This window comes from Homo sapiens, chromosome 12 (assembly GCF_000001405.40).
Source record: "Homo sapiens chromosome 12, GRCh38.p14 Primary Assembly".
NCBI lineage: Eukaryota > Metazoa > Chordata > Mammalia > Primates > Hominidae > Homo > Homo sapiens.
This window is the reverse complement of record NC_000012.12, coordinates 8426877-8485910: the sequence shown is the minus strand read 5'-3', so window position 1 is coordinate 8485910 and position 59034 is coordinate 8426877. Positions and strand designations below refer to the sequence as shown.

The window sequence follows — 59034 nt, the reverse complement described above, 5'->3', positions numbered from 1 at the left end:
TCAACCAGATCTTGAGGGAACTAATGAGTGAGAACTCACTCACTTTTGAGAGAAAGCACTAATCTATTTATGAGGGATTCACCCCATGACCCAAACACCTCTCATTAGGCCCCACGTCTAACATTCAGATGAAATTTCAACATATGGTTTGGAGAAGACACATATCCAAATCATAGCACCATAAAATCATTATCATCAAGGGTCTACCATCTACCGTCTGATAGACAAAAAAAATGGGATTCCACTTGGAATTACTGCATTCCAATGTCTCTGATCAGGAACAGAGGCAGGCTTCAACTAATTGTCAATAATGGCCATATTTTTTACTCCAAAATGTTTATATCCACACCATTCCTCCCCTTGAGCAAAGTGCCATATATGCTATGATTTAAAATAACTTTAATATTTTAAAGACAGAAATAATATTTGCCTATCCATTCATTCTAGAAAAACAGATTGAGTTGTTATTTTCCAAGGCAGAGGATTGTCTTAATTTTCTAAGAATAGTGTCTTCACATCCCTCTCAAAAGCATCACAGAGATTTCAAACTTGGAATGTGTAAAAACAACAACAAAAAAGAAAACAAAAACCTCTGAGTTCCCCTCCCCCACCCCATGTAAAACATTCTCATGCCCCAGGATTCTGTGTCTGTGGAATTTCTTTATTTTAAAGTGAATTGAAATCATGTCATTCTTCACCTCAAAGCCTACAAAGGCTCCTTATCTTGCTCAGAATAAAATTTAAAACTCTTTATCATGACCTAGAAAGCACTATGTGACCAAATTTCTCTGCTTCACTGAGCTTCTCTTCCAAAACACACCTCCATTCACGCTTATTTTTCTTTTAAGGATTGGCAAGTTTTGGAGCCTTGGAACTCGTAATTCAACCGAAAACTTTTCCTCAGCTATCTCTCTGGTATAATTTTTCTCTTCCTTGAAGCAATTGCTCAAATGTCACCTTAACAGAGAGGCTTCCCTAAATACCTTAAGTAAATTAGTACCCCACTGTCACTCCCTTTTCCTCCATTCTGCTTCTGTGCATTAAAAATTTGTTTTGTTTTTTGTATGGAATATTTCATAAATTTGCATATTATTCTTGCACAGCAGCCATGCTAATCTTCTCTGTATCGTTCTAATTTTAATATATGTGCTGCTGAAGAAAGCACTGCTTCTATGCATCTTTAAAGCACATATATTATATATGATGTATTTTTTATTTATTTGTTGCATCTTTCCACTAGAACACTAGCATGCAATCTATATAAGAACAAGAACTCTTTTTTTTACTTCCTTATTCCTATCTAGGAAATATCTTGTCACAAAATAAACCTGCTGTATATATTTTCTGAATAAATAGAAAATAAGTCATTGGGTCTACATAGTCTGTATTGACAATATTTGTTTTATGAATTACACACTATATTATGCATTGCCATATGTGCCTAGACCTCTAAATTCTACAGCCTACAGCACTGATTCCCCAACAGATATGTCACAGAATACTATTTGGTGACATATTTATAAGTATTCCATAAAAAATTAATTGAAAAACCCTTTGGGCTGGGTGTGGTGGCTCACGCCTGTAATCCCAGCACTTTGGGAGGCTGAGGCAGGTGGATGGCTTGAGCTCAGGAGTTTGAGACCGGCAGGCAAAATGGTGAAACCTGTCTCTATCAAAAATACAAAAATTAGCTGAGTGTGGTAGTGGGTGCCTGTAATCCTAACTATTATGATGGCTGAGGCATGAGAAACGCTTGAACTCAGGAGGTGGAGGTTGTAGTGAGCCGAGGTCACATCTCTGCATTCCAGCCTGGGTGACAAAGCAAGACCCTGTCTCAAAAAAAAAAAAAAAAGAAAAGAAAAACCCTTTATATCTCTGCATCCTACTTTGAAGATTTATGATGCATATTGTCATGTAAAAAAATATTCTGAAACTCCTACAAAAATAAATCTACTTAAATTTGCTTAAGACAAGGGAGTGATGTCAGCAAAATAGCAGAGTAGGAGATACCATCCCTCATCCCCCCCCTCAACCTACACACAAAAACACACACAACTGGACAGATATCGAACACTGAAGAGAGCGTTGGGAGGGTTGAAGGTTTCAATCAAGAACCTGAAGCAACACAGTGGAGTAAAAAAAAAAAAAAAAGGAGAATAATCACAAACAGAAAAGGTCACTGAGGAGACTGGCATACCCAAGACATCTGGAGATGGCTAGGAAAAAAGAAGAAAGCAGGGGCTATCAGTATCAGACACATGGTGGACGTCAATGCAGTCCTTTGCGGAGGATGCTGGTAGCTTTCACCACTGAGGCAACACACAGACATTGTCCCCATGCAAATGCCCTGAATAGGAAGACACTGCTGTGCCCTTAATCCCAAAATGGAGCCACTCTTGTGCCATCGCTGGACTAGGGCCAAAACCCATTCCTGTGGGGACCCCAGACCCTGAAGCTGCAGCTACTCCATGCCTATGCTGTAGACCTCAACTCCATGGCCACATCATGTACACCCACACTTCAGACATGGGAGCCACCATCACTGAAGGCTGACTCCACAACACACCCTGAGCCATGACCAGTCTGAGCACATCCATGTGACCCAGGCTCTGCCACCACCCCATGAATGCCCATATTTGGGCATCTAAGCCACTGCCATAGTAAGTCAGCCCACATCCTGGAGTGGAGCAACTATCACTTTGTAGATTTCTGTACTCCAGACCCTGACTCCATGGCCACACTATGTGTACCTATGCCTCAGTCACCAGACCCACCACTGCTGCAGGCTAGCCCCACTCCTGGCCTTGAAGCTATAGTCACTCTTCACACACCTAAGCTTTGGACCCTGGCTCCATCATAACTTTATGAGTGCCATGCCTCAGACATCAAAGCCACTGCCGCAGCAAATTAGCCCACATGTCAGCTCCTGGAGTCACTGTGGCTCTCAGGCCACTCCACCAGCACCTGCACTGCAAACACCAGAGCCAATGCTGCAGCAGGTGTGCCCATGCCCCAGTCTGAGTTTGACAGAGCTGCACAGAGACTACACTGCTGTGCCCTCACCAAAGCAGGAAGGGCAACATCCCACCCAGCCAGTGTTTTTGCACTCACTCATAGTTGAAAGTTTTCCCCCTCTAAAACCAGTCTATAAAGTCTGTAACATGTAACTGTTTCATCAGATGCACAGACGTCAATGCACAGCAACAAGAAACATCAAAAACAAAGGAAACATGTTGCCAGCAAAAGAACACAATAAGCTCTGCAAGGCCTGCTGCCTCTGTAGATCCCAGCTCTGTGGGCAGGGCATAGCTGAACAAAAGGCAGCAGAAACTTCTGCAGACTTAAATATCCCTGTCTGACAGCTCTGAAGAGACCAGTGGTTCTCCCAGCACAGTGCTTGAGCTCTGAGAACAGACAGACTGCCTCCTCAAGTGGGTCCCTGACCCCTGAGTAGCCTGACTGGGAGATATCTCCCAGTAGGGGCTGACTGACACCTCATACGGGTGTGTGCCCCTCTGGGACGAAGCTTCCAGAGGAAGGATCAGACAGCAATATTTGCTGTTCTGCAATATTTGCTGTTCTGCAGCCTCTGCTGGTGATACCCAGGCAAACAGGGTCTGGAGTGAACCTCCAGCAAACACCAACAGACCTGCAGCTGAGGGATCTGACTCTTAGAACGAAAACTAACAAACAGAAAGGAATAGCATCAACATCAACAAAAAGGACATCCACACCAAAACTCCATCTGTAGGTCACCAACATCAAAGACCAAAGGTAGATAAAACCACAAAGATGGGGAGAAACCAGACCAGAAAAGCTGAAAATTCTAAAAACCAGAGTTCCTCTTCTCCTCCAAAGGATTGCAGCTCCACGCCAGCAATGGAACAAAGCTGGATGGAGAATGACTCTGACGAGCTGACAGAGTAGGCTTCAGAAGGTCAGTAATAACAAACTTCTCTGAGCTAAAGAGGATGTTCAAACCCATTGCAAAGAAGCTAAAAACTTTGAAAAAAGATAAGAAAAATGGTTAACTAGAACAGTGTAAAGAAGACCTTATATGACCTGGTGGAGCTGAAAACCATGACACAAAAACTACGTAAGCATGCACAAGCTTCAATAGCCGATTTGATCAAGTGGAAGAAAGGGTATCAGTGATTGAAGATCAAATTAATGAAATAAAGTAAGAGGAGAAGTTTAGAGAAAAAAGAGTAAAAAGAAAGGAACAAAGCCTCCAAGAAATATGAGACTATGTGAAAAGACCAAATCTACATTTAATTGGTGTACCCAAAAGTGACGGGGAGAATGGAACCAAGTTGGAAAACACTCTTCAGGATATTATCCAGGAGAACTTCCCCAACCTAGCAAGCCAGGCCAACATTCAAATTCAGGAAATACAGAGAACACCACAAAGATACTCCTTGAGAAGAGCAATCCCAAGACACATAATTGTCAGATTCACCAAGGTTGAAACGAAGGAAAAAATGTTAAGGGCAGCCAGAGAGAAAGGTTGGGTTACCCATAAAGGGAAGCCCATCAGACTAACAGTGGATCTCAGCAGAAACCCAATAAGCTAGAAGAGAGTGGGGGCCCATATTCAAAATTCTTACAGAAAACAATTTTCAACCCAGAATTTCAAATCCAGCCAAACTAAACTTCATAAGTGAAGGAGAAATAAAATCCTTTACAGACAAACAAATGCTGAGAGATTTTGTCACCACCAGGCCTGCCTTATTAGAGCACCTGAAGGAAGCACTAAACATGGAAAGGAACAACCAGTACCAGGCACCGCAAAAACATGACAAATTGTAAAGACCATCAAGGCTAGGAAGAAACTTCATCAACTAACGGGCAAAATAACCATCTAACATCATAATGACAGGATCAAATTCACACATTAACAATATTAACCTTAAATGTAAATGGGCTAAATTCCCCTGTTAAAACACACAGACTGGCAAATTGTATATAGAGTCAAGACCCATCAGTGTGCTCTATTCAGGAGACCCATCTCATGTGCAGAGACACATATTGGCTCAAAATAAGGGGATGGAGGAAGATCTACCAGACAAAAGGAAAGCAAAAAAAAAAAAAAAAAGCAGGGGTTGCAATCCTAGTCTCTGATGAAACAGACTTAAAACCAACAAAGATTAAAAGAGACAAAGAAGGCCATCGCATAGTGGCAAAGGGATCAGTTCAACAAGAAGAGCTAAGTATCCTAAATATATATGCACCCAATACAGGAGCACCCAGATTCATAAAGCAAGTCCTTAGAGACCTACAAAGAGACTTAGACTCCCACATAATAATAATGGGAGACTTTAACACCCAACTGTCAACATTAGACAGATCAACGAGACAGAAAGTTAACAAGGATATCCAGGAATTGAACTCAGCTCTGCGCCAAGCAGACCTAATAGACATCTACAGAACTCTCCACCCCAAATCAACAGAATATACATTTTTTTCAGCACCACACCACACCTATTCCAAAATTGACCACATAGTTGGAAGTAAAGCTCTCCTCAGCAAATGTAAAATAACAGAAATTATAACAAACTGTCTCTCAGACCACAGTGCAATCAAACTAGAACTCAGGGTTAAGAAACTCACTCAAAACCGCTCAACTACATGGAAACTGAACAACCTGCTCCTGAATGAATACTGGGTACAAAATGAAATGAAGGCAGAAATAAAGATGTTCTTTGAAACCAATGAGAACAAAGACACAACATACCGGAATCTCTGGGACACATTCAAAGCAGTGATAAGTGTGATGAGCAGAAATAGGCTTCATTAGAGTAGAGTGACTATTAAAAATTATAACTTTCTAGGAGCTATAAATCAAAGCTTTAAAAAGATGTTTGGATATATTTGAGTATTCAGATCATGAAAATAGAAATTGCCCTGCCTACTGTAAGAAGAGACTGATGGGAAATTATACACCTGGTCAACTTAACCTTTAAACAGACAATGCTGTAAAAGCTAATGGTTTCTCTGATATTTATTTTAAGTTTTAGTACTGATCTCCTTTTCCAGTGCTGCACACTCCTGTGTTTGGAACTTTAACAGATTTGCAACAAAATCCTATATCCAGCTTCCTATAATTTAATTAAAGAAAAACACATCCAGATAAAGGCTTTGCTATGTTTTATTATTATTATACTTTAAGTTCTGGGGTATATGTGTAGAACATGGAGATTTGTTACATAGGTATTCATGTGTGAAATCTTTGTTATTAACAGAGCAGATAGCATCAGAAATCATGTGACTATTATGATTCTCAGAATATGTCTTAACTTTTAGGGCAAAGTTAACACTGAAAGCTCTAGCTTAAGTGTTGGCACCTTTGTGGGAAAAAAATCACTTTTGAAACTCAGACTTCAATAATTTAAAATTATTGAAGACAATAATTTAAAATTACGTGAAATGTTTTAAATTTGTGAACTCCTAATTACTGTCTTAATGATTCATTTTCTTGAGAGCGATAATTGTATAAAAAGCTATTGCAGCTTTATTTTCAATATGACATGCCTGTAAACCATGGAGTTTTCCCTGTTTGTAAATAGACATTGTAGATAATTGAATGTTTGATTTTAGAAAGGTCATTAGTTTCTTGTTACACATTTTGTTAGTCTGGTTTTTGTTGCTTATTGGGTTCTTGAAAATAGTTGATGCTGTGTTATGTATAACTTTTCTAATAAAAGTTGTGTTATAAGCTGTAAAAAAAATATTTTGGAGCAGAGGAAATGGAAACCACCTAGTAAGATGATAGATTTAGAACCATATATATGTCGAATTGTCACAAATGTAAATGGATTAAATTTTTAACCTAAAAGGTGATTGCCATATTGGATTTTTTAAAATTTAACTATATGCTACTTATTAAGAGCACATGTGGAATAAAAATGGTCAAAAATAGAAGATGGAAAAAAAAATTTTACAGCACTAACATAATGAAAGTTACTGTATCTATTTTAATATCAGGAGAAAAATTAAAGCCAAAGGCATTACTAAATTTAAAGAAAGTGACTCCACAATGATAAAAAAATTAATTTGCCATGTACAAGTAATAATTATAACATTGTATATACCTCATCATGGCTTAAATATACAGGTATCTCTTTCTATAAGAAGCTTTAATATCCAAATATTTGCTAAATTAATTTAAAAAATTGTTGTGCCAAATTTCTATTCAAGGGGGAAAAATGTGTTAGAATCTACATATGCATCACAGTTACAACTATTCAAGTTGCTCATGAGTCCAGGTGAGAAGATGTTCAGTACTACCAACTTCCCAATCCTTTCCCAATTGCTTATCCCTTTATAGGCTCCTACTGCCAGATTCTTCTGAGTATCAATCAATATAGGCTCAATTTGGATGATGGGATTCTTCTTTATATTATGGTATTTTCAGTGCAATGGAAAAGAATAACATAATTTGTATCATATATCATGCAACTGTTGCATATAGTCATGCCCACCAATAAGTTTAATATGCACTAAATAATTAGGTAATTTGTTTTAAAGTATGTTATGCAGAAATCCTTTGTGGATACAGATTAATGACCATTTTGGTAGTTGTTTGGAAAATTTGTTGAGGTTTTTATATAACATAAAAATAAACTGTCATTATCATTGCCATTTAAAATGATGGATTACAGGCTCTAGTTATCTCAAACTTTGCTAACCATCATATTTTCAGGAATAGATTAGATTTGGGTAACAAGAAATGCTTGCAAGCAAAGAAAGATTTGACAAAATTTAAATGAGAAATAGACAAATTCCCAATCAGCGAGAGATCTTAACACATATTTCTCAGAAATAAAACAAATAAACCAAGAATACAGGATATAGCAGTATCGAACACCCTGCTTGCCAAACTTGATTGAATCAACATATATAAAATGCCAAATCCCTAACTGCAGAATAAAATTTATTTCCAGGTTACATTAATAGCCAACACCAAGTTGCCAGCCATGTGAGTGAGCCATCTAGAAAACATGTCTTTCAACTCTTGTCAGGCCTTCAGATGATTGTAGTTCCAACTACCATCTTGACCAAAAAGATTTCTTTATGGTATATTGAGGAAGGAAAGTCATAATTTTCAAAAGATACTGCCTTATAAATCTTCTAACAAACAAAATAGTACAGTCTCTGAAACAATAAATATTTGTGTAATGAAGTGTGAAGAAAGAAAAAAATGAATAACAAGTGAAAGAATGGAACAAAGAGAGGAAGGGTGCATTCTATCATTAATGGAAAAGAGGAAACGAGAAGATTGATTAAAGGGAAACAGGTATCTTTCCATTTCTGTGAACCTCTATAACATAAGGATTATGTGTAAATTCAGGAAGAAATTATCATTTCATGATAGGGTTCAATTTTAAAGACGTCAGGGAAAAAATTACGTCAGTAATTCTTCTCTTCTTTCCAATTAAGCTTCTACTCATAGGTAAATCTTATTCATCTCACATATTGAATTCCTTCTAGTTTCACAGATAACATCATTCCAGCCCCATCCTGTAGGTTTCCAGAAGACTATTGAAGCACATTGCTCTGCAGAATGATTGGGCTCACCTAGGTGCCAAAATCTAAAGGAAAACAAAAAGGTAGTACACATCTTCAAAGAATGCATGGTGAATGATTAGAAAGTATAAAAGTCTGGGGTGAACAAAGTGGGATTTAGGAAGAGAGAACATTCCAATGATTGTTCCTTCTTCTCATACTACTCTCCTCAAATCCTCAAGTATGGACACATACTTTTACACTTGCTCCTTTAACATTCTGCTGGCAAAATTTTATGAGATGGTTTATTCCTAGATCTTTCCGCTGCAATCATCTTCCTCTTTACAGAGCCTTTATGCTGGCGGGGTTATTAAATAATTTCCTTCTTACTGACATGAAATAAAGAGGCTATCTCCTTACATCTATGTATTCTTATCACCTTCCTAAGCTTCTTTATTCTCATGGATCTGCCTTAAGTGAATCTTAGGATGCCTGAATCTGGATGTAAAAGTTACCCTGCCTCCAGGGAATACGTTCTGGGTAAAGACTGGGAGGTTGGACATAACTTTTGGAATTACAAGACCTGGTTTTGATACTCACTCATTTTGATCATGGGGAAGTAATTCAATCTCCCCAGGTATTAGATTCCTCATCTTTAAAAATGGGAATTATAATAAGGTCCCTAACTAACTCACAAGATTTTGGAAGAATCAAATAAGATAATGTATAACTGAATTCTATTTTAAAGCCACAAGTAAATAGTATTATTATGTAATTTTTCTACTAAAATTGTACATAGTTCTGACCCAGATATTTTAAGTTTTATTAATTAGAGATCAGTTTAAGTGTCTACTTGTGTTTAGAAACAGCAAAATATAATAGTTTAGAGCACCATCTCTGGAATCAGATAGACATGGAGTTGACATCCAGTTTCTCATCTTATTAGTTTATTGATTTGGGGCAAGTTATTTAATTTTTTATCTGTAAAATTAGTTCATAAAAAGAGAAGTTTTCATGAAGTTTAAGTGAGATAATGCATATCCTTAGTAATGCTTAATAATTGTTAGATCCTGTTATCATAATTACCAATATTAACATTATTAGTAACTCCTAACAAAATTTCCCTAGATTTTCTATGTAAACAAGGCCCCAGAACTGCACTCACCTGACATTTTTCTCATAAGGTGTCTTATCAATCCATTGCCAATTATTATTACCTTGTGGGTCTGAAAGCCCCAGAAAATAAGAAAATGACTCATTCAGCTGCTGGACAATGAAATTCTGCATGAAGGAAAAAAAAGGAGTCAAAGACTTTGGTATTTCCAGATTGAACAGAGTAAAGGTTGCTTATAGCCTTCAGAGCTATTCTTTAGAAGAAAACACAAGGTGCAAGGAGCAGTCACATGATGGCCTTCTGACCAGGAGTACAGGCCAAAAGTAACAATATCATTACAGGGAAGAAACAGTCCTAATACAGGAATTCTTGTCTCAGAATTTCATTCTTTTCTTTACCAAGAAACAGAATTGTCTTTAAATGTACATAAATTTAGTTTTGTGTTTTCAATCTTTTTTTTTATTTTATATGTTGAGATGGTGTAATGGCTAATTCTATGCATCAATCTGACTGGGCCAAGGGGTGACCAGATGAGAGTTAGGGTGTTTTCAGATGAGATTAGCATTTGAATTGGTAAGCTCAGTAGTAGATTGCCCTCCCCAGTGTGGGTATGCATTAGCCAATCTGTTCAGGACCTGAATAGAACAAAAGGCAGAGGAAGGAGGAATTCATCCATATTTTTATTTCTTCCTGCCTGCCTGCTGCTTGACCTAAGACATCAATCTTTTACTAGCCTTGGACTAGATTTACACCATTGGTTCCCCTGGATTTCAGGCCTTTGAACTCAAACTGGACCTACACCACCAGCTTTTCTAGGTCTCCTACTTCCAGATGGCAGACTGCAGGACTTCTTAGCCTACGTAATCATGTGAGCCTATTTTTTCATATAAATCTTTTCATATATACATATGAGTGTGTGTATAGACACACACACACACACACACACATACATATATATATATATAGAGAGAGTTTTTCTGGAGCACGTTGACTGCTAAGATGTGTTCCATATTAATTTCCTACTGTTTTTCAGTGAAATTGCATTGGGGTTCTTAAAATACAAATTTGTTTCTCTACTCCCCTGAGTACTTCTTCCCTAGAAAGTAGCAAATTACTAACCATCATTCTCAGTAAACTATCACAAGGACAGAAAATCAAACACCACATGTTCTCACTCATAGGTAGGAACTGAACAATGAGAACACTTAGACACAGGGCGGGGAACATCACACACTGGGGCCTGCGTAGGGTAGGGGGCTAGGGGAGGGAAAGCATTAGGAGAAATACCTAATATAAATGATGAGTTAATGGGTGCAGCAAACCAACATGGCACATGTATACCTATGTAACAAACCTGCACGTTGTGCACATGTACCCTAGAACTTAAAGTATAATTTTAAAAAAAAGAAAGAAAGTAGCAAATTACTTGGAAAAGTTAAACATAATAGAGAGCTCACTAGGTTTTAACTATAGTCGATTTATTTATTTCATAAAAAATAATTCTTCTCATCTTTCCAATTAAGCTTCTAAAATACCTTTAGCTATGTCCAGATTGTTTTCCTATAAGTAACTTTATCAAGGCAAATGGAAATTAATTTTGAATTGAACCTGAAGGCTTAACAAGTATTTGTTGTGTATTGCCCCGAGGCTTCCTGACATAACCTAATATTCCAGGGTGGGGAGTAGTGCTTCTCAGCCAAAAATGTTACATACTAAATAAGAAAGTTTTCCTGGTATTAATTTGTATTTTTAAAAGTACCTGCTCAAAAGAACAAAGCCAGACACATCACATTACCCAACTTCAAACTATACTATAAGGCTACAGTAACCAAAACATTAGAGTACTGCTACAAATATAGACACATAGACCAATGGGACAAAATAGAGAATCTAGAAATCAAGCCAAACATCTGTAGCCATCTGATCTTTGACAAAGTTGACAATAGAAAGCAGTAGAGAAAGAATTCCCTATTCAATAAATGGTGCTGGATAGCTGGGTAATCATATGCCGAAGAATAAATCTGAACCCCTACCTTTCACCATAGACAAAAATTAACTCAAAATGGATTAAAAGTTTAAGTATATGACCTCAAATATAAGAATCCTAGAAGAAACCCTAGGAACCACCATGCCGGACATCAGCCTCAGGAAAGAATTTATGACTAAGTCCTCAAAAGCATTTGCAATGAAAACAAAAATTCTCAAGTGGGACCTAATTAAACTAAAATGCTTCTTAGCAAAAGAAACTATCAATGGAGCAAACAGGCAACCTACAAAATATGAGAAATATTCACAAATTACACATCCAGCAAAGGTCTAACATCCAGAATCTATCTGGAACTTGAACAATTGAACAAACAAGAAACAAACAACCCCATTAAAAAATGGGCAAAAGACATAAACAGACACTTCTCAAAAGAAGATATATAAGCAGCCAACAAACATAAGAAAAAATGCACATCTCTAATCATGAAAAAAATGCAAACAAAAAGCACAATGAGATACCATCTCACAGCAGTCAGTATGGCTATTACTTAAAAGTCAAAAACAGCACATGCTGGAGAGGCTGTAGAGAAAAGGGAACACTTACATACATTGCTGGTGGGAATGCGAATTAGTTCAGCCTCCATGGAAAGCAATTTGGAGATTTCTCAAAAAACATAAAACAGAAGTACCATTCAACCCAGAAATCCCATTACTAGGTATATATCCAGCAGCAAATGAACCATTTCACCAAAAAAAGTATGTACTCATATGTTCATTGCAATGGTATTTCCAATAGTAAAAACATGGAATCGACCTAGGTGCCTATCAATGGTGAATTGGATAAAGAAAATATAATACATATACACCATGGAATACTATATAGTCATTAAAATGATTTAAATCATGTCCTTTGCAGCAACATGGATGCAGCTGGAGGCCATTATCCTAAGTGAATTCACACAGGAACAGAAAACCAAATACCACATGTTCTCACTTATAAGAAGTAGGAGCTGGCCGGGCGCGGTGGCTCACGCCTGTAATCCCAGCACTTTGGGAGGCCGAGACGGGCGGATCACGAGGTCAGGAGATCGAGACCATCCTGGCTAACACGGTGAAACCCCGTCTCTACTAAAAATACAAAAATTAGCCGGGCATGGTGGCGCGTGCCTGTAGTCCCAGCTACACAGGAGGCTGAGGCAGGAGAATGGCGTGAACCCGGGAGGCGGAGCTTGCAGTGAGTCGAGATCGCGCCACTGCACTCCAGCCTGGGCGACAGAGCGAAACTCCGTCTCAAAAAAAAAAAAAAAAAAAGAAGTAGGAGCTAAACACTGAGTACTCATGGATATAAACTTAGCAAAAATAGATACTGGGGACTAGTAGAGGAGGAAGGGAGAGGGAATGGAATGGGGTAATGGTTGAAATACTAACTATTGAGTACTACACTTAGGACCTGGGTAACAGGATCAGTTGTACCCCAAACCTCAGCATTGTGCAATATACCCATATAACAAACATGAACATGTACTTTCTAAATCTGAGACAGAAGTTGAAATTAATTTTTAAAAGTACATGTTCCACTGATGTCAGTAAGATGGCAGAATATAAAGCCCCATGCCCTAGTTCCCCCATGAAGACACTGACTTAATATATGAACCAAATTGCCTTTGTAAACTTCAGAAAATAGTTAAAAGTTTACAGCACCACTGGTAAGACCAAAGCCAAGAAAACTGGCATTGAAGCAGGTAAGAAAGTTTGCTGCATTTACTTGCCATAATCCTTCCTCATACTGGGGCACAATGCAATAGAGAAAAAACTCCCATCTCTAAGCATCTCTCTTGGAAGGGAAAGAGAAGAGTGAAACATGCATCAGTTTTCTGGCTTTCCAGGGGACTGCCTTAGGGACTGGTTTCTGTCACACCTAATTCAGACTGCTAATAGGAAACACAACATATTTGGGATACTTGGTGGTGGCTGAGAACGAAAGCAAGCATGGCAGCTTATTACTGCTCTAAAGAGACTGGTACTGCATATAGACACCAGGTAAAGCAAGAGAATACAAGCTCCTAAAAATGAAACCTGTGTAAATTACTTTATCTGGAAAAGTACACACACAGATCCAGAGAAGATGCATCACCAGAAAAAGTTTGAGAGACTCCTGGAATCTATACCCAGGCTGATTGGTGAAGGTCTGTATGAAGCCAGACAATAAACACTAGAATAGGTGTTTTTTTGATGCCTAAATGTAAACAAAAGATCTCAAGATGTACAATGAAACAACAAAAAAGGCTAAATTAAAGGAACAAAATAAATCTCTAGACACTGTCTTAATCAAACTGTCAAAAGTCAGAGAGAAAGAATGTTAAAAGCAGCAAGAGAAAAGTGCTCATCATGTACAACCAAGCTCCTATAACTGTCAGCAGATTTCTCAGTGAAACCTTGCAGGACAGAAGGGACTGTTATGATACATTCAAAATACTGAAAAAAATAAAATCAGCCAACTAAGAAAATTGTATCTGGGAAAACTATCATTCAAAAGTGAAGAAGAGAAAGGGAGAAATAGACACCACCATAATAAGTGGGAGCTAAGCTATGAGTAGGAGACATTGACAAATGCTTATCTAGACTAAGTAAGAAAAAGGAAAGAAGATTCAAATGACTAAAATGAGATGTGAAATAGAAGATATTACAAAATATCTGCAGAAATAAAAGGGATTATAAGAGACTACTGAGAACAATTATATGCCAATAAATTAGGTAACAGAAGAAATTCATAGAATTCTAGAAACATACCACCTGCCAAGACTGAATGATAAAGAAATAAAAATCTGAATAGATCAATAACTAGTAGGGAAATTAATCTGTAATCAAAACCTCCCAACAAAAAAAAGCCCAGAATCAGAAGGCTTCACTGGTGAATTCTACCATACATTTAAAGAAGAATTAACACTAATCCTCCTGAAACAATATCAAAAAATCGAAGAGGAGGAAATATTTCTGAACTCATTTGATGAGATCAGCATTTTCCTGGTATCAAAACTAGAAAAAGATACTATGAAAAAACAACAGACTAATGTGTCTGATGAATACTGATATAAAAACTCTCAGCAGAATACTACAAACCACTCCAATAATATACTAAAAGGGTTACACACAATGACAAACTGGGATTTATTTCTGGAATGTAAAAATTGTTCAACACATGAAAATCAATGTAATAAACCACATTATGAAAATTAAGAACAAAAACCACCTGATTACCTCAATTGGTGCATAAAACCCATTTGACAAAATACAACATCCTTTACTAATAAAAACACTCAGCAAACAAGGAACAGAAGGAAAGTATCTCAACATGATAAAAGTCATATATATAAATCCCATGACTAACATCATACTCAATTTTTTTTATTTCAATATGTTTTGGGGGAACATATGGTGTTTGGTTACATGAATAAGTTCTTTAGTGGTGATTTCTGATATTTTGGTGCACCCATACCTAAGCAGTGTACACTGTACCCAATGTGTAGTCTTTTATCCCTCACCCATTTCTCACACTTTCCCCTGACTCCCCAAAGTCCATTATATTATTCTTATGCCTTTGCATCCTCATAGCTTAGCTCCCACTTATGAGTGAGAATATACGATGTTTGGTTTTCCATTCCTGAGTTACTTCACTTAGAATAATGGTCTTTAATTCCATCCAAGTTGCTGCCAATGCCATTATTTCATTTCTTTTTATGGCTGAGTAGTATTATAGACAAATGACAGGCATTTGGGCTGGTTTCACATTTTTTCAATTGTGAATTGTGCTGCTATAAACATGCATGTACAAGTATCTTTTTCATATAATGACTTATTTTCCTCTGGGTAGATACCCAGTAGTGGGATTGCTGGATCAAAGGTAATTCTGCTTTTAGTTCTTTAAGGAATCCCCACAATGCTTTCCACAGTGGTTGTACTAGTTTACATTCCCACCAACAGTAAAAGTATTCCCTTTTCAGCACCTCTACACCAACATCTATTATATTTTGATGTTTTGATTATGGCCATTCTTGCAGGAGTAAGGTGGTATCACATTGTGGTTTTGATTTACATTTCCCTGATCATTAGTGATGTTGAGCATTTTTTCATAAGTTTGTTGGTCATTTGTATATCTTCTTTAGAGAATTGTCTATTCATGTCCTTAGCCCACTTTTTGATGGGATTGTTTGTATTTTTCTTGCTGATTTGTTCAAGTTCATTGAAGATTCTGGATATTAGTCTTTTGTTGAATGTAGAGATTGCAAAGATTTTCTCCTACTTTGTGTGTTGTCTGTTTACTCTGCTGATTATTTCTTTTGCTGTGCAAAGCTTTTTAGTTTAATTAAGTCTCAGCTATTTATCTTTGTTTAGGTTGCATTTGCTTTTGGGTTCTTGGTCATGAAGTCTTTGCCTAAGCCAATGTCTAGAAGGGTTTTTCCAATGTTATCTTCTAGAATTTTTATGGTTCCAGGTCTTAGATTTAAGTCCTTGATCCACCTTGAGTTGATTTTTGTATAAGATGAGAAATCAGGAGCCAGTTTCATTCTTCTACATGTGGCTTGCCAATTATCCCACCACGGTTTGTTGAATAGGGTGTCCTTTTCCCACTTTACGTTTTTGTTTGCTTTGTTGAAGATGTTGACTGTAAATATTTGGCTTTATTTCTGGGTTCTCTATTCTGTTCCATTGGTCCATGTGTCTCTTTTTATACCAGTACCATGTTGTTTTGGTGAATACGGCCTTATAGTATAGTTTAGAGTTAGGTAATGTAATGCCTCCAGATCTGTTCTTTTTGCTTAGTCTTACTTTGGCTATGCAGCATCTTTTTTGATTCCATATGAATTTTAGGGTTTTTTTTTTCTAGTTCTGAGAGGAATGATGGTGGTACTTTTATGGAAATTACATTGAATTTGTAGACTGCTTTTGGCAATATGGTCATTTTAACAATATTGATTCTAATCATCCATGAGCATAGGATGTGTTTCCATTTGCTTGTGTCATCTGTGATTTCTTTCAGCAGTGTTTTGTAGTTTTCCTTAGAGAGGTCTTTCACCTCCTTGGTTAAGTAAATTCCTAAATATTTTTGTTTTGCAGCTACTGTAAAAGGGGTTGAGTTCTTGATTTGATTCTCCACATGGCCACTGATAGTATATAGCAGAGCTACTGATTTGTGTACATTAATTTTGTATCCTGAAACTTTGCTGAACTCATTTATCAGTTTTAGGAACTTTTTGGATGAGTCTTTAGGGTTTTCTAGGTATAACCATGTCATCAGCAAACAGCAATTGTTCAACTTCCTTATTACCAATTTGGATGCCCTTTGGTTTTTTTCTCTTGTCTGATTGCTCTGGCTAGGACTTCCAGTACTATGTTGAATAAAAATGGTAAGAGTGGGCATCCTTGTCTTGTTTCAGTTCTCAGGGGGAATGATTTTAACTTTTCCCTGTTGAGTATAATGTTGGCTGTAGGTTTGTCATAGATGACTTTTATTACCTCAAGCTATGTCCCGTCTATGCTGATTTTACTGAGGGTTTTAATAATAAAGATATGCTGGATTTTGTCAAATGGTTTTTCTGGGTCTATCGAGATGATCATATAATTTTTGTTTTTAATTCTGTTTATATGGTGTATCACGTTAATTGACTTGCAGATATTAAACCATCCTTGCATCCCTGGATCATACTAAATTTTGAGAAATTAAAAGCTTTTCCTCTAAGATTCAGAACAAGGCAAGAATGCCTAATCTCATCACTTCTTTTCAACATAGTACTGGAAGTCCTAGCCAGAGCAACTTGGCAAGGAAGAGAAAAAAATTATCCAAATAAGAAAGGAAGAAGTAAAATTGTCTCTGTTCACAGATGACATAATCTTATATGTAACAAACCCTAAATATTCAACAAAAAATCTGTTAGAACTCATAAGCAAATTCAGCAGTTTCAGAATGCAAAATCAATGTAGAAAAAATAGTATCATTTCTAAACACTAAAAATAAACAATCTAAAAAGAAAATTGAGAAAATAATCCCATTTAAAGTAGCATCAAGGCCACATGTGGTGGCTCACGCCTGTAATCCCAGCCCTTTGGGAGGCCGAGGTGGGTGGATCACTTGAAGTCAGGAGTTCAAGACCAGCCTGGCCAACATGGTGAAACCCTATCTCTACTAAAAATACAAAACATTAGCTGGGCATAGTGGCTCATGCCTGTAATCCTAGCTACTTGGGAGGCTGAGGCTGGAGAATCATTTGAACCTGGGAGGCAGAGGTCACAGTGAGCCAAGATCACACCACTGCACTCCAGCCTGGTGACAGAGCAAAACTCCGTCTTGGGGAAAAAAAAAAAGCAAAATAAATAAAGTAGCATCAAAAATAATAAAATACTTAGAAATAATCTTAACCAAGGAGGCAAAGCACTTGCACTATAAAAACTACAAAACATTGATAAAGGAAACCAAAGAGGACACAAATCAATGGAAATACATCTCATGTTTAATGATTGGTAGGCTTAATATAGTTAAAATGCAATCTAAAGAGTCAATGTGATCCCTACCAAAATCCCAATGTTATTTTTTGCAGAAAGAAAGAAAATTCTAAAGTTCATATGGAATATCAAGAAATCCCTAATAGCCAAAATAACCTTGAAAAAGAACAAAGTTGGATGCCTCACACTTCCTGATTTCAAAATATCTTCCAAAGCTACAGTAATCGAAGCAGTGTGGTGCTGGCATAAAGACAGACATAGAGACCAATGGAACAGAATAGAGAGTCCAGAAATAAACACTCACATATATGGTCAAATAGTCTCCAACAAGGTGCCAATACCACACAATGGGGAAAGACAATCTCTCTTTAACAAATGGAGCTAGAAATACTGGATATCCATAGGCAAAATAATCAAGTTGAATCCTTACCTTACGTCATATAAGAAATTAACTCAAAATGTTTTAAAGACCTAAACAAAGGCCTAAAACTGTAAAACTCCAGGAAGAAAACATAAGCAAAAAGATTCATGACATTGAAATTAGCAATGTATTGGATATGAAACCAAAATCATGGGGAGCAAAAGCAAAAAAATAGACAAATGGAACTCCACCAAACTAAAAACTTCTACAAAGCAAAGGAAACAATCAACTAAGGAAAAGACAGCCTAAGGAATAAAAGAAAATACTTGCAAACCATATATCTGGTAAGGGGTTAATATCAAGAATATATAAGGAACACCTCCAACTCAACAACAATAAAACAAATAACACAGTTAAAAAGAGGGCAAAGGACTTGAATAGACATTTCTCCAAAGAAGATATACACATTGTCAACAGTACGTTTTAAAAGTTGCCAGTCGGGTGAGGTGGCTCACGCCTGTAACCCCAGCACTTTGGGAGGCCAAGGCAGGTGGATCACGAGGTCAGGAGTTCAAGACCAGCCTGACCAAGATGGTGAAACCCATCTTTACTAAAAATACAAAAATTAGCCAATCGTGGTGGCAGGCACCTGTAAGCCCAGCTACTCGGGAGGTTGAGGCAGAGAATTGCTTGAACCCGGGAGGCAGATGTTGCAGTGAGCTGAGATTGCGCCACTGCACTCCAGCCTGGGCAACAGAGCGACACTCTGTCTCAAAAAAAAAAACAAAACAACACTTGCTCAACATCACTAATCATTAAAGGAATACAAATCAAAATCACAATGAGATATTACCTCACATCCATTAGGATTGTCACTATTCAAAAAGCAAAACAGAAAATAACAAGTGTTGACCAGAATGTGAAGTGAGACCCTTGGATACTCTTGCTGGTGATGTTAAATGGCACAGTCATCATGAAAACAGTATGAAGGTTCCTCAAAAAATTAAAAATAGAACTAACTTGTGATCCAGCAATCCCACTTGTGGGTATATATCCAAAGAATTAAAAGCAAAAACTCTAAAAGATTATTTGCCCACCCACATTCATTGCACAATTATTCACAATAGCTGCAAAGTGGAAGCAACCTAAGTGACAATTGACAAGTAAATGAATGGAAATGTAGCATCTTATGTGTTCTCACCACAAAAAAGGAGAAAAAGAAGGCTAAATATATGAGGTAATAGATATATTAATTAGCTTGATTGTGGTAACCATTTCACAATATATTTGTATATCAAATCATCACAGTGTACACCTTAAATATATACTACTTTTGGTGGTCAGTCACACTTCAATAAACCTGGAAAATAAGAAATCAAATAAAACAAAGAAACAAAAAACAAGTGTTAGATACACATACAATGGAATGTTATTCAGCCCTAAAGTGAAAGAAAGTCCTGTCATATATGAGAACATGGACGAATCTTGTGGATATTATACTAAATGAAGTAGGTTATTCAAAAAATGACAAATACTATATAATTTCACTTATATTAAGTATTTAAAATAGTCAAACTCATAGAAACAGAAAGCAGAGGAGTGATTGCCAGGGCTTTCAGGGATGGGGAAATGGGTAGTTGTTGTTCAATGGGTGGGGAGTTCCAGTTTTGCAAGATGAAAAAGTTCTAGAGATCTGTTACCCAGTAATGTGAAAATAGTAAATGCTACTGAACAGTACACTGAAAAATGGTTATGACAGTAAATTTTATATTGTGTGTTTTCTCTACAATTAAATAAATTTTAAATGGAAACAGTACCTGCTCTGCTTCTGTGTTGAACACAACCAAATGTGCTCCCATCTCAACACAGTTCTGCTCACTCTTAGACCAAACCTTCTCTTCACTGGAAATGAAGTAGCAACTGGAACCAAATGACTTCCAAGAAGCTGGGCAACATCCCCAGGCTATTTTTGTGTTACATGAAAAAAAAGAGTGAGTGCAAGATAAGATAAATGAGATTAATGATCTGCAATTGCTTTGTAGAGACAGTTTCTTAATTCACGTTTTTACTGTTTCCTGAATTATAGAATTTGGGTTCCTAGAATTGATTTCACATAAACATTCTTTAGCATTAAGTCCTCAATATTTACTAAAGTTTACCTGCAGAATTTCTCCCAATTTTCTTTTTTGCAAAAAAAAAAAAAGTCACTATTGAGTTTTGTTTTTCATGTCCCTTATACATTATCAGCACCAAGTCCTCTTAGAATTTTAAACGACTAACACAGACGAACCTAGAAACCCAGTTCTGCTCAGTAATCTTGGGCAAGCCACAGAGCCTTAGGTTTTCAAAATGGTAACTATTCACAAGTTGGTTATGAGAATTAGAATTGTGCCTCATTAGAATTCCATTTATCATGTATGTCTTTGAGCAAATTCATAACCTTCTTGAGCCTCAATGATTCCATCTCTAAAATGGAAATAATAATAGTGCCAACCTCACAGGGGGACTTAATCACATAAAATGTATAAAGCATTTTAAAAGGTGCTTAACATAGAATAATTGCTCAATAAATGTTACCTATTACTAATTTTCACACAGTATTAAATGCTTTAAGCATCTTAAACAATTAGCAGTTCTCTTCCCTTACAAGTACCAGTTTGCCACTCTTCTAGGATTAAAGAAATCCATAGCTAGCCATATACAAATCCACTGATATATTTTATATCAATATGATTTTGATTAAGTATAATTTAAACAAATATATATGTATGCCTAAATAGTAAATTGTTTAGATTTGTTTTGTTATGAAATTTTAGGCCAGGCGCAGTGGCTCATGCCTGTAATCCCAGCACTTTGGGAGGCCGAGGCGGGCGGATCACGAGGTCAGGAGATCAAGACCATCCTGGCTAACAAGATGAAACCCCGATCTCTACTAAAAATACAAAAAGAAATTAGCCAGGTGTGGTGGCGGACGCCTTTAGTCCCAGCACTCTGGAGGCTGAGGCAGGAGAATGGCGTGAACCCAGGAGGCGGAGCTTACAGTGAGCCGAGATTGCACCACCGCACTCCAGCCTGGGCGACAGAGAGAGACTCCGTCTCAAAAAAAAAAAAAAGAAAAAGAAAGAAATTTTAAACAGCAATGATAAGATATGTGATCTTCTTGGGCTTATTTTTTTATTTTGCATTACTAATATTCATCCATGTTATTACATATAGTTCTATTTTATTCATTTTTTTACATAACTATATCATTACATATTAAGTGATTAAAAACCAAAAATCTTATTCTTCCTTTTATAATGTTATAAAATGAATAAAATAGATTAACCATACCTATATTATTTGCATATTGGCTGCTTTTAGAAATATACCTTCATTGTGCATTCTGCTCATTATTAATGATTGCTTTAATATGTCTCAAAGTATGTATTAACATACGATTTGAATTTTGAAAGTCAAATTTGACTGACTTTGCCAGTTGAGCTATGTACACCAAACATTTTTTGTAAGTTGAACATGTGAAATTGCCAGCTCCAAGGCTGACAAAAAATATTGACAGCTGTGATCAATAAAAGCATCTGTCAAAAGGGTATGCTAACGTTAATAGTATTTTATTTTCTCAATTTATGCTGAGAATAATGAGCTGATCACGTTACTTTGCAAGTGTAGAAAGTAGCAGGTGTAAATCATAATCATTTGATAAGCCTTATTAGAACACTTTTTGGTATACCTTTGAGAAAGCAAATAACTACTGACTGAGAAATAAATCTTTTGCAAAATTATTCTATAATATTTCTTTTTCTTTACTTTCAATAACATTGGGAGTAACCTGATCAAATTCTCAGTTTACAAACCATTATAAATAATTTTTGACAACAGATCACTATATCGTCATAAGCAGATAATGCTGAAAGAATATCCAAAATTGAGTGACATTCAAACAAAGCCTTTTTCATTCTAATTTACTGACTTAGTGAGCAAGATTTTTCAGTTAATGTCATTAAATTGGAAAATAGGAGATGAATTGGTGTTGAATATGTTAGCAACAATATTATAATTACATTCGATAGCATTTTTTCAAAGTTCCACTCATCTCATTAAGATTTAGACTTCCAAGTTTTACTTAATTATTAATGATTTATCAAAATCTATAATAACTTTGTGATGTTTTGATATTGTGTCCTGATAATAATTATGATAGTAAATCAATGCAGAACACATTTTATACCACTCGAAGCCTAATGGGCCACAGGAAATTAAAATATTAGGCATGTTTATCTACATATTTTGACAGATGAGAAAAGTATCATGTAAATTTTAGTTCAAGGGGATAGAAAAATGATGTAAAACATCCAACTGTTAAACAATACATGTTTCTGATTGTTTTAATGGGTGATGGGGGTTAACACTTTGTAATAGTATTTACACCCAAGTAAATACATTTTAAAAGAGAAATAACATTTTTGTTTTTTAAAGTCAATATTTACAATGTTCCAGAAATTAAAGCTTTTGCTTCTATAGCATGATAAAAATCTGATGTCAAATTATGAAGGGGTGGGTTGCCCCTCCACACCTGTGGGTGTTTCTCGTTAGGTGGAACGAGAGACTTGGAAAAGAAAAAGACACAGAGACAAAGTATAGAGAAAGAAATAAGGGGACCCAGGGAACCAGCGTTCAGCATATGGAGGATCCCGCCAGCCTCTGAGTTCCCTTAGTATTTATTGATCATTTTTGGGTGTTTCTCAGAGAGGGGGATGTGGCAGGGTCATAAGATAATAGTGGAGAGAAGGTCAGCAGATAAACACGTGAACAAAGGTATCTGCATCATAGACAAGGTAAAGAATTAAGTGCTGTGCTTTAGATATGCATACACATAAACATCTCAATGACTTACAGAGCAGTATTGTTGCCCGCATGTCCCACCTCCAGCCCTAAGGCGGTTTTCCCCTATCTCAGTAGATGGAACATACAATCGGGTTTTATACCGAGACATTCCATTGCCCATGGACGGGCAGGAGACAGATGCCTTCCTCTTGTCTCAACTGCAAAGAGGCATGCCTTCCTCTTATACTAATCCTCCTCAGCACAGACCCTTTACGGGTGTCAGGCTGGGGGACGGTCAGGTGTTTCCCTTCCCACGAGGCCATATTTCAGACTATCACATGGGGAGAAACCTTGGACAATACCTGGCTTTCCTAGGCAGAGGTCCCTGCGGCCTTCCGCAGTGTTTGTGTCCCTGGGTACTTGAGATTAGGGAGTGGTGATGACTCTTAAGGAGCATGCTGCCTTCAAGCATCTGTTTAACAAAGCACATCCTGCACAGCCCTTAATCCATTTAACCCTGAGTTGACACAGCACGTGTTTCAGAGAGCACGGGGTTGGGGGTAAGGCTACAGATTAACAGCATCTCAAGGCAGAAGAATTTTTCTTAGTACGGAACAAAATGGAGTCTCCTATGTCTACTTCTTTCTACACAGACACAGTAACAATCTGATCGCTCTTTCTTTTCCCCACAAAATTAAACTGTATTGGAGGGCATATATGTTTTCAAAATCCTTTTTGGGGGTTGACAAGCAAAACAGTCAAAACTGGCCTAGGTCGAGTGCAGGTGGATTGAAGGAACTCTAGCTCTTCGTATGCAGCTGAAAGTCTCCACACTCTGACTAAAACTGAGTGGGAAACAAACTGAAGAAGATACAATGTGGATTTCAATTATTTTTTAACGTTAATCAAAATGGAAATTTTGTGTATGGACTTTTATTTTTATTTTTCATTGTAATGATCATTTGAAAGGATGTTGTTAAAATTGGAGCACTTTTATTTGCTGACATGGTATTATACAAAATAATTGTATTTTATCACATAAGCTTTTCTGTAACTTTAAGTAGTTGTATTGAACAGCTTGGCTGGTCATTTACATTGGATATACTTAGGGGGCAAATGAACAGTCTCTTATGCCAGATGGATATGGAGTTAATTTAATTAATATCCATCTCTGTCCCATTTCAGGGCATTCTGAAGGCAAAAGCTAAGGTGCCCATTGTTGTTTCCAGGAAAATATTCATTCAAATGCTAGTTGTTGAAACAGTGTTCCACATAGGTGAGAAGAAAACTATGCACTTTACTTCTCTTTCCCTTTTTCTTTTCTTTTCTTGTTTTTTTTTGACTGTCCTAAATTGCTTATTAGGTATGAATTTTACAAACTTTACTTATGTTAGCGGTAACGGTGGAGCTGGAGAGTATTGCACATTCTCCAATCTGCCAGATGAGAACCACAAATAGTGTGGTGGAACTTATGGCCCTTTCCAAGGCCACGGCTCTTTCAGCCTGCAGATGTCAGCCCACACATCTCCCTGTGCTTGTGGACTGGTTTGGTGATCCACTGGGTGTCAGGATTTCTTCTGATAGCTTTATAGAATGGATCAATGAGGATAACCCCCAAAAATTTTTATGTGGAATCTTCACCAACGCAGTAAGAATTTGGGACTCTTAGAGCCCCACAGTGGCATCCAGCTCGCTCCTCTGCAACAGACTGAAGGTTTGGAGCAAACTTTGGCTGGTTAACACCGTGATAGACAGGCTTGCGGTAAGTTGTACCCTTAGGAACTGGGCGTTTTTGGCCACCAGGGCTAACACGAATCCTATATATAAGGTAACCTTGTTTGGCCTTGTAGCCCAGTCGGCCCGCTTTATCAGGCCAGGTGGGGTGGGGAGCCCTGTGGAGAGCAGAGAGCTGGCGGTACTGCCAGCAGCGGACCCTCAGAAGAAAGCTCATGACATCAGACTGCTTCTTTCTCCATAGCTCCTGGATATACTTGTATGCACCCATCTTGACTTATGTGATGGCTTCCGCCAGACAGAAAGGCTCTTCCCCTTTTCCATGAAGCTGACTGATATGGTTTGGTTCTCTGTCTCCACCCAAATCTCACCTTGAATTGTACTCCCATAATTCCCACGTGCTGTGAGAGGGACCCTGTGGGAGATAATTGAATCTTGGGGGTGGTTTCCCCCTTACTGTTCTCCCGGTAGTGAATAAGTCTCACAAGATCTGATGGTTTGATAAGAGGAAACCCATCTCACTTGGCTCTCATTCTCTCTTCTCTTGTCTGCTGCCATGTGAGATGTGACTTTCACCTTCCACCATGATTGTGAGGTCTCCCCAGCCACGTGGAACTGTGAGTCCAATAAACCTCTTTCTTTTGTAAATTGCCCAGTCTCGGGTATGTCTTTACCAGCAGCATGAAAACTGACTAATACACCAACCATAATCCTAAATTCAACTCTGCCAACTCTCCGCATATGAAGTTAACAACAGTATATTTTGGACAGGCATCAGTCTCATCCTGAACCAATTTGACCAGGAATAAAGCTAGTATTTGGGATGGAGATGGGTAGTATTAATTGGAAACCTTAAATGTCAAAGAAATTATTTTATGATGGAGGGTGAGGGGAATGTAAGAACTGTAAGAATTGTTATAAATAATTTCCAGGGTTGGCCTGAGCAAATTACATGCATGTAGGTTTATAATATTTACCAAGCTCAAGAAGTGTGATGAAGAAATTATTCTGGAGGCATGTCTAGAGCCTGATATGAACATGTATGTTTAGAGAAATTATGAAAATATCCAAGCAGAGGCTTTAATAAAACATACACACACAAATGCACAATAGAATACACCAATCTTGAGCTCAACCCTGATCTCTCCCTGAGAAAAAAGAAAGTCTATTTCAGTATTTTAAAGATTTACCTGGCACCTTTGTCCCTTCACTGAAGCAGGTGAGACTTGAATGATATGAGTGTAGTTCAGACAGCCTTTTGCCAGTTTCACCATATGTAAAATGGTAAGTTACTGTAAAGGAAGAAGAAGGATTAGTGTCCATCTATTATTTTGCTATAAAGCCTTAGGCTCTATATCTGTACAGTGCTGGCTTACCTCTGACCCCCACTGCTGTTTCTCTAGGCAAGCCCCATAAAAACCATGCCAAATTATTATTTGCTTGTATTCACTTATCTTATTTTTTTATATATATCCCTCATTTAATTTTTTGGTCTTTTCACCACTAGAATTTAGGCTCCATGCTCTTGGACAGAGATTCTGCCTGTTTCCCACAACAATTAATCACAAACACAACTTAAAGGTATCAAAACATCTCATGTACCCCGTAAATATATACACCTACTATGTACCCACAATTTTAAATAATAATTTAAAAATATTTTATTATAAAAAAAGAAGGAAGTCTGAAGGTGAAAACTGATAATTTTTTTTAATCACAAACACCTACAAGGGTAACTGTCACAAAGTCATCAATAAATATTTATGGACTCACTGGATGTCTGCTTCTCCTTAGCCTTAATAACCTTGATGCAAGCACACAGGTTATTTTGATGTTTTCTAGATAATTCTAGCTGCAGGTAGCCACACATAAACATATGGGCTAAGTAACCACCAAGGGGAAACTTTAAACGTTTATAAAAATATTTTTAATGTCTCAAATGAACATTAACTTTTATGTTAATGTTCACTTTCAGCAAGACCTTTTATCTCTCAGGATCTGATCTGATTCTTCACTCATTTCTTTTTTGTCCTTCTATAACTAGAGCTCAATACAACCAAATCTTTCTGCCCCGCTCTTAGTTCATGTTTTGAGATCCTGAATTTGTGTTTCTTTTTATGAAATAACTATTCTTAAACCCCCTTCTCTCTTGCACTTGATTATGAAAAGTAAAACAGATTCTAACTTTGGTGATAATTATTTGTATTTTACTAAATATTGTGAGATTTATTTAAATCTCTGAGGGAACTATAGCTACAACCTGATTGACAGGGGAAGTCACTTTCACTCCCTCCCAGACTATTCAATACCCATTTTTAATCACCTTATCAATGAATAGAAATCCAAATTGTGAATCGGAGAGGAAAAAGGTCTTTAAGACTTCTCACACAATGAACTTGAGACATGTATTTGGAGGCAAGCAGAACAGGGAAGAAATATTTTATCCTCTTTATCTCCATCATTTCATTTGAATACTTTTTCCTCTCACATTGGAAAGGATCTGCACATGAATCAAAGAATCTAATATAGAATATGACAATTATGACAGCAATTAGAGTTGCACTCCCAATACAAGAGTTTTGTCACCAGGGAACACACAATTACTAGTGAATCCAGTCCTGAAAGATGGTGTCTTAGATGATGGCTACAATGGACAACATGGATATGTGAGGCCATGATTCAGAAAATGCTAATAAAACCAGGTAAAGTACATCTACAAGAATTCAGTTTTCAAAAGATAGAGGGAGAAAAACAAAGGGAAAAGGAGAAATCAAGGAAAGTGTGGCATTCCAAGTAAGAGCTGACGTATTAATGGGGCAAAGGAGAATATATCCTAGGAAACCTGTATGGAATATTCAAGGGAAAGGAAGCAAGGAAAATGCACCTCAGTGAAGAACTTACCTACACAGCTCACAATGAAGCAAGCACTGAGGAGTGCAATGGAAATCCCAGCCACAGACCAGAGTCTCAGGGACAACCAGCCTCTTTTCTCTGTCCAATCAGGAAGACAACAAATGCAGTTACCAGGGGGCCAGGGAGCCAAAATCCCCAGGAAGCTTACAACAATGAACAAACTAGATGAAGAACCTCAGAGCAGTTAAAAACTTAAAGCAAGAAGACAGCTTACAAACTCCCTCAGAATAAATAACCAGGTAGTAGCTCTGTGGTCCAAAAGAATACAGGTAAAACATACACTCAACCAACTGGAATTTCCATGTCTTTATTCTTTCTTCTAAACTATTACATGTTTCCATTGATTTCGTTTCTCAAAACATCACTTTTGTCTCCCATTTCTCATATCTCTGTATTGATATTTGGTTTCTTCAGTATATCCAAGAGATATCTGCACTCCCATGTTTATTGTAGCACTATTCACAGTAGCCAAGATATGAAAGCAACCTAAGTGTCCATCAACAGATGAATGGATAAAGAAAATGTAGTATAATATATACAATGGCATATTATTCCACCATAAAAAAGAATAAAATCCTGCCATTTGCAACAGCACAGATGGAACCAGAGGACATCGTGTTAAGTGAAATGAGCCAGGCACAGAAAGACAAACATTGCATATTCTGACTCATATGTGGGAGTTAAAAAAATTGATCTCATGGAGGTAGTGAATAGAATGGTGGTTACCAGAGGCCAGGAAGGTTAACTGGGAAGAGAAGATAGAGAAGGGTTGTTTCGTACCTACAAAAATACAATTAGCTAGAAGAAATAAAATCTAGTGTCCCTTAGCACAGCAGGATAACTGTAGTTAACTTTTTTTTTTTTTTGACATGGAGTCTCACTCTGTCACCCAGGCTGAAGCACAATGAGGCAATCTTGGCACCCTGCAACCTCCACCTCCTGGGTTCAAGTGATTCTCCTGCCTCAGCCTCCTGAGTGGCTAGGATTACAGGTGCATGCCACCATGCCCAGCTAAGTTTTGTCTTTTTATTAGAGACGGGATTTCACCATGTTGGCCAGGCTGGTCTCTAACTCCTGACCTCAAGTGATCCACCCACCTCAGCCTCCCAAAGTGCTGAGATTACAGGTGTGAGCCACTGAGCCTAACCCAACAATAATTTATTGCATATGTCAAAATAGCTAGAAGAGTAGATTTGGAATGTTCCAAACACAAAGACATGATAAATATTTGAGGTGATGGATAATGTAATTTTCCAGACTTTACCATTACGCATCATATTCTTGTGTCAAAATATGACATGGAGCCCATAAACATGCACAACTATTTTGTATCCATAAAAAATTTTAATAAAAATTTTTTTAAAACATTATTGATGGACATGCAAAGGGTTGAAGCTAAAGTCAAATTTTCATGCATTAAAAATGGGAAGCTTTTCTCTTACAAAAAAATTAGAAAAGCAAGTACAAAAAAACTTAGGGTAATTGGAAAGAGTACTGCTTCCTGGATTTCAAAATTAGTCAAAAGACTTTGAAGAGCAGACATCCAATAATCAGTTATTTCCCTGTTTACCTTCTATCATGTAAATCTTTTCTGTCTCCCTAAACTATCAATAAAATCTGGTACAAACCTCCCAAAAAATATTTGCTTTCTTATTCTTTCAAGTGCTTATGGCTCTGGCTCTGAAGAATTACTCTTTCTTTCAAATTCCTTTGAGTCTACTATATTGGTCCAATCACTAGCTCTTCAATCTGTTCTTTGGCTACTTCTTCTCTCCAGGTGATCTCATTTCACCATACACTTCCACTTTCCTCTGAAACTGAGGAAATACTCACCTGTACTTTGAGGTTGCTGCTCTTGCATCATTATGCAGGCTCCCTGTGTTGAGAAGGTCCAGGAACCTTTTGTACCTCTCTCCCTAAAGATGTTGCCCAGAGACTCAGCTTCATTTAAAGAAGCTAGAGCTCAGGGACAAACTGCTACACACTCTTATAGGACTAAGAGACTTCCAACATTAAGTGTACCTCAAAAGAAGAAGTCACAATTACAACTAAAGTTTCCAGTGATTTCGATACGTGGGGTTAAAAAAAACAAAAGAGGAATTGAGAAACATTGAAAACCATTCATGAGAACTTTGACAAGAATACTTAGATCATTTCTTCAGTTTCTAACATAAAATTTCTCTGTCTGATTCCTATTCATTCTGGCATGCAAAATAGAAAATTTTTTATCTCCTAAAAGACATCTATTTAGAGAACTTGGTTAAATTAAGTGCTCCCTAACTAACCTTTACATTGGCTGCTTATTTTATGCAAGCCTTAATCCATGTGTTGAACAGTGTCCTAGGTAGTAAGCAAAAGTTTGATTGGATGGATATGGTTTAGATATGAAGGGTAACATAGTAAATAACAAAACCCATGAACATTGTTAAGGAATGTGACTGCAAAATGAAACATTCTGAAATCAGTCTGCAAAGGTGATGAAACATTCTTACTGCATCCAGACTAATATTGGGCAGATGTCAGTGATATTTTGTAATCTCCCTGATTAGGCAAAAGGGAGCCTGAAGTGATATAAAATCAGAAACAGGCTTCATGAATTTTATATTGTAGCACAGAAAATATATGATGTTTTCTTGTCCTCATAGATTCTTAGTAGAGACACTGTCCTGAAAACAAAAGGCAGAGAAACAAGAGAAAAAGCAGCAGTTTATCAATGTGTGTTATACCCATCACTCAGGAGAGAACTCAGTTCAAATGTATTTATCTCTTTCATGGCAGTGGCTTACAGGCCTTGCTTAAATAGTATGTTAACAAACAGCCATAAATCTATGGAGTGCTGAGAACGAAAAAAAAAAAAAACTGTTATTTGAGGAATGTGAGTGCCTTGAAACTATCAAGTCCAGAGTGGACTCATGAGAGAGATATGACAGGAGTCATGCCTCACTGCCACCTTGCACGAAATTTACCTCTTGAAGCCATTTGCTATGTAGGTTCTAGACTAACTGAACCCTAAAATTTAACAGTATACAGCTAATTACTAATCAATGTGGTTTCTGTAAACCAATGATAATTTACTGATGAGTAACTTTTTAATTCACTCCCTCTCCTGATTCATTCTTTTTTTAATTTTTATTTTTCCATAAGTTATTGAGGTACAGGTGGTATTTGGTTACATGAGTAAGGTTTTTAGTGGTGATTTGTGAGATTTTTGTGCACCCATCACCCAAGCAGCATACCCTGCACCATATTTGTAATATTTTATCCCTCATCCCCCTCCCACTCTTCCCCCCAAGTCCCCAAAGTCCATTGTACCATTCTTATACATTTTGTGTCATCGTAGCTTAGCTCCCCATATCATTGAGAACATATGATGTTTGGTTTTCCATTCCTGAGTTACTTCACTTAGGATAATAGTCTCCAATCTCATCCAGGTCAGTGCAAGTGCTATTAATACATTGCTTCTTATGACTGAGTAGTGGTCCATTGTATATCTATACCACAGTTTCTTTATCCACTCATTGATTGATGAGCATTTGGGATGGTTCCATGATTTTTCAGATTCATTCTTTTTTCTTTAAAATCTTCAGTCTTTCCTTTGCTCTCTAGACCACTTCCCAAGGCAACCTACAAGTGTTTTCCTGGGTAGCTGTCCTCATCCTTTGCCCAAATAAACTCTCTATATTAATGTGGCTTCAGCTACTTCCTTTAGGATGATAGTGAAAAGACAAAGAAGAGAGTATCTTCACGATTCCAAAAGGAAATGAAATACAGGAAGGTATTTTAACAGGAAGAGTAAAATCTGCTTCTAAATCCTTTTACAAGTATCGTAAAGGAGCTAATCCTTAGCTGGGAAAAGTAGAAAGGAAGACAGGAAGACCTTTGTCTTTGTAAATTGTTGTTCTGCCAACAGGCAAGAAGAAGGAGGGGAAGAATGTTCTCCTACATTGCCACCTTTTTCAGCTCAACAATTTGCAGTTATCTTAGAGAAGGTTATTTTGGTTTCCTCCAATCATTACCTAAGGGCTTTGAAATACTTAATCATTCACATGCAGTCTCTAAAATGTAGATCATTCTATTAACATCACAAACAGCTCCACATTCTCAAGTGAGCAATCTTGTATACAAGAAAATCTACTAGAATATTGAACTTGTGATATTATAAGAAACATGTATATTTCATTTTTGTTTATCACAGAGCTTCTGAAACCCTAAAACTTCCTGGTTGATAGAAATGATTTGGTTACAATGTTTGGGTTTTGTCCTCAGCTTCTCAACCATGTTCTAGAGTAATAAAGGTGTAAGAAAAATCTTATGTTATCTATTTGTTTTTTGTTCCAAGTTTCTGAAATAGCTCCAGGGCAATAAAAGATGAAAGAAAAAAATTAACAATAGTTACCTAACTGAACATTAAAAAAAAAATTTTAAGATGAAAAGAGAGTCTTTTATGATTCATAACAAGTTTAACCAAGCCTGGTGTCTATGCTCGTGAGGTAACTCTTGATGTTCCCCAAGACTGCTTCAGGATGGGGGCTGGTTGCCAGAGGAACCAACCATGTGACTAGAGGATGGAAACTTTCAGCCCCACTCCTCCGGGGAAGAAAAAGGCCTGGAGATTGAGTTCAGTCACTAATGGCTAATGATGTAACCAACCATGCCTTCATAATAGAGCCTCCATAAAAACCTCTCAACAATGGTTTTAAACTGAACAGGGATTTTTAAAGTGACAAGATAGTTACAGCTATAGCGAATGATGAAATAGACATTGAGTAACAGGATAAAAGCTCAGAAAACTTCCCCAATGGTTAATTTGAGATGCATTTGATCATAAAAGGACAAGAGAGAAGAAGTGGTTATAAGATGTCAACATTTGTTTCCAGTTCCCGTCAGAGACAAAGAAACACAAACCCAAGGATTGAATCACTTGGTGGTCCAGTAAAAGAATGCATTCTCCTCAGCTATCTGGAGGTAAAGTAGTTTAAACACTTCTTTGGTTCTCATCTGTCTCCTATTATGCTCCCCTAATCACGTTCTGGTCTTGACCATTAGCAACCCTATGCTCCATTCTCTTTGCTTCTTTCTATTTATTTGTCCTGTATAAATTTCTAGATTACAGTGACATGCCTTTGAATCAAGAGCGCTGAAATGGTAGGAGCAAAGGCAAAAAGAAGAGATGCACCAATATAAAATATAATATAATATAAAACAAAATCAAGAGAGAGAATGCTAAATCAGAGCAAAAGCAGAATTGTGGGCAGGCTCAGGCCACATCTCCAAACAAACATTAAGTTCTTTGAGCCTGTCCAGGGAGTAATGCAAAAACAAGCAATGGAGAAGATGGGAACTACTAGAGATTGAAAATAAAAGCATATACTAGTATACCAGTAGACAAAGTGAAAATTGTTGTTTTGGCTTGATCTCTTTTAAATGAGATGTGAGAGGTGAACTAACAATATGAACTAAATCCTTTTCCTAAAAGGAGTATTGGGTTGTTCTTTTGAAAACTGGTATCCATGATTGGATCTATCCATGATTGAACTAAGCAGGCACAACTTGATTCTCTTGTATCTGAATTAAGATAAAAACAATTACATCGATTGCTGGTGACAAACATTGCCCCTGGGAGATATTTAGACTCAGATATGAGGTCCACACAAATTAATATAAAATATCCTCAAATACCTGCCCGGCCGCCGCACCGTCTGGGAAGTGAGGAGCACCTCTGCCCGGCCGACCCACTGTCTGGGAAGTGAGGGGCGGAGGTGAGGAGAGCCTCTGCCCCGCGGCCGTGCAACCCTCCAGATGTGAAGTGGCAGCCTTGTTTGTGATCTTTCCGCCCTCCCCAAGTTTGCATTTTTGACAGTAAAGTTTATTTTTAAATTTAAATATACATATATCCTCAAATACACAAGACATATAACATCTCATTATTTTCAATGTATTAGGTTTTTTGTTATTGTTGATTCCTATTACCACTGGATAATAAGAAATTCTTTGGAAGTCATTCTTGGGACTATCCTCTGTCCCTGGGATTATATCAAGATTCTAGAGATTATGTAGATCCAGAAATTGAAGGAGGGAAAAGTGGCAGTTTATTGTTCATGGATCCACACTGGTCACACCTGTACCCTCATGTGCCCCATCCCTCAGTGCCATGATACCTCCCCAATGCTTTGAAGCCGACTTTGTTCTGTTAGTTGTTCTTCGTGCAAGAGTTGGTCTACAACAAGCTAGTTCACCATTACTGGAATTGGGACAGCTCATTTCGGTAACCCTAAATGATTTTGTTTTCCCTTAACCCTTATCAGGGGTTTGGAGTAGTGGAGTTGAGTTGTTGGGAAGTTGAAACCAATCTAGATGAATAATGATTAAACTCTTATGGGCCAATGACCCATGTGAGATTCTGATTAAAGCTTTGACTCTATAACAGGTTATTATTTTCATAAATACATAACAAAAATTATATATATTTTTATCAAAAATTAACTTCATTAACATCAACAGCATAAGCTATTTTTACCAAAAAAAGTGTCTCGTTTTAATTTTTATATAACTATTAAGGTCCTTTCTTTTTACTGTATATCTTGGCTTTTATTTTAGATACAGGGGGTACATGTGTAGGATTGCTCATTGAGTATATTGGACCCAGCTAGTGAGCACAGTACCCAAAAGATAGTTTTTCAAACCTTGCCCCATCCTCCCTCTCCCAACTAGTAATCCACCATGTCTATTGTTTTCATATTTATATCCATGTGTGCTCAGTGTTTAACTCCCACTCATAAGTGAGGACGTGCAGTATTTGGTTTCCTGTTCTGATGTTAATTCCCTTAGGATTATGGTCTCCAGCTCCATCCATGTTACTACAAAGGACATGATTCCTTTTTTTTCATGGCTATGTAGCATTCCATGTTGCATATATACCACATTTTTTTATACAATCCACCACTACTGATAGGCACCTAGGTTGATTCCATGTCTTTGCAATGGTGACTAGCACAGCAATGAAAATATGAGTGCATGTGTCTTTTTGATGTAATAATCCACATTCCTTTGGATATATACTCTAATGGAATTTCTGCATTGAATGGTAGCTCTGTTTTAAGTTCTTTGAGAACTCTCCAAACTGTTTTCCACAGTGGCTTAAATAATTTACATTCCCTCCAGCAGTGTATAAACACTTACTTTTCTCCACAGCCTTGCCAGCATCTGTCATTTCTTGACATTTTAATTATAGCCAAAATGTGTACTTTTTACATTCAAACTAGTTTTCAAGGAAAAAAAAAAAAAATACAAGCCTAAGTTAGTGTCCCCAAGTAAAGAACTTATCAGCAGCTCATCTTCTAAAAGAACGTAATTCATTAAAGGAAAAAGCCGTTGGTTCTAATTCTTTTTCCCTTTCTTTCTTACAGAAGTTCAAGATTGTCTTTGATAAAAGAATATTTACCAGGTGTCTGAAAATACCAAGCTGGAGAATTAGTCTATGGTGATTAAAAACTCTCAAAGCATGTCTTACCAACTGGAGAATTTTTCCTATGTCAACCAAAGGGGTAAGTCTGCTACATTTTTCCTGGTAACAAATTGCTGTCAATGCTGGGAAAAGCGAGCATTACACTATTCAAATAATTCCTGGTCAACAGTTTCCTCAGTCTGTGATACAAGTACTAAAAAGCTAGGCTTTAGAACTGCATATATTGTATTTGAGTGACTCCTTTGCAGCTGAAAACACTGAATTCGATTTATAGTTTTCAAAAATAATATTGTCAGTAGAAAGAAACTGAGTGCACGGAAATAAATCTCACTAGAAGATCCTTTAATTTCTTCCTCAGTTTATATCCAGGGGATCTAAATGCACTCAGGTGCTATCTCCTGCATTTGTCCACTTGATATCGTCTAACTGAAATCACATTAGTGATTTTTAGTGACTTCCTTTATTAAACTCACTTTCCTTTGTGAAGTAGTAATATGAAATGAGCTGCTGTACTGAGGGAAGAGAGAGACCCTCTCATATTGTTTTATACTGTTTTATACTCAGTACCTGTTTTAAGAAAAAACAACAAGGAAGTAAAACCAAAACAGGCAGCCCCGCGCCAGGCTCAAAACGAGGCCTGGGCCTGCCGGTCCTAAACCCAGTAGTTAAAAATCAACTCATAACTTACAAACCAATGTTATTCATAGATTCCAGACATTGTATAGAAGAACATTTTGAAACACCCTGCCCTAGTCTGTTTCACACTGACTACTGGAGCATGCAGCCCCTGTCATGTACCACCTGTTTGCTCAAATCAATCACGACCCTTTCAAGTGAAATCTTTAGTGTTGTGAGCCACTAAAAGAGACAGAAATTGAGCATTCAGGGAGCTCCGATTTTGAGGCAGTAGCTTGCTGATGCTCCCAGCTGAATAAAGCCCTTCCTCCTACAACTTGGTGTCTGAGAGGTTTTGTCTGCAGCTAGTCCTGCTACATTTTTTCCTTCCCTGACCAGGAAATGAGGTAACTGACCAATAGCTGAGGCAGCCCCTTAGGCAGCTAAGCCCTGTCCTGTGGAACATCCCTGCGGGCGACTGCGGCCACCCTGAGTGACGCGATTCAAAGTGGAGTAAGAGCCACCCCCTCTACCACCCTGGCTCTTAGGACCACCATCGCGGGGGGGGGGGTGAGGCGCCCCCCCGCGATGTGGGGAGTAAGAGCCAGCCCCTCTTCCCCCCACTGGCTCTTAGGACCCCCATCGCAGGGGGCGGGGGGTGAGGCGCCCCCCGCGATGCGGGGAGTAAGAGCCAGCCCCTCTTCCCCCCCTGGTTTTTAGGATCCGCGGTCGACTGACAGCCTGTTTACCGTATTGTGAGTAATATCATCTCCTCTCTGGAAATTATGAACTATTTCACAGACGGGTGTACACCCGTCTGTATTGGGAGTAATATCATCCTCTTCTTCCCTGAATATTCAGAACAGTATCACAGGGGTGTTTCTACTCCCTGCGATATTGGGTGTCATATCCTCCTCTCCCACGTTGCAATTAGAAACAATATCAGTGGGGGCGTGTCCACTTTCTGTGATATTTAAAGTAATATCATCCTCTTCCCTCCAGGATCATGGGAACAATATTCCTGGGGGGTGTACACTTTGTGCGACATATGTAGTCATATCACCCCCTCCGCCTTGGAATATTATGAAGGACCATCTCACACGGGGGTGTACACTTCCTGCGATATTGGGAGTAATATCAACCTCTCGGCCTCTGAATATTAGGAAGAATATCACAGGGTGGGTGTCCACCTCCTGCTCTATTATGGGGAATAATATCTATCTATTATGGGGAGTAATATCATCCCCTCCCTTTCAGGATATTAGTAACAATATCACAGGGTGGGTGAACACAGCCTGCGATGCTGGAATTATTATCATCCTCTCCCCATCGGGATACTAGGAACAATATCACAGAAGAAGTGTACACTCCCTGCGATATTGGGAGTAACATCATACGCTTCTTCCGTGAATATTAGGAGCAATATCACCGGGTGGCTGTACATTCATTGCTATGTTGGCAGTCATGTCATACTCCACCCGCTGGATATTAGGATCACTGTCACAGGGTGAGTGTACACCTACTGCGATATTAAAACTAATAGCATGCTCTCCATTCCTGGATATTAGGAACAATGTCACAGGTAGGTGTACACCCCCTGCGGTATTAGGAATAATAATATTATGAATTATTAAACATCAGTCTCATTAATGATTATCAATGGTAATATTAATTAATAGTATAACGTTATTAATCATTAATGATTATTTTAAAGATATGATTATGCATGATTAAAATTAATTCTTACTATTAATGTCATTTTAAATAATATTAGTTATTAATATTAATATTAATCATTGTTTTATTATCAACATCACTTATGATGGATTTAAGTAACATTAATAACTGATAGCATTATTTTAATATTAATATTGATATTGCTATTAATTGTTAATTGTAGTCATTAATATTTTTAATCCGCATTACGTTTTACTGTCCGCACTGTAGTTATTAATATTGATGTTTACTATTAATTGGGATTATATTTATTAATATTAATAACTAATAAAACTGTTCCCGATATCCGTGGGGAAGAGGATATGACTCCCAATATCGCAGAAAGTGTACACCCCTCTATGATGTTACTCCTAATAGCCAGGGGGTAGAGGATGACATTATGCAAAATATCGCAGTGGGTGTTCATCCCTTCAGTCATCTTGTTCCAAATATCCTGGGTGGGAGCGGATTTTATGACTCCCAAAATCGCAGTGGGCGGAGACCTCCCCCGTGATACTGTCCCTAACATCCAAAGGTGGAGAGGATGATATTTCTTCCAGTTTCGCCGGGGGTGCACACCACCCCTGTGATATTGATCCTAATATCCAGGGGGCGAGAGGATGATATTAGTCTGAATATTGCCGGAGGTGTACATTCCCTAGGGATATTGTTCCTAATATCCAGGGACGGAGAGGATGATATCACTGCCAACAGAGCAGGGGGTGTACACCTCTTCTGTGACATTGTTCATAATAGGCAACGGGGGAGAGGAAGATATCACCCCCAATATCGCAGGGGATGTACACCCTGTTGTGACATTGTCGCTTCTATCCTGGGAGGGAGAGGAAGATACCAGCGGCAATGTCGCAGTGGCTGTACACACACACTGTGATATTGTTCCGAATATACGGAGGGGGAGAAAATGATGTTAATTCCAATATCGCGGGGGTATACATGCCACTGCGATATTGTTTCTTATGTTCAGGGGGCGACGATGATATCACTCCCAATATCGCAGGGGTTGCACACACCACTTGCGATGTGGGGAGTGAGAGCCAGCCCCTCTTCCCCCCCTGGCTCTTAGGACCCCCATCGCAGGGGGGCGAGGCGCCCCCCGCTATGATGCGGGGAGTAAGAGCCAGCCCCTCTTGCCCCCCTGGCTCTTAGGACCCCCATCGCAGGGGGGCGAGGCGCCCCCCGCGATGATGCGGGGAGTAAGAGCCAGGCCCTCTTCCCCCCCTGGTTTTTAGGATCTGCGGTGGTCTCACAGCCTGTTTACCATATTGTGAGTAATATCATCTCCCCCTCTGGAGATTATGAACTCTTTCACAGACGGATTGTACACCCTCCGTGTACAGAGGGTGTGCAGCCGTCTGTATTGGGAGTAATATCATCCTCTTCCTCCCTGAGTATTAAGAAGTGTATCACAGGGGAGTTTCTACTCCCTGGGATATCGCGTGTCATATCCTTCTCTCCCACGTTGCAATTGGTAAGAATATTAGTGGGGGCGTGTCCACCTTCTGTGATATTGAAAGTCCTATCATCCTCTTCCCTCCAGGATCATGGGAACAATATCCCTGGGGGGTGTCCACTTTCTGCCATATATGGAGTCATATTACCCCCTCCGCCTTGGAATATTATTAAGGACCATCTCACACGGGGGTGTACACTTCCTGCGATATTGGGAGTAATATCAACTTCTCGGCCTCTGAATATTAGGAAGAATATCACAGGGTGGGTGTCCACCTCCTGCTCTATTATCGGGAGTCGTATCTATCTATTATAGAGAGTAATATCATCCTCTCCCTTTCAGGTTATTAATAACAATTTCACAGGCTGGGTGAACGCAGCCTGCGATGCTGGAATTATTATCATCCTCTCCCACTCGGGACACTAGGAACAATAACACAGAAGAGGTATACACTCCCTGCAATATTGGGAGTAGTATCATACGCTTCTTCCGTGAATATTAGGAGCAATATCACCGGGTGGCTGTACATTGATTGCTCTGTTGGCAGTCATGTCATACTCTACCCGCTGGGTATTAGGATCGGTGTCACAGGGTGAGGGTACACCTACTGCCATATGAAAACTAGTATCATGCTCTCCATCCCTGGATATTAGGAACAATATGACAGGTAGGTGTACATCCCCTGAGGTATTAGCAGTAATAATATTATAAATTATTAAACATCACTCTTATTAATAATTAGCGATGGTACTATTCATTAATAGTATAATGTTATTAATCATTAATGATTGTTTTCAAGTTATGATCATGCATGATTAAAAGTATTAATATGAATGTCACTTTTAATATTAGTTATTAATCTTAATATTAATTATTGTTTTCTTACCAACATCACTTATGATTGATTGAAGTAACATTAATTACTAATGTCATGATTTCATTATTAATAGTGATATTGCTATTAATTATTAATAATAACCCTTAATATTTTTCATCCGTACTGTTTTACTGTCTCTACTGTAATTATGGATGCCGATGATTACTATTAATTATTATATTTATTAATATTAATAATTGATATAACTGTTCCCGATATCCTTGGGGGAGAGGACATTACTCCCAATATCGCAGAAAGTGTACACCCCTCTATGATGTTACTCCTAATAGCCAGGGGGTAGAGGATGACATTATTGAAAATAGCGCAGTGGGTGTACATCCCTTCGGTCATCTTGTTCCTAATATCCTGGGTGGGAGCTGATGATATGCCTCCCAATATCGCAGTGGTTGTACACACCTCCTGCGATACCGGGAGTAAGATCCAGCCCCTCTCTCCCCCTGGCTCTTAGGAGCCCCATCGCAGGGGGGTGAGGCCCCCCCAACTGTACGGGGAGTAACAGCCAGCCCCTATCCCCCCCTGGCTATTAGGACCCCCATCGCAAGGGGGTGAGGCCCCCGCTTTGCGGGGAGTCATATCACCCCCCCTCCCCCCCTGGATATGACGATCCACGGTGGTCACATAGCTCGTTCACGTTATCATCAGTAATAGCTTCTCCGCCTCTGGAAATTACCAACTATGTCACAGACCGGTGCACATCCTCTGCACTCTTTGGAGTAATAGCATCCTCTTTCCCCTTGATATTAAGAACAATATCACAGGAGTGTTTTTACCGCTGGGGGCATTCCGTGTAGTATCATCCTCTCCCACGTCGAAATTAGGAACAATATCACTGGGGGCGTGTCCACCCCGTGCGATATTGAAAGTAACATCATCCTCTTCTCTCCTGGATCGTGGGAACCATATCACTGGGGTTGTGTACACTTTCTGCAGTATTGGGAGTAAGAGCATCCTCTCCGCCTTGGAATATTAAGGACCATATCACAGTGGGGCTGTACACACCCTGTGCTATTGAGAAGAATATTCTCCTCCCCTGCCCTGTACATTGGAAAAAATATCACAGAGTGGGTGTACACCTCCTGCAATGGGGGCGTGATCTCATCTTCTCTTCTTCTGGATAATAGCAACAATAGTACACGGGTTTGTACACTTTCTGTGATATTGGGAGTAATATCAACCTCTCCACCTTTGAATATTAAGAACAATATCACAGACTGGATGTAGACCCCCTGCGATATTGGGAGTCATATCAGCCTCTCCTCTCCGTGGATATTAGGAAGAATATCCCAGGATGGGTGTACACCTCCTGCTGTATGGGGAGTCATATCGTCCTCTCCCTTCCTGGCTGCTAGGAAGAATATCAGAGGGTGGGTGTACACAGCCTGCGATATTGCGAGTAATATCACCCTCTCCCCCTCTGGATATTAGGAACGATGTCACGGAAGGGGTGTACACTTCCTGCGATACTGGGAGTAATAGCATTCTCTTCTTCCGTGAATATTAGGAGCAAAATCACCGGGTGCATGCACACCCAGTGCTATATTGGGAGTAACGTCATACTCCACGCCCTGGAGATGATATTGGGATCAATATCACCGGCTGGATGTACACCTACCGAGATATTGAACGTAATATCATGCTCTCTCGCTCCCTGGATATTAGGAGCAATATCACAGGTGGGTGTACACCCACTGAGGTATTAGGCGTAATATTAGTATGAATTATTCCTCATTTATTAGTAACATGAATATGAATGACAGATATTAATATTAATATAAATAAATAATAGCTAATAAAAAGTTTTCAGATTATTAAGATTAATATTAATTATTAGGAGCTAATATGACTGTTTTCTAATGAAGAAGATCAATATCAGTTATTAATATCAGGCGTCATTAATCATTAATATTAATCATTTACTGTTATCGTGAGTATAACTATTTAATATTAATTATCATTATTATTGGTATTGATTTTAAAAATTATATTATCAGTTATTAATATTGATAATTATTAGTGTCAATTAATAATGGAGATGATTAATTGTGGTAAGTAAAAACGCGCCACTCCACCCCTCCCTCGGCAGCTCGTTTAAGACCCAAAACGGGGATCCAAGTGCCCCTGAGAGAGCAGCGGTATACTGGGATAGAGGAGGATGGTCACGTGGTGGAGAGGCGTGTTTTTGGGTAGCAGCCCTTCACCTCCGTCGACCTTCTCAACTGGAAAAACAATACACCGCCCTATACCGAAAAGCCACAAGCCCTAATTGATTGGCTCCAAACTGTTCTCCAGACCCACAACCACACCTGGGCTGATTGGCACCAGTTGCTCATGTTCCTCTTTAACAGCAAAGAAAGGTGGAGAGTCCTCCAAGCAGCAACTAAGTGGCTAGAGGAACATGCACCAGCTGATTATCAAAACCCCCAAGAGTATGGAAGGACCCAGTTGCCAGGAACCGACCCCCAGTCGGACCCACATGAAAGAGAGGATATGCAAAGGCTAAACCGAGACAGGGAAGCTCTCTTGGAAGGATTAATGAGGGGAGCTCAGAAGGCCACAAACGTTAACAAGCTCTCTGAAGTCATTCAGGGAAAAGAAGAAAGTCCAGCACAATTCTACCAGAGACTGTGTGAGGCCTATCCTATGTATACTCCCTTTGATCCCGATAGCCCTGAAATCAGCGCATGATTCACATGGCTTTAGTCCATCAAAGCACAGAAGACATGAGAAGAAAACTGCAGAAACAGGCTGGCTTGCAGGGATGAATACATCCCAATTACTAGAAATAGCTAGCCAGGTGTTTGTAAACAGGGATGCAGTAAGCCGTAAGGAAAACGCAAAGAGAATGGAGGTCAGGCCCGGCAAAACACCGACGTGTTAGCTGCAACAATCAGAGGGGTCCCCGCAAAAAGGCAAGGGAAGGGGGGCCCTGGGAAAGAAACTCAGCTTGGCTGTCAGAGTTTGCAGCGTAACCAGTGTGTTTATTGGAAAGAAATAAGACAGTGGAAGAACAAATGCCCTCAGCTCAAAAGAAAACAAGGTGACTCAGCAGGAGGCCCCGGACAAGGAGGAAGGGGCCCTGCTCAACCTGGCAGAAGGGTTCTTGGACTGAGGGAGACCGGGCTCAAGCATCCCCAAAGAGCCTCTGGTCAGAATGACAGTCGGGGATAGAGGCATTGACTTTCTTGTAGATAGCAGTGCTGAACATTCCCTAGTAACCGCCCCGGTCACCCCCTTATCCAAAAAGACTCTTGACATCATCGGAGCCACGGGGATTTCAGCAAAGCAAGCTTTCTGCTTGCCTCGGACTTGTACTGTGGGAGGACATCAAGTCATTCATCAGTTTTGGTACATGCCTGACTGTCCCTTGCTCTTTTTGGGATGGGACTTGCTCAGCAAGCTGAGAGCCACTCTCTTTTTGACAGAGCACGGCTCTTTGCTGCTAAAGTTACCCGGAACGGGAGTCATTATGACCCTTATTGTCCCCCGAGAGGAGGAATGGAGACTTTTCTGAATGGAGCCGGGCCAAGAGAGAAGACCAGCTCTGGCTAAGCGGTGGCCAAGAGTACGGCAGAAGACAACCCTCCGGGATTGGCCAGTTAAGACTGGGGCCCAGCCGGTGAGGCAAAAACAGGAGCCGGTCCCCAAAGAAGCCCTTCAAGGTATCCAGGTCCCTCTCAAGCACCTAAGAACTTTTGGAATGATTGTTCCGTGTGCTTCTTCGAGATCTGATTCCTAGATTGGGACTGTCCTTCCGGATCGGCTCAGATAACGGGCCTGCGTTTGTGGCTGACTTGCTACAGATGACGGCAAAGGTATTGGGGATCACACGGAAACTACATGCCACCTCCCAGCCTCAGAGTTCTGGAAAGGTGGAGCGGATGAATCGGACCATCAAAAAGAGTATTATTGTCTTCCCCACAGGATATGTAAAACAACACCACGAGGGGTGTCAAATCACCTGCTAAATTTGAGGGAATGTTGTCCTCTCCCACCCTCCCCTGGCCCCGGATATTAGAGACAATAACACAGGGGTAATGGACACCCACTGCTTTGTTGGGAGTAATGTCATCCTCTGCCTTCTTGGATATTAGGAACAGTATCACACTGTGCGTGTACGCCTGTCGCGAAATTCAATGGAATGTCATCCTGTGCCTCCCTGGATATGACGAACAGTATCACGGGGGATGTACAACTTCTGAGATATTGGGAGTGATCTCATCCTCTCCCCTCTGGAACTTAGGGACAATATCACAGGGGTAGTGTACACCCTCTGTGACGTTGGGACTAATATCATCCTCCAGCCCCCTGGATATTAAAAACCATATCACAAGGGGCGTGTACACACCCTTCCATATTGGTATGAATACCATCCTCTCCCTCTTTGGATATTCGGTGCAACATTTCAGGTGGGGAATACACCACCTACAATATTGGAAGTCATGTTATTTTCTCCCCCACTGGATATTAGAAAGAATATCACCGGGGGTGTCAACAACCCCTGCGATATTGGGAGTCATATCATCGTCTCTCCTCAAGAATATTAAGAACAATATCTTAGAGGTGGGGGTTGTACACCCCCTTTCATATTCGATATCATCCTCTTCCCCCCTGGATATTAGGAACAATATGAAGAAGGGATGTACAGACCCTGTGACATTTGCTGTCATGTAATTATCTCTCCCCTAGATATTAGGAAAAATGTCACTGGGGATGTGAACAGCCCTGTGATATTGGGAGTAATATCATCCTCTCCCCCCTTGCATATAGGGAACAATATCACAGGTGGGGTGTACTGCCTCTGCGATATTGGGAGTCCAATTATCCTCTCTTCCCCTGGATACTAGGAAGGATATCAGAGGGGGAGGGTGTATATTCCCTGCGATATTCAATGTCACCTTATCCTCTCCCTCCCAGGGTATTCAGAACAATAGGACAGGAGGGGTGTACACACCCTGCGACATTGGAAGTAATATGATCCTCCCCCACCTGGATATGGGGAAGATATCACAGCGCGGGTATATATTTCCTACGCTGTTGGGAGTAATATCATTCTTTTCCTTACTGGATATTAGGAAGAATATCCCAGGGGTGCTGTACAATTATTTCGGTATTGGGAGTTCTATCATCCTCTATTTTCCTGGATATTGGGCCCAATAACACAAAAAGGTGTACAACCCCTGCGGTATTGGGCGTAATAGCATACTCTCCTTCCCTGGATGTTAGAAAACAATATCATCAGGGCTGAACACCCCCTGCGATAATGGGAGTCATATTGACTATTTCACAGGCCATTTGGAGCAATATCACAGGGGGTGTTTACAAACAGGGGTGGTGTACACCCCCTGGGATATTGGGAGTAACATCATTCTCTCCACTACGTATATTAAGAACAATATCCCGGCGGGAGGTGGTACACCCCCAGTGATATTGCGAATAATGTCATCCTCTTCTTCCCTGGATATTAGGAACAATATCACAAGGGGGTGTACACCTTCCATGATATTGGAAGCAATATCATCCTCTCCCTCGCTGGATATTAGAAAAAAATATCACTCACGGTGTACACCCACTGCGATATTAGGAAGAACATTACAGGGTGTACACTCACTCTGACTTTAGGAGAAATAGCTCCCTCAAATGTCACAAATAATGCCACAGGGTATACAGTGATATCTCCCTAGGATATTACAAATACTATCACAGGTTGTACACCCACTGTGATAACACAGTGATACATCCCAAGGATACTACCAAGAATATCACAGGGCTGTACAACCACTATGACATCAGGAGTGATATCTCCCTAGGATATTACGAGTAACATCACAGAATGTACACCTATGGTGTGCACCCACTGTGATATTAGGTGTAATATCAACCCAGGACATAACCAATAAGACCACAGGGAGTACATACAAGATGTACACCCACAGCGATGTTATGAGAACTATCTCCCAAGGATAATACGAATAACATCGCAGAGTGGACACACATGGTGTACACGCTCTGTGATGTTAGGGATAATAACTCCCTAGGATATGATGAATAATACAACAGGGTGTAGAGAAACTGTGATATTAGAGGTAATATCTCTCTAGGATATTATGAATAATATCACAGGGTATACACCCACTGTGATACTGGGAGCATTATCTCTCTAGGATAGTACAAATAATACCACAGAGTGTACACCCACTGTGATATTAGGAGTAATATCTTCCTAGTAGATAACAAATAACATCGCAGGGTGTACACCCACTTTGATATTAGCTGTAATATTTTTCAAAGTTGTTACAAATAAGATCACAGGGTGTACAAACATGGTGTACACTCACTGTGATATCAGGAGTTGTATCTGTGTAATATATTATGAATAATATCAGAGGGTGTACACCCACTGTATTATTAGGAGGAATATCTCTGTAGCATTTTACAATTAAGATCACAGGGTGTAGAGCCACCGTGATATTAGGAGCAATATCTTTCTAGGATATTACAAATAATATCACAGGGTGTACGCCCACTCTACTGTCAGGAGCAATATCTCCCTAGGATATCAAAAATCCTATCACAGGGTGTCCAATCTCTGCCTTCCATGTTCTAAGGGATTCTCCTGCTTCAGCCTCCCGAGTAGCTAGGGTTACCCACCACCACGCCTGGCTAAATTTTTTATTTCCACTGGAGACGGGGTTTCACCACATTGGCCAGGCTGGTCTGGCACTCCTGACCTCAGGTGATCCATCAGCCTCGGCCGCCCAAAGTGCTGGGATTACAGGTGTGAGCCATGGTGCTGGGCCAAGAGTTACAGATTCAATTCATTTGGAAACACAGCTCCCATTTTTGAGTGTGCATGTACTTTTATGAAGAAATGATGTCAGAAAACTGAAGGATGATAATAAATATGAAAAGTAACAGGCATGTGAAAAGGTCTTCCGATTGAGAACTATAAGGTTCGATTTCATTTTCAGATAATGGGGTCCTAGCTCTCGTGTCGTCCTTTTACATATTCTACATCAATGGAAGTTGCAGCACGGTGTCAGAGTAAAGTAGAGTGTATTTCACGGCTTCTTAATTTCTTTCAATTTGACTGAGATCTTTTTCTGAAAGAGAGAAGGACATTTTCATTGCATTGTATTTTTTCTGAAAAGAGTAGGCCGTATTTTACTGAGATCACGGATTTGTTATATATGACGTTTTGGTCTTCTAATATTCTTCAGTGGATTTTCTCTAAAGTAGTATGTACAGAAAGCCTGTATAGCTAAAAAGTAAATCACGTAAAAATTCTGAGATTTTTGGAATTGTCACAACTGAGAAACATTGCTGGCGGTGTATGGTCCGCAAGTGTCAAGATGTTCCTTGTGAATTGCTTGCATCCAACATTAAGGGCTGGTTTTTATCTTTTATTTTGCAATCCTCTTTCCTTCTCAATGTGTCCAAGACACACAGAGCCACGGAATCTCACAGGTGTCTGAGAATTCCTCCTCCTGGGACTCTCAGAGGATCCAGAACTGCAGCCCGTCCTCACTTTGCTGTCCCTGTCCTTGTCCATGTATCTGGTCACGGTGCTGAGGAACCTGCTCAGCATCCTGGCTGTCAGATCTGACTCCCCCCACCACACCCCCATGTACTTCTTCCTCTCCAACCTGTGCTGGGCTGACATGGGTTTCACCTCAGCCACGGTTCCCAAGATGATTGTGGACATGCAGTCGCATAGCAGAGTCATCTCTCACGCAGGCTGCCTGACACAGATGTATTTCTTGGTCCTTTTTGCATGTATAGAAGGCATGCTCCTGACTGTGATGGCCTATGACGGCTTTGTAGCCATCTGTCGCCCTCTGCACTACCCAGTCATCGTGAATCCTCACCTCTGTGTCTTCTTCGTTTTGGTGTCCTTTTTCCTTAGCCTGTTGGATTCCCAGCTGCACAGTTGGATTGTGTTACAATTCACCATCATCAAGAATGTGGAATTCTCTCATTTTGTCTGTGACCCCTCTCAACTTCTCAAACTTGCCTGTTCTGACAGCGTCATCAATAGCATATTCATATATTTCGATAGTACATTTGGTTTTCTTCCCATTTCAGGGATCTTGTTGTCTTACTATAAAGTCGTCCCCTCCATTCTAAGGATGTCATCGTCAGATGGGAAGTATAAAGCTTTCTCCACCTGTGGCTCTCACCTAGCAGTTGTTTGCTGATTTGATGGAACAGGCATTGGCATGTACCTGGCTTCAGCTGTGTCACCACCCCCCAGGAATGGTGTGGTGGCGTCAGTGATGTACGCTGTGATCACCCCCATGCTGAACCTTTTCATCTGCAGCCTGAGAAACAGGGACATACAACGTGCCCTGCGGAGGCTGCGCAGCAGAACAGTGGAATCTCATGATCTGTTCCATCCTTTTTCTTGTGTGGGTGAGAAAGGGCAACCGCATTAAATCTCTACATCTGCAAATCCTGCCCCTTAGTCACATTATTTTTGTGGCTTGATGGCTTCTATTCCTTTCTGCATTTCCTTTGTGAATATTGCTTTCTTCGTTATGCCTTTAACTGGAATGGGTGAGGATTCTGGGATCCTTGGTTTAACAGAAACCTCATGACAGGATCCTCTATACCTAGGTGGCCTCTTTTAGTTTCTGAGCAATAACCCTGTCATCCAGGTGGAATCACAACCATCTTTTTATATACACGAAGTCCTCACTTCGTTTTGGAATTCCCTGAAAACTGACTTTATGGAAACAATGTACAGGAGGTCCTCCAACACTACTTGTTGTTCAAAGTTGTGTAGTTATACTGTTGATGAAAAATAAGTGGTTTCACTATACATAATTTTGCTTCAAGTTGAAGTTTCCAAGAGACTTTCAAAGATGTTAAGTGAGGACATACTGTACATCAAATTCATATCCTCTTCCACAGTTCCTGTGGAATTTCTTTATAAACTGCTTCTAGAGAATCTATTTAGGCAGGTTCTGAGGAGAGATCCATGTCGCCGTTCCTCAATCTTGGCTTTGAGTCAAATCACCTGGGGAGCTTACAGATGATGAGGCCTGGGTCTCAATACCTGAGATTCTGATTTCCTTGCACCTGTGTGAGTGTGTGGATTTTTTTTTCTTTTAAAGCACCAGCGGTGGTTCCAATGACGAAGTTTTTAGAGGCATCAAGCTCCAATGAGTTAGAACAGAAATTAATTGTAATATAATTTCTTCAAATATTATCTTCAAATGCATTGTCCATCAACACCATACAAATGTTTTTTATTATGCTGTTTTTTCTTACCATTTCGCATTTTCTATTTCTTTCTTTTCCTTTTTTTTTGAGTCAGAGTTTCACTCTTGTTGCCCAGGCTGGATTTCAATGGCACGATCTCGGCTCACTGCAACCTCTACCTCCCGTATTCAAGCAATTCTCCTGTCTCAGGCTTCCAAGTAGCTGGGATTACAGGCATGCGCTACCATGCCTGGCTATTTTTTTTTTTTTTTTGTATTGTTAACAGAGACAGTGTTTCTCCATTTTGGTCAGGCTGGTCTTGAACTCCCGACCTCAGGTGATCCGCCCGCTTCCGCCTCCCAAAGTGCTGGGATTACAGGCATGAGCGACCACGCCCAGCCACCACTTAGCATTTACATTTTACATTTGTTGAAGTTATAGATTTATACACACATCAATTGCTGCTTTGTTATACACTTGCATATACATAAGATGTGAAATAGAAAAGAATAAAATAGGCACAGTATCCCTGAAGTTTCACATTCCAAGTCTTTAAAAATATGTGCTCTTTAGAAATTTGTTTCAATGAAGAAACTGTGGTATACACACCCAATGAAGTATTATTCAGCCTAAAAAGGAAGAAACTCCTCTCCGCTGCAGACAAAATGGATGAGATTGCAGGTCTGTATATTAAATGAAAGAAGCCAGGCACAGAATTACAAATATTTCATGTCCTCACTTCTATGTAGGAAGAAAAAAGGAAACCTTGGCCACGTGTGGTGGCTCAGGCCTTTAATCCCAGCACTCTGGGAGGCCGAGTCACACGGATCACTGGAGTCCAGGAGTTCGAGACCCGCTTGGCCAACATGGTGAAACCCCGTCTCTATGGAAAAAACAAACAATTAGTCGGGCTTGGTGACGCGTGCCTGTAGTCTCAGCTACTGGGAGGGCTGAGGCCCAAGAAGCGCTTGAACTCGGGAGGCGGAGCTCGCAGTGAGCCCGGATTGTGCCTGTGTACTCCAACCTGGGCAACAGAAAGAGACTCCATCCTACACCTACACACAAAAGGAATCTGAGTAAGGTGGAAAGTATAAAGGAGGTTAGCAGACGCTACGAAGAAAAGGGGTGGGATGGGGAATGAAGACAAGTGGATAATTGGGTCCCGAAATACAGAAAGATGGAATAAGTGAGTTCTAGTGTTTGATAGTACAGTATGAAAATTTTACTTCACAAGAATTTCTTGCATAATTCCAGATGGTTTGGTAAGAAACTTCCTAACTTTCTCATTATGCTGGTTTTTAAGCTCTTCTCTTTCTGCTCTTGAAATCACGCTGGTTTTTTGTTTTTTGTTTTTTGTTTTGAGATGGAGTTTCGCTCTTGTTGCCCAGGCTGAAGTGTGATGGTGCAATCTTGGCTCACCGGAACCTCTGCCTCCTGGGTTCAAGCGATTCTCCTGCCTCCACCTCCCGAGTAGTTGGGATTACAGGCATACGCCAGCACGCCCAGCTAATGTTGTATTTCTAGTAGAGACGGGGGTTTCTCCCTGTCATTCAGGCTGGTCTTCAACTCTTGACCTCAGGTGATCAGCCCGTCTCGACCTCCCAAAGTGCTGGGATTACAGGCGTGAGCGACCTCGCCCGGCCCATGCTGTATCCTTATCTGTTGTCTGTTGTTGTTTGTTTGTTTTGGAGCCCAGAAATAACTTCCCACCTATATGTTCAAATGATTTTTCACATGAGTGCTAAGAAAGCTCATTGGTGGAAAAGCAGCCTTTTCAAGAAATGGTGTTGGAGAAACTTGATTTCCACATGCAGAAGAATGAAGGTGGACCCTATGTCACACCAGGTGCAAAAATTAACACAAACTGGATCAAAGACCTCACCCCAAGCGCTAAAAGTATCATACGCCTAAAGGAAAACATTGGCCACGCTTTCATGACATCAGATTGGGCAATGTTCTCTGGAATATGACAACAAAAGCATAGGCAACAAAAGAAAATTAGATTCCTTGGATTACATCTAAATGACAGACACTTTTGTGCAGCAAAAAACACTGCGAACTGAGTGAAAAGATAACCCATGGATTAGGAAAAATATTTGCAAAGCATATATCTGAAAAGAGGTTGATATCCATCATATATAAAGAACAGCTAGAACTAAACAACAAGAAACCCAAAACATCCCATCAATAATGGTCAGAAGACTCGAGTAGACGTGTTCCTAAAGAAGATATAGCAATGGCCAATAAGCATCTAAAATGATGTTCAAAATCACTCATCATAGGGAAGCGCAAATCTAACCAAGAATGTGTTACCAAACATTAGGATGGATATGATAAACAAACAGGCATTGGCGAGACTAGAGGGAAGTAGGAATGCTCGAATATGATCCGAGGGAATGTAACACCGTGAAGGAACGGGGAAAATAGTATGGCGTCTAACTGGAAAAATTAGAAACAGAATGATCAGATGTTCCCGCAGTTGCATTTGTGGGTACATACCAAAAAGAATTAGAAGCCAGGAGTGGAAGACAGATTTGTGTACACCCATATTCATAGCAGCATTATTCACAACAGCCAAAATGTGGAAGCAACCGAAGGGTTCGTGGACAGATGAATGAAAAAGCACACTGCAGTTCCTTCATACAATGGAAGACTATTCAGCCTTCAAAAGGCAGGCACTTCTGGCCGCTGCGGTAGCTCAAGCCTGTAATCGCAGCGTCTTGGAAGACCGAGGTGGGCGGATCACCTGAGGTCAGGAATTCAAGACCAGCCTGGCCATCTTGGTGAAACGCTGTCTCTACTGAAAATGCAAAAAATGAGATGAGCGTGGTGGCGTGTGCCTATAGACCCAGCTACTCGGGAGGCTGAGGCACAAGAATCGCTGGAACCCGGGAAGCGGAGGTTGCAGTGAGCCTAGATTGTGCCACTGCACTCCAGCCTGTGCGACAGAGTGAGACTCCATGGAAACACAAAACAAAACAAAGTCAAACGAACAAACACAAAACAAACAAAGAAACAAAACAGAGAGGCACTTCTGACACAGGCCGCAACATGGATGAACCTTGAAGACATTATCGTCAGTGAAATAAATAAATCCCAAAAGGATAAAGAGGCCCAGATTCAGTGGCTCGCACCTGTAACCCCAGCACTTTGGGAGGCTGAGCCAGGCGGATCACTTCAGGTCAGGAGTTCGAGACCAGCCTGGCCAATATGGTGAAAGCTCGTCTCTCTTAAAAATACAAAAATTAGCTGGGTGTGGTGGCGCACGCCTGTAATCCCAGCTACTCGGGAGACTGAGACACAAGAATCGCTTGAACCCACGATGTGGAGGTTGCAGTGAGGTGACATCACGCCACTGCACTCCAGCCGGGGTGACAGAGAAAGACTCTGTCTCCAAAACAAAAAAATTAAACACGGTATGATTCCACTTTTCTAGGAACTGTCTAGAGTAGTTAAACTCATAGAGTTGCAAACTAGAAAGGTGGCCCCCAGGGGTGGGCGAGAGAGAGGAGTGGAGAGCTTGGTGAATGGGTGGAATTTCCATTTTGAAAGATAAAACTGTTCCGGAGACGATGGCGGTGATGGTTGCTAAACAATGTGAACGTACTTAATGTCATGAAACTGTAAACTGAAAAACAGTGGAAACTGTAAATGTGTATGCTGGCCATTCTATATGAACTAATATATATTTATAATTTTTAATATTTATGCGTGGTATATTTTCCGATAATAAAAGATGAAAATTAAAGCAATTGGATGTTTAAAAAGAAAAGAAAGAAGGGAAGAATACACACTAGCTTTCTCTTGATTAGAGGAAGAGCCCCAAGGCTTCTATGGACACTCACTTTTCTCTTCTTCTTGCAATATTATGGGGAAATCCTTAGAGGTTGGGGAACTTGGGCGACTTTGGCTAATGAGGAGCTCTGTTCCTTGAGCCCCACAGGCCACAGAAGAGTAAATACTCTTGTCTGTGCCTCCAGCCCTGCAGTGTGGGGTTTCAGTCCTGTGGGCTCCACTCCCGTCACCTGTATCAGGGGGCTCATGTCTCACCCTGTCTTCTTGCCAGCCTTGAGGACGGAGTCTGAGCCTCCAGGGTGCACCAAGAAGGGAGAACAGTGGACCTGTTCTCTGTGGTCATGGCCCAGCAGAGGGGAAGGGCAGTTCAGTGAGTGTAGGGAAAAGAAAGAGAGATCAGACTTTTACTGTGTCTATGTAGAAAGGAAAGACATAAGACACTCCATTTTGAAAAAGACCTGTACTTTCAACAATTGCTTTGCTGAGATGTTGTTAATCTGTAGCTTTGCCCCAGTCACTTTGAACCAACCACTTTGACCCAACCTTAAGCTCACAAAAGCATGTGTTGTATGAAATCAAGGTTTAAGGGATCTAGGGCTGTGCAGGACGTGCCTTGTTAACAAGATGTTTCCAAGCAGTATACTTGGTAAAAGTCATTGCCATTCTCTAGTCTCAATAAACCAGGGGCACAATGCACTGTGGAAACCTGCAGGGAGCCCTGGCCTTGAAAGCAGGGTATTATTGTCCAAGGTTTCTCCCCATGTGATAGTCTGAAAAGTGGCCTCGTGGGATGAGAAAGACCTGACCGTCCCCCAGCCCGACCCCCGTAAAGGGTCTGTGCTGAGGTGGATTAGTCAAAGAGGAAAGCCTCTTGCAGTTGAGAGAGAGGAAGGCCGCTGTCTCCTGCCTGCCCCTGGGAACTGAATGTCTCAGTATAAAACCTGATTGTACATTTGTTCAATTCTGAGATGGGGGAAAAACCGCCCTATGGTGGGAGGTGAGACATGTTTGCAGCAATGCTGCCTTGTTATTGTTTACTCCACTGAGATATTTGGGTGGAGAGAAACATAAGTCTGGCTTACGTGCATGTCCAGTCATAGTACCTTCCCTTGAACTTCATTATGACATAGATTCTATTGCTCACATGTTCGTTGTTGACCTTCTCCTTATTATCACCCTGCCCTCCTACTACATTCCTTTTTGCTAAAATAATAAAAATAATAATCTATAAAAACTGAGGGAACTCAGAGGCCGGTGCCGGTGCAGATCCTCGGTATGCTGACCGCCGGTCCCCTGGGCTCACTGTCGTTTCTCTATACTTTGTCTCTGTGTCTTATTTCTTTCCTCAGTCTCTCATTCCACCCGACTAGAAATACCCACAGGTGTGGAGGGGCAGGCCACCCCTTCAAGTGAGTCCTGAGGGGCAGTCGGGAACCTTGTTTGATTTCCTCATCCTCAGGACAAACAGGAGAGTGCGTTGGGCTGATGGGAGGAGACCAATGTGCAAACTGTCCGCTCAGCAGACTGTGCAGTTTCTGTTCTTGGTTGTGGTGGGGGTCTCAGAAATCTTATTCAAAATTTTGCTTTCCTCACCCACTGGTTGTCCTTTTCATAGATATCTCACCCGTGATAGCAGGGAATCAGTCCCTCTAAACTATTCCCTAAGAACAACAAAAAGATTATGAAGGTGATGATGAGGATAAAGAGGATGACGACAGACACCATGGTATCATGAACCCTTACTGAGGGCTTCCTAAAGGCCAGGCTCTGAGCTCTGTGCTCTATGCAGCTTGTTTCATTTCATCTGCATAGTCTCCACATTATTAGTGCACATTTCAGGATGATTTTACAAACTAGAAAAGGAGCAACGCCTTTTCATATAACTCGTACTAGATCATGAAGTCAAAAAGGGTGAAGTCCAATTTGAACCAGTCAGTCTAAGTCCAGACAGATGGCATTTGGCCAGTCCTCTCCCTGCAACTAACCTGCCCTCTCAAATCCTCATCACTCAGGCGGATGCCCCTGCTCACTCTAACCTTCCCTTTGGGGGTTCCTTGGAGACCACATCTAGACCAGTGGGTGCCACAATCACTGTGTCAAGTATGGAAAGGGCAGCTGAGATCACATCGAGGATTCCAGAAAGAATTGGCACAGGATCATTCGGGATGCATCTCTCCCTTGCCTCTGTTCCTGGCTTTCCTTACAGCTCTCGACTTCCTCAAAGGAGTCATCAGTTCAGAGTTTGGCTTCCATTCCTATTGAGGAAGCTGGAAAGTGTTTCAAAAATGCTCCTCCGATGTGCCTGTGGTTAAGACCTCTGAGCTCTGCTTAAAACTTTTGGAAGCTGGGGGCAGTGGCTCAAGCCTGTAATCCCAGCCCTTTGGGAGGCTGAGGCAGGCGAATCACAAGGTCAGGAATTCGAGACCAGCCTGGCCAACATGGTGAAACCATGTCTCTACTCAAAAGAGAAAAAAATGAGCCAGGCGTAGTGGCGGGCGCCTGTCATTTCAGCTACTTTGCAGGCTGAGACAGTAGATTAGCTTGAACCTGGGATGCAGAGGCTGCAGTGAGCCGAGATCACTCCACTGCACTCTAGCCTGGGCAACGGAACGAGACTCCATCTCAAAACAACAAAAACAAAAACAAAAAACAAAAAAACCCACAACTTTTTGAGAGTTGGAAGACCAGGAAGTATAGTACCCGAGATTTCGAGTCTGTCCATGAAATTTGAATACCACCCTTTCTACTTCTCTGTGTGGCAAAGGGTGAGATGTCCATCCTCTGAGACTCAGCACTCTCATCTGACTTGTTTTCCAGTTGATCCGATGGAAGTGAGTGATGATTAAGCCGATCGTGGGTGTCCCCTGCGTGATCTCTAGGTGACGGATGCATAAAGTAAAGGCAAAGTGAATTTTAGATACATTCCTTAAGATTTTCAGCTTCAACTCCACACAATTCAATGGAAATATCCCCTGACCTGAAGTTCTGCTTTCCCTGCATTCCAGACAGGACATTTTGTTTTGTCCTTCTCTCAGTAAGGACTGAGTACTGTGAGAGGAACAATTGAGTCTCTTTGGTTTCTGATTCCCCAGAGCCTATATCTTGCTTGGCACATAGGAGACAGCAAAAGTCAAATATATGCTAATGATTGAATTGACACTTCCTTGCTTCACCAAAATTGGCTGTCATCAGCTTGACTTTGACTTACTTGATTCTTTTTGTTTTTTTTTTTGAGACGGAGTTTTGCTGTCATTGCCCAGGCTGGCGTGTGATTTCGGCTCACTGTGGTCTCTGCCTCCCAGGTTCAAGCCACTCTCCTGCCTCAGCCTCCCGAGTAGCTGGGACTACAGGCACGCGCCGCCATACCGGGCGAATATTTTGTATTTTTAGTAGAAGCAGGGTTTCACCATGTTGGCCAGGATGGTCTTGATCTCCTGACACTGTGATCCGCCCTCCTCGGCCTCCCAAAGTGCTGGGATTACCGGCGTGAGCCACCGCGTCCGGCCAAACTTTCTGATGAAAACTCTAAGTCCACCGAAGCTAAGAACAGGAGTTAGAGCTTCCACGAATTTTAAAACAAGACCCACCGATTTGAGTAAGCAATTACTCTCTCGAAGGAGAAAAGTCCGAAAACACAATGATGAAATCACTAGGACCTAACCGGCATGTGGAACTATTTTCTGCTTATGAACTATCAACTTTCATTTCATTTCCAGATGGCATGGTCTCAGCTGTTATACAGTGTTTACAAATGTTGTAAATCAAGGGAATTTGTATCAATCTAGTAGAATAAATAAAATATTTGAGTTCTTAATTTCCTTTAATTAGGATAACCTTTTTCTTAAAGTGAAGACAATGGTTTTATTACATCTTTTCCTTCGGAAAAGATAGGCTGTATTTTCTAGCAATTACGAATTTGTTATATATGATGATCTGGTTCTTGGAACGTTCTTGAAGCTAGTGTCTCTAAGGCAGGTGTTTATAGCAAGACATGAATAACACAGCAATCGATGTTGAAAGCATTATAAGGCAATTGAGTTTGTCAGAACTACAAAATATTGCTGAGTGTGGATTGCTCTGAAATCTGAAAACATTACTTGTGAATTGCTTCTGTCCAAAATGCAGACACAATGCTGGGTATTGGTTTACTTGTTTCCGACTTTTCAACCCTCTTTTCCAGGCAAAAGAGGGTTGTATCCAAACGCTACAGACCCACAGAGTCCAACAGTTGTCTCTATATTCCTCCTCCTCGAACTCTCAGAGGATCCAGAACTACAGCCGGTCGTCGCTGGGCTGTTCCTGTCCATGTGCCTGGTCAGGGTGCTGGGGAACCTGCTCATCATCCTGGCCGTCAGCCCTGACTCCCACCTCCACACCCCCATGTACTTCTTCCTCTCCAACCTGTCCTTGCCTGACATCGGTTTCACCTCCACCACCGTCCCCAAGATGATAGTGGAGATCCAGTCTCACAGCAGAGTCATCTCCTATGCAGGCTGCCTGACTCAGATGTCTCTCTTTGCCATTTTTGGAGGCATGGAAGAGAGACATGCTCCTGAGTGTGATGGCCTATGACCAGTTTGTAGCCATCTGCCACCCTCCATATCGTGCAGCCATCTTGAACCCGTGTTTCTGTGGCTTCCTAGATTTGTTGTCCTTGTTTTTTTTTTTTTTTTTCCCCTCAGGCTTTTAGACTCCCAGCTGCACAACTTGATTGCCTTACAAATGACCTGCTTCAAGGATGTGGAAATTCCTAATTTCTTCTGGGAACCTTTTCAACTCCCCCATCTTGCATGTTGTGACACCTTCACCAGGAACATCAACCTGTATTTCCCTGCTGCCGTATTTGGTTTTCTTCCCATCTCGGGGAGCCTTTTCTCTTACTGTAAAATTATTTCCTCCATTCTGAGGGTTTCCTCATCAGGTGGGAAGTAGAAACCTTCGCCACCTGTGGGTCTCACCTGTCAGTTGTTTGCTGATTTTATGGAAGAGGCGTTGGAGGGTACCTCGGTTCAGATGTGTCATCGTCCCCAAGAAAGGGTGCAGTGGCCTCAGTGATGTACACAGTGGTCACACCCATGCTGAACCCCTTCATCTACAGCCTGAGAAACAGGGATATGAAAAGTGTCCTGCGGCGGCCGCACGGCAGCACAGTCTCATCTCAATATCTTCTTATCTGTTCCATTCCTTTTGTAGGATGGGTTAAAAAAGGCAGCAAGGTCAAATAAGAATGATATCACAGGGTGAACACCCACTCTGACATTACGAGTAATACCTCCCTAGGATGTAAAAAATACTGTCACAGAGTACACACACACGGGGTACACCCACGGTGATATTAGAAGCACTATCTCCCTTAAATATTATGACAAATATCACAGGGTGTGCACACTGTGTGATATGAGGAGTGATATTTACCCTGGATATCACGACTGATATCAAGGGTGTACACACACCGGGTGCACGCACTGTGATATCAGGAGTTGCATCTCCCTAGGATATTACGAATAATATCACAGGGTATACACTATGTGTGAACATCCACTGTGATATTTGAAGTCATAGCTCTCTATGAGATTACAAATAATATCAAAGTGTGTACACCCCTGTGACATATTAGGAGTAACATCCTTCTAGGGTATTGCAGATAACATCACAAGGTGTACACCTTCTGTGACCTTTTGCGCACACTTTGTGCCATTCAAGGAAACATCCCCCTAGGATATTACGAATAATGACACAGGCGGTTGACACACATGGTGTACATCTCCCGTGTCATCAGGAGTAATATTCCCCTAGGATATTACAAAAAATATCACAGCAGGTGTACACATATGGTGTTCACCCCATGTGACATTAGGAGGAACATGCCCCTAGGATATTAGGAATAGTATCACAGGCATTGAATACGCATGATATACACCCCCGGTGACATTGAAAG

At 40.2% G+C, this 59034-nt stretch overlaps 1 protein-coding gene and 4 pseudogenes across 2 annotated transcripts, besides 2 other annotated features; 2 read left to right on the top strand and 3 right to left on the bottom strand.

Annotated features, from left to right (window-relative positions):
• Positions 1059-1165, bottom strand: RNU6-275P (RNA, U6 small nuclear 275, pseudogene; annotated as a pseudogene).
• Positions 7581-29949, bottom strand: CLEC6A (C-type lectin domain containing 6A). 2 transcript variants are annotated; one of them, NM_001007033.2, is made up of 6 exons: positions 29769-29949; positions 27924-28013; positions 26213-26314; positions 20282-20427; positions 9671-9786; positions 7581-8591 (listed from the first exon to the last, which is right to left on the bottom strand). In NM_001007033.2, exons 1-6 carry the CDS (start codon positions 29797-29799, stop codon positions 8447-8449), a joined length of 630 nt encoding a protein of 209 aa, NP_001007034.1. In that variant the 5' UTR covers positions 29800-29949; the 3' UTR covers positions 7581-8446. The 2 variants fall into 2 exon arrangements, with proteins under 2 accessions (NP_001007034.1, NP_001304928.1); NM_001317999.2 differs by lacking the exon at positions 27924-28013.
• Positions 22497-23488: an enhancer, noted in NCBI's record as "OCT4-NANOG-H3K27ac hESC enhancer chr12:8615019-8616010 (GRCh37/hg19 assembly coordinates)". NCBI's record gives its function as "activates a minimal SCP1, AML or CMV promoter by ChIP-STARR-seq in naive H9 embryonic stem cells {active_cell/tissue: H9 hESC(naive)}" and the evidence as "EXISTENCE:reporter gene assay evidence [ECO:0000049][PMID:30033119]".
• Positions 23489-24478: an enhancer, noted in NCBI's record as "OCT4-NANOG-H3K27ac hESC enhancer chr12:8614029-8615018 (GRCh37/hg19 assembly coordinates)". NCBI's record gives its function as "activates a minimal SCP1, AML or CMV promoter by ChIP-STARR-seq in naive H9 embryonic stem cells {active_cell/tissue: H9 hESC(naive)}" and the evidence as "EXISTENCE:reporter gene assay evidence [ECO:0000049][PMID:30033119]".
• On the bottom strand, positions 24628-25329 carry RPL15P17 (ribosomal protein L15 pseudogene 17; annotated as a pseudogene).
• OR7E149P (olfactory receptor family 7 subfamily E member 149 pseudogene) lies at positions 47529-48509 on the top strand (annotated as a pseudogene).
• On the top strand, positions 57298-58250 carry OR7E148P (olfactory receptor family 7 subfamily E member 148 pseudogene; annotated as a pseudogene).

What these genes read in the sequence shown, in the direction of transcription:
- CLEC6A (NM_001007033.2), bottom strand. Translation starts at nt 29,799, where the DNA reads ATGATGCAAGAGCAGCAACCTCAAAGTACAG. An exon ending in CTTCATTGTGAGCTGTGTAG is followed by an intron (nt 26,315 to 27,923) that starts GTAAGTTCTTCA and finishes CTTCCTTTACAG; the next exon opens with TAACTTACCATTTTACATAT. An exon ending in TGAAGGGACAAAGGTGCCAG is followed by an intron (nt 20,428 to 26,212) that starts GTAAATCTTTAA and finishes ACACAAAAATAG; the next exon opens with CCTGGGGATGTTGCCCAGCT.